The following is a 72,089-nucleotide window of genomic DNA, read 5'->3' on the forward strand; positions in this document are numbered from 1 at the left end:
TGATTATCAAGGGTTCACACCTTTTAGCTATCATTTACCAAGGAGAAAGGAATTTAGAATGGATAATGGAGGAGGAAAAGGACAAGTACCAGCTGTGGCCCCGGAATTAACTGAGGGACAGGGGTTATATCGATCACCTCCCACTTGGGAATTTCAACTTACAAATAAAAGCTGATTGGAATATATAGAAGAGTTGCTCTCTGAAGCTATGTAGAGAAGATCTTCCCAGAGAAGTAGATCTTGGAGGTGCAAGGAGTGAACTCTTGCAGTGTAGAGGTGTATGCAAACTTCTTAAAGGGCTAGAGTATAAGCTTGTGGGACATACAGGTTCTTCTGCAACTACTTAACTCTGCTATTGTAGTGTGCAAGTAGATATAGATAATACGTAAATGAATAGGTGTGCCTGTGTCCAATAATATTTTATTTACAGAAACAGGAATCCTGCCCACTGGTTATAGTTTGCCAATTTCTTATCTTCAAAATGCCCCTCTTAGACCTTCAACCACAGGGGCCTTAATTAACCAAGAACTCAGCTGCTGTGCTCTGAAACCCATTTTCATGTTTTGGCAAAGGGCAGACTTCCTAGAGCTGTTCCCAGATGGTGACAAAACATAGCAGGGATACCTAATAAGACCATTTTCTTGGGGGTCACAGGACTCATCTGGCAGCTGATTTTGGCTTGAGGGCTCCTTGATAACCTTGCCAGTACTTCCATAGACCTCATAGAAATCCAAGATAGCTCTACCCAACATTTTTCCCTTTCTCCTGTACTAAGGGTCAGAACGGTTACTGGGTCTGATTGCTTTCTCAGACTAATAGACACCCTCCCCATTTTCTCTCACATGTAAAATCTTGGCACATATACTTCTTTCTTAGCATATGCTTCTTTGAGTGCCTGGACTAATACAACAGAAAATCTGATCTTCTGTCACTATTTACAAAGGAAGGGGAAGATCCCACTCAACCTCCCCTCTACAGGAACAGGATGCTCTTCTCTTGTTGCTGCAATCCAGAGTCCTCAGTTTGGGGCTGGATTGTGTGAATTTTGTTTCCACTTCCAATAGGGTTAACCATCATGTTCAGTAGTTAGGGTGAGAGGGAAATCTTAAATAATATATAACTTTCTATATCAATATTTCAACCACCTGGTTGAGCTGCTTCTCTTATTCCTTGGCAAAGACCGCAAAAAGATTGTACAGGAAAGGCATTCGGGGCAGAAAATTAATTCCTAGTTAAAAAGGGCCAGCACTGCCACAAGCAAACAATTTTTTTCTTTTTTCTTTCTTTCTTTCATGATAACCCTTTGGCTACAGATCATGCAGGCTTTCTAAAGAAGCAGCTGCTCAGATAATAACCTTTGGCCATGATGCAACCAATTAATTACTGTGCCATCCCATAAAAGGCTCTGCAGAGCCATGTTGTCTTTTGCATATTAGTTGTCTCAAAATTATGGTAATATCCCAATAAGCTAACCTCAAATACAAATTTACAAATCAACATTTTCTACTGCCTTGCCTCCAAAGTTCAATTATCTATAAAGCATTTGATATGTGTAGATGAGTGAGGCTATGGACTTGCCAAACATATTTGTGATTGCATGACACATGAAAGTAAGCACTCTTGGTTCACAGAAGCATGAACTGATAAAGTGGTTATACACACACACACAGACACATGTGCAAACATATAGTCTTCATGTAAACCTTTGGTAAATGGTATGGTGACATTATGTATTAACATGGAAATATGAGACATTCAGAATGCATATGGCTGGTCTGAAGATTTTTTTTTATTCTATCATCCATACCCAGAACTCAAGTTTAAACTTTTTTCTATCATTGTGGTTTTACTTCTTTGTATGATATTTTAATAACATTGCATAATTTAGGACTCAGAAATGCAGCAGATACTATAGGGAAGATCTTTACAAACTTCAATGTAAACAGAAATCACCTCACCAAATGCATATTTTTATATTCAGTAGGTCTGAAGTGAGCACTAGGATTGCATTTCTAACCTAGCTGACAGGTGCTGTAGCTACTGCTATTCTGTGAACCACACTTTGAGTAGCAAGACTGCAAGAACTGTTCTATTTGTGCCTTTGTCTCTCCAATTTCCCCTGCCAGTGATTGGTTAGAGGCAATCATGACAGAGTTCTTACTAATGAGATTTGAGGGAGAACTGCTAGAGCAGTGGTCTGCAAGATTTTTGGCACCAGGGACAGGTTTTATGGGAAGACAATTTTTCCTTGAACCAGGGGTGAGGGAATGGTGTCAGGATAATTTAAGTGCATGACATTTATTGTGCATTTTATTTCTATTATTATTACATTGTAATATATAATGAAATAATTATACAATTCACCATAACGTAGAATCAGTGGGAACCCAGAGCTTGTTTTCCTGAAATTAGATGGTCCCATCTGGGGGCGATGGGAGACAGTGACAGATCATCAGGCATTAGATTCTCATAAGGAGTGTACAACCTAGATCCCTCGCATGTGCAGTTCACAGTAGGATTTGTGCTCCTGTGAGAATCTAGTGCCACTGTTGATCTGATAGGACACAGAGCTCAGGAGGTAATGTGAGAGAAGGGGAGTGGCTGTAAATACAGATGAAGTTTCACTCACCCACTCACCTCCTGCTGTGACACCCAGTTCCCAACAGGCCACGGACTGATACTGGTCCATGGCCCTGGGGTTGGAGACCCCTGTGCTAGAGGGCTCCTGGGAAAGTAGTTCTCACACCTAAAAAGAAGACACTACAAGGTAAAATCTTATTTGCTTTTGTATGCTCTTATTTCTGGATGTGATGACTGAAATTATTGCCAGTATCTTGCAACAATCCTGTGGATGAAGCCAGCACAGGGAAAAGGTCAAAACCAAGATAAAAGCAGAAAACCTAAGCAATATGACTGCAGTCATCCTGTCTTTGGACTTCCTATTTGAGATAATTGTCTTATTGTTTAAGACAATTTAAGCCATGTTTTGAAAGTTACCTCCACTACAGAGAGAAATTTAGAAATCACCTTTGCTCCACCCTGTGTTATCTGTACCTAGGTTTATGCCCTTGGACATGGTTTGGTTTTCTCATTTATAAAATGGGCATGATAATACTAGTAACCACCATATAGGATTGTTGTGATTTTTAGATGGGATTTTTGTGTTAACCATTTAGTGTGTGGAATATACTGCATGTTCCATAAACAAACCAAAGAAAAAAAGATTGCCCAGATTCAAATTGTGTACTTCTAGTGTTGGGAAACTCACTAACTCATGTGACAGCCTATTGTTATGCACTCTCCATTGTTCAAAAATGATTTTTTGTTGAGCTAAAAGATCTGTTTTCCTCTTCCTTTCAGCCTTTAATCCTAGCTCTGACCTCTGAGGCACAGGAAATAAGTATAACCCTCTTGTCCATGACAGTCCTGAAAGGATTTACAAATAGTTTTCATGACCTACTGCTCAATCTTCTCTTTCCTGGGTAAACCACCTCAGGTATTTCAAATGTTTCTCACATGTCATGGTTCCTATTCTTTTCTATTCTGGTCCTTTTTGGTCCTTCTTTGTTTTAGCTAAAGACTACATACTTAATGGTACTTTTTTTTCTAATCAGAACTGTAGCTCACAATTCTATTTCTAAGACTAAAATTCATGCATTGCTTATATACAATTATCTACTTAATTGATTTAACTTGTCCAGTGTCCTGTTTGCACATCCTCTATGTTTATTAGTTCTCAAGTGGGCTGCATTAAATTGGGTATGCACTGAGGGCAAACAACATCTACCATCAAAGTGTATATTTCTGGTTTGCCCCTGACAATCTTGTTTTATTCCTACACTCTTACTGTAATTATTAACTCTCATTTTAACTTTAAAGGTGTCTTTATGTAGAGGATAAATGATGTCATCACCCTAGTTCTAAGCTATAAATAGATTTTTAATACTAGTTCTTGATTGATCCTTCAAAAGCTGTTCACTTTTAGTTAATGACTAAGAGTTCTCATTTCTAGAGGATTTACCATTTATAGAGCAAATAATGTGGTTTGTCAACTCTAATATTTTCTAAGTAAATCTTCTATTTTACCAAGTACCTTCTTATAACCTTCTTATAACCTCTTCACCTTTCAGTAATCTCAATTTGGTGGGGTTTTTTTTTTTTCAATTTGGCCCAATAGTTAGTAAATGGGATGCCAATTGATCCTCATACCGGTTTATATAATATACTATCCTGAGACTACTTCAGAAATACAAAGATAAATAAGAGAATCTTCCATTCACCCAGGAAATGGCTATGGCAGACAGGAAAAGGCAAAACAAAACCTGATGACTAATAAAGGATGTTAGTCTAGAAGAAAAGTCTCCTTTACTCTGTGTTAATCGTTAAATAAACCATGAAGAAGGCACCCTTTATTTAGGTGAAGCGTTCCACTTAACGTACAGGGGAGATCATTGAGGTGGCATTTATGTCTATGTTAGAACTTGAATTTCCAGAAAACTTTCCAACAGGCTGAAACTGTCAACTTTATGTAAATGAAAAGTGTCAAGTTGAATTCCACTGTGAGCAGTGCAGAAGGGTTAGTGTGCAGTGTGAATGAGACAGTATGATGTCCTTATCAGACACCTGATTTTTGCTTCTAATGAACAAATCACCACAGTAGTATGTCAGAATGAGACTTTGACTTTCGAAGAGGATAGAAAATTATGATTCAAGTGAGTGTTTTGCCTAAGAAATAAATATACAGTAAATGGGAAATGTCGCACCATTAAGTTCTTCTCAGCAAAAGATCCACTTTTTTTTTTCCTTATTCTTACCCAGTATTCAAAATAGTGGAATAGAATTCCTGTTTTTTTCTTTGAGACAGTCAATGGAATGGAAATGGAGATATGAGAATCAACTTCTCATTAGTAATTTGAACACATATTGAATTGTGTTCTTACGTAAATAGAGCTAACACACTGATTCTGATGTTTTATGGTTAACAAAAAATTTTCAAGAAAATCAAACTGGTTAGTTTATTTTATTATACTTAAAATTTGCTTTTAAAAATATGATTGTAACAATGTTTTTGGTTTTCTTTTTTCTTTCCTTTGCATTGTTTTTAGTAGGTGACTGTATTCTAAAACTTGGGCAGAATATAAGATCTATTTTACTTTTATATTTTAGAAAAATGTTTACATTACATGGTAAAACTTTCAGAATTCCCTTCAATGGCTGAATTTGATTTTAAGCCCTTGTTCTGCTTGCCACTGTGACAACTCTTCTGAAATGCATAAACTTTTGTCAGATATTTATGAGAATTTGTGTGGAAATTAAGCATCACCCTGTCTCTGGGTAAACTCTCCAATCCCTGAAGTTTAGACAGACTCTGATTCAATAAAGCAGGATTGCAACATCCGCACACTCTGAATGATCAGACAAGCTACATAAAAAAAAAGACCATATAGTTGTCAACAGCCTTAAGGTAGTGTCACCCTCTGAATCCAATGAAAACACAAACTCCAGGGTTTCAAGAAAACATTGCAAATTTTTGTAGATTTCTCATGGTACTATGTCTAATTTATTTTTTTTAAGTTAGTAAAAGTTAGGCCTGAGGTATTGCCAGCCCAGTCCATAGTATGGGAAAGATGTGAAAGTGGGTTTTATCTAGGAGGGCAACCTCCAGTGAATGGCCTGGCTAGGCGTTTGTTTGGACAGGGCTCCAGGAAGCAATGAGGTGCCCCTATCAATGGGCAGATCATGGCAATAGGGTTCTAGGGTGGGCAATAAAACCAGAGCCTCAGAGGCAATATTTGGTTTAGAAGAATGTGTTTGGAGTTAGAACTTAGTTATGCCAAACTACTTACCTCGTTGAGCAATCATTCTCTCATCTAACAAAATGCTGATAGTAGAATCTCCTTTATAAGGATTAATTGAATTATGTATGTAAAGCTCTAGGATTTTGCCTAGCTCAATGCTTAAAAAATGGCAATTCCCTTCTGCCCTCAAGGAAGGATATTGGTAAGGGAGATGCAGAGTTCCAGTCAACAGAAATGAGTGAATTAATCTAAAAATCCAAGTCATTAGAATGTTTGCATGAAATACTGCCAAGGCTAGCTGCATAATTTGGGGGAACAGTACAAAATGCAAATAACTTTTTCAAAAATTATTTAGAATTTCAAGACAGTTGTAGCAGAATCAAATCAAGAACTGTGCCCTTCAAAACATAAGAGTCCTGTGCAACGTGCAGGTTATACACCCATGAAGTCCGCCTTGATTACTGCAATTATTTCCTATTTTTCTTGCATTCATCTTGTTCCTCTATAATCCATTCTTCCCACATCAGAAGAGGTGACCTTTTTTTTTTTTAATCTGTCAAATTTTTTTAATTTTTATTTGTTTACATTTTCTTTTTTTTATTTTTTATTTTATTTATTATTATTACACTTTAAGTTTTAGGGTACATGTGCACAACGTGCAGGTTAGTTACATACGTATACATGCACCGTGCTGGTGTGCTGCACCCACTAACTCATTATCTAGCATTAGGTATATCTCCCAGTGCTATCCCTCCCCCCGCCCTCCACCCCACAACAGTCCCCAGAGTGTGATGCTCCCCTTCCTGTGTCCATGTGTTCTCATTTTCAATTCCCACCTATGAGTGAGAATATGAGGAGTTTGGTTTTTTGTTCTTGCGATAGTTTACTGAGAATGATGATTTCCAATTTCATCCATGTCCCTACAAAGGACATGAACTCATCATTTTTTATGGCTGCATAGTATTCCATGGTGTATACGTGCCACATTTTCTTAATCCAGTCTATCATTGTTGGACATTTGGGTTGGTTCCAAGTCTTTGCTATTGTGAATACTGCCTCAATAAACATACGTGTGCATGTGTCTTTATAGCAGCATGATTTATAGTCCTTTGGGTATATACCCAGTAATGGGATGGCTGGGTCAAATGGTATTTCTAGTTCTAGATCCCTGAGGAATGGCCACACTGACTTCCACAATGGTTGACTAGTTTACAGTCCCACCAACAGTGTAAAAGTGTTCCTATTTCTCCACATCCTCTCCAGCACCTGTTGTTTCCTGGCTTTTTAATGATTGCCATTCTAACTGGTGTGAGATGGTATCTCATTGTGGTTTTGATTTGCATTTCTCTGATGGCCAGTGATGATGAGCATTTTTTCATGTGTTTTTTGGCTGCATAAATGTCTTCTTTTGAGAAGTGTCTGTTCATGTCCTTTGCCCACTTTTTGATGGGGTTGTTTGTTTTTTTCTTGTAAATTTGTCTGAGTTCTTTGTAGATTCTGGATATTAGCCCTTTGTCAGATGAGTAGGTTGCAAAAATTTTCTCCCATTTTGTAGGTTGCCTGTTCACTCTGATGGTAGTTTCTTTTGCTGTGCAGAAGCTCTTTAGTTTAATTAGATCCCATTTGTCAATTTTGGCTTCTGTTGCCATTGCTTTTGGTGTTTTAGACATGAAGTCCTTGCCCATGCCTATGTCCTGAATGGTAATGCATAGGTTTTCTTCTAGGGTTTTTATGGTTTTAGGTCTAACATTTAAGTCTTTAATCCATCTTGAATTGATTTTTGTATAAGGTGTAAGGAAGGGATCCAGTTTCAGCTTTCTACATATGGCTAGCCAGTTTTCCCAGCACCATTTATTAAATAGGGAATCCTTTCCCCATTGCTTGTTTTTCTCAGGTTTGTCAAAGATCAGATAGTTGTAGATATGCGGTGTTATTTCTGAGGGCTCTGTTCTGTTCCATTGATCTATATCTCTGTTTTGGTACCAGTACCATGCTGTTTTGGTTACTGTAGCCTTGTAGTATAGTTTGAAGTCAGGTAGTGTGATGCCTCCAGCTCTGTTCTTTTGGCTTAGGATTGACTTGACGATGTGGGCTCTTTTTTGGTTCCATATGAACTATAAAGTAGTTTTTTCCAATTCTGTGAAGAAAGTCATTGGTAGCTTGATGGGGATGGCATTGAACCTGTAAATTACCTTGGGCAGTATGGCCATTTTCACGATATTGATTCTTCCTACCCATGAGCATGGAATGTTCTTCCATTTGTTTGTATCATCTTTTATTTCATTGAGCAGTGGTTTGTAGTTCTCCTTAAAGAGGTCCTTCACGTCCCTTGTAATTTGGATTCCTAGGTATTTTATTCTCTTTGAAACAATTGTGAATGGGAGTTCACTCATGATTTGGCTCTTTGTCTGTTGTTGGTGTATAAGAATGCTTGTGATTTTTGTACATTGATTTTGTATCCCGAGATTTTGCTGAAGTTGCTTGTCAGCTTAAGGAGATTTTGGGCTGAGACAACGGGGTTTTCTAGATATACAATCATGTTGTCTGCAAACAGGGACAATTTGACTTCCTCTTTTCCTAATTGAATACCCTTTATTTCCTTCTCCTGCCTAATTGCCCTGGCCAGAACTTCCAACACTATGTTGAATGGGAGTAGTGAGAGAGGGCATCCCTGTCTTGTGCCAGTTTTCATAGGGAACGCTTCCAGTTTTTGCCCATTCAGTATGATATTGGCTGTGGGTTTGTCATAGATAGCTCTTATTATTTTGAGATACCTCCCATCAATACCTAATTTAATGAGAGTTTTTAGCATGAAGGGTTGTTGAATTTTGTCAAAGGACTTTTCTGCATCTATTGAGATAATCATGTGGTTTTTGTCTTTGGTTCTGTTTATATGCTGGATTACATTTACTGATTTGCATATATTGAACCAGCCTTGCATCCCAGGGATGAAGCCCACTTGATCATGGTGGATAAGCTTTTTGATGTGCTGCTGCATTCAGTTTGCCAGTATTTTATTGAGGATTTTTGCATCAATGTTCATCAAGGATATTGGTCTAAAATTCTCTTCTTTTGTTGTGTCTCTGCCCAGCTTTGGTATCAGAATGATGCTGGCCTCATAAAATGAGTTAGGGAGGATTCCCTCTTTTTCTATTGATTGGAATAGTTTCAGAAGGAATGGTACCAGTTCCTCCTTGTACCTCTGGTAGAATTCGGCTGTGATTCCATCTGGTCCTGGACTCTTTTTGGTTGGTAAGCTATTGATTATTGCCACAATTTCAGCTCCTGTTATTGGTCTATTCAGAGATTCAACTTCTTCCTGGTTTAGTCTTGGGAGAGTGTATGTGTCCAGGAATTTATCCATTTCTTCTAGATTTTCTAGTTTATTTGTGTAGAGGTGTTTGTAGTATTCTCTGATGGTAGTTTGTATTTCTGTGGGATCGGTGGTGATATCCCCTTTATCATTTTTTATTGCGTCTATTTGATTCTTCTCTCTTTTTTTCTTTATTAGTCTTGCTAGCGGTCTATCAATTTTGTTGATCCTTTCAAAAAACCAGCTCCTGGATTCATTAATTTTTTGAAGGGTTTTTTGTGTCTCTATTTCCTTCAGTTCTGCTCTGATTTTAGTTATTTCTTGCCTTCTGCTAGCTTTTGAATGTGTTTGCTCTTGCTTTTCTAGTTCTTTTAATTGTGATGTTAGGGTGTCAATTTTGGATCTTTCCTGCTTTCTCTTGTGGGCATTTAGTGCTATAAATTTCCCTCTACACACTGCTTTGAATGCGTCCCAGAGATTCTGGTATGTTGTGTCTTTGTTCTCCTTGGTTTCAAAGAACATCTTTATTTCTGCCTTCATTTCCTTATGTACCCAGTAGTCATTCATGAGCAGGTTGTTCAGTTTCCATGTAGTTGAGCGGTTTTGAGTGAGATTCTTAATCCTGAGTTCTAGTTTGATTGCACTGTGGTCTGAGAGACAGTTTGTTATAATTTCTGTTCTTTTACATTTGCTGAGGAGAGCTTTACTTCCAACTGTGTGGTCAATTTTGGAATAGGTGTGGTGTGGTGCTAAAAAAATGTATATTCTGTTAATTTGGGGTGGTGAGGTCTGTAGATGTCTATTAGGTCCGCTTGGTGCAGAGCTGAGTTCAATTCCTGGGTATCCTTGTTGACTTTCTGTCTCATTGATCTGTCTAATGTTGACAGTGGGGTGTTAAAGTCTCCCATTATTAATGTGTGGGAGTCTAAGTCTCTTTGTAGGTCACTCAGGACTTGCTTTATGAATCTGGGTGCTCCTGTATTGGGTGCATATACATTTAGGATAGTTAGCTCTTCTTGTTGAATTGATCCCTTTACCATGATGTAATGGCCTTCTTTGTCTCTTTTGATCTTTGTTGGTTTAAAGTCTGTTTTATCAGAGACTAGGATTGCAACCCCTGCCTTTTTTTGTTTTCCATTGGCTTGGTAGATCTTCCTCCATCCTTTTATTTTGAGCCTATATGTGTCTCTGCATGTGAGATGGGTTTCCTGAATACAGCACACTGATGGGTCTTGACTCTTTATCCAATTTGCCAGTCTGTGTCTTTTAATTGGAGCATTTAGTCCATTGACATTTAAAGTTAATATTGTTATGTGTGAATTTGATCGTCATTATGATGTTAGTTGGTTATTTTGCTTGTTAGTTGATGCAGTTTCTTCCTAGTCTCGATGGTCTTTACATTTTGGCATGATTTTGCAGCGGTTGGTACCGGTTGTTCCTTACCATGTTTAGCGCTTCCTTCAGGAGCTCTTTTAGGGCAGGCCTGGTGGTGACAAAATCTCTCAGCATTTGCTTTTCTGTAAAGTATTTTATTTCTCCTTCACTTATGAAGCTTAGTTTGGCTGGATATGAAATTCTGGGTTGAAAATTCTTTTCTTTAAGAATGTTGAATATTGGCCCCCACTCTCTTTTGGCTTGTAGAGTTTCTGCCGAGAGATCTGCTGTTAGTCTGATGGACTTCCCTTTGAGGGTAACCCGACCTTTCTCTCTGGCTGCCCTTAACATTTTTTCCTTCATTTCAACTTTGGTGAATCTGACAATTATGTGTCTTGGAGTTGCTCTTCTGGAGGAGTATCTTTGTGGCGTTCTCTGTATTTCCTGAATCTGAATGTTGGCCTGCCTTGCTAGATTGGGGAAGTTCTCCTGGATAATATCCTGCAGAGTGTTTTCCAACTTGGTTCCATTCTCCCCGTCACTTTCAGGTACACCAATCAGACGTAGATTTGGTCTTTTCACATTGTCCCATATTTCTTGGAGGCTTTGTTCATTTCTTCTTATTCTTTTTTCTCTAAACTTCCCTTCTCTCTTCATTTCATTCATTTCATCTTCCATCGCTGATACCCTTTCTTCCAATTGATCGCATTGGCTCCTGAGGCTTCTGCATTCTTCACGTAGTTCTTGAGCCTTCGTTTTCAGCTCCATCAGCTCCTTTAAGCACTTCTTTGTATTGATTATTCTAGTTATACATTCTTCTAAACTCTTTTCAAAGTTTTCAACTTCTTTGCCTTTGGTTTGAATTTCCTCCCATAGCTCGGAGTAATTTGATCGTCTGAAGCCTTCTTCTCTCAGCTCGTCAAAGTCATTCTCCATCCAGCTTTGCTCCGTTGCTGGTGAGGAACTGCGTTCCTTTGGAGGAGGAGAGGCACTTTGCTTTTTAGCATTTCCAGTTTTTCTGCTCTGTTTTTTCCCCATCTTTGTGGTTTTATCTGCTTTTGGTCTTTGATGGTGGTGATGTACAGATGGGTTTTTGGTGTGGATGTCCTTTCTGTTTGTTAGTTTTCCTTCTAACAGAGAGGACCCTCAGCTGCAGGTCTGTTGGAATACCCTGCCGTGTGAGGTGTCAGTGTGCCCCTGCTGGGGGGTGCCTCCGAGTTAGGCTGCTCGGGGGTCAGGGGTCAGGGCCCCACTTGAGGAGGCAGTCTGCCCATTCTCAGATCTCCAGCTGCGTGCTGGGAGAACCACTGCTCTCTTGAAAGCTGTCAGACAGGGACATTTAAGTCTGCAGAGGTTACTGCTGTCTTTTTGTTTGTCTGTGCCCTGCCCTCAGAGGTGGAGCCTGCAGAGGCAGGCAGGCCTCCTTGAGCTGTGGTGGGCTCCACCCAGTTGGAGCTTCCTGGCTGCTTTGTTTACCTAAGCAAGCCTGGGCAACTGGCAGGCGCCCCTCCCCCAGCCTCACTGCGGACTTGCAGTTTGATCTGAGACTGCTGTGCTAGCAATCAGCGAGACTCTGTGGGCTTAGGACCCTTGAGCCAGGTGCCGGATATAATCTAATTTCCTGGTGCGCCAGTTTTTAAGCCCGTGGGAAAAGTGCAGTCTCTGGGTGGGAGTGACCCGATTTTCCAGGTGCCATCTGTCACCCCTTTCTTTGAGTAGGAAAGGGAACTCCCTGACCCCTTGCACTTCCCGAGTGAGGCAATGCCTTGCCCTGCTTCGGCTCGCGCACGGTGCACGCACCCACTGACCTGCGCCCACTATCTGGCACTCCCTAGTGAGATGAACCTGGTACCTCAGATGGAAATGCAGAAATCACCAGTCTTCTGCGTCGCTCACGCTGGGAGCTGTAGACCGGAGCTGTTCCTATTCGGCCATCTTGGCTCCTCCTTTTTGTGGTGACCTTTTAAATACATAAACTTCATCCTGTTATTGCATCCCTTAGTCTTAAACCGAATGACAGTGTAACATAGAGGGAAGGCACAAAGCACAGGGTTTAAGTGGGTGGGCTCTGAAGCTAGAGCTTCCTGTCTTCGTTTTGCTCTTTGGATTCTTTGATTTTTGAAGATTATAAACTCAGTAGGCTGTGCTATAAAATGACCTGTTAATAAATATCTACCCATATGGAGTTGTTGTAGGACTAAATGAAATGGCTCATATAGAGCACTTGAAATACTGTTTGGTGCATAGAATCACGTGATATTATTATTGATATCAAAATATTAGAGACTATTATGTCAAATAGGACAGTCTTAACATGGCCCACAAGCTTTCTATCATCTGCTTGTGTCCACCTCTCCAAGCTCACGTCCTGCTGCTCCTTTGTCATTACCCACCAGACACAGTAGTATTTTGTTTTGTGTTCTAGTTTCTCAGGATCAACAAACTTTTTTTACACTGCCAAATCTTTGCTATTCTCTCAACAGGGGATGTTTTTGTCAGACGTATCTTTTAGTTTCAACTGAAGTGTCCTTTTCTTAAAAAAGACTTCCATGGATCCCTCATGGAAATTACCTCCATCTGTGATTATCTAGCACATTACCATAATCTTCTAATTTGTGGCATGTTTTATAATTTGAATTTATATTTAATTGTATGCTTATTTAATGCCCACCTTTGCATGAGTGTAGGAAATCACGCATGATTGGTTTAATAACTTACCTCACCTCAAGTACTCAACAGAGTGCTTGGCCATGGAAAGTGATCGATAGGTATTATTGAATAAAGGAATGAATAAATGATAATACATATTTAGAAAGCAAGACCTTTTGGATAAATTAGGTGTTTGGGTGAGAGGCAGCAGTTGAAACTAACATAAAATATTAGAAAGCCTAATTGAGAAGATACTAACAGGGCAAACAGTTGCTTAAATAATTTGCCTTGGTGATAATAAAATAGTTTTTGAGTCCTTGTTATGTGTCAGGTATTTGACTAAACATTTAATATATCATCTCCTTTAATTTTTACAAAATTCTTAAAAATTAGATACTATTGTTAGCCTCCTTTGGCATAGCTTGGATTTGGTAAAACTGACATTTTAACTGATCTATTTGACTTTTAATGTAAGCTACTCTTGGGAGCTGATTTACACATTTGCTATTAATTTTTACCTCATTTTGAATGCTATCTCATTTAGGCTATTATCCCCTTGTATGAAGTATACCAATTTTTAAAAAAATTATTGAAATGTAGTTTAACACAACAAAATTGACATAATTTAAGTGTACAGCTCAAAGATTTCTGGTAAGTGTACAGAATAATGTAATAACCACTATTATGACATAAAATATTTCCAACACCAGACAAAGTTCCTTTTTGTCCTTCAGCAGTTTATCCCTTTTCCCATCCCTTATCCCTGGCAACTACTGATCTACTTCCTATCACTCTAGTTTTCCTTTCCCCCAGTGTGGTGTAAATTGAATGATACAGTGTAAACTCTTTTGTGTCTAACTCTTTTCACTTAAGGAAATGTTTTGGATCCATCTGCATCAAGGCAAAACCATGGTTAATTCCTTTTTACTGTCAAGTAGTACTCTTGCATATGAGTGTCACATTTTTGTTGTCTGTTTACCAGTTGATAGATATTTGAGTTGATCCTAGTTTGGGGCTAATATGAATAAAGCTGCATGAACATTGGTGTACAGGTCTTAACGTGAACATGCATCCATTAGATTTTAGACAGTGAGGTATTTGAAAATGGACACAAACTCAGCTTTTAATGAGATCCTTACTGGAGGACCTTTAAATGAGAACCATTAGTAGTTAATTTTTCCACTTTATGTGATCTCTGTTTTCAATGGAAACTTTCTCTACTCTAATTAAAAAACATGATTTTAAAGCCATGAAAGACATATCAACAATAAATAACTTAAATTTCTTGATTCTTTCCATACAGAATCTTTACTCCTTCATTTGTCAACTAAAGAATGGCAGTACATGGTAATAATTTTTAATTTTCTCAATATTGGCAAAAAGAACTCTCAGATATAACTCTTGGACTAAGGCATTCCATAAAATTGCAATGTAACTTCCAAATTCATGGGTGTGTACTTTATGTTTGGAAGAAATTAATACCCAAGGTGTTGGGAAACTGAAGATCTTTTTAAGAAGGTGACTGAGTAAAATGAAAGGGCAAATGATAAACTATTTCAAAGTAAATACACTATGATTAAAAATGTTAATAATGGATTTTCATGATTGATAATATTGATATAGTTTAAAGCTCATTCTTTGAGACAAATATGTTTTAAGTAAGACTTAAACTCTGTAAAATTTGTTTTTGTAGCTGATTTTTCCCACAAATGAATCAGCGTTAGTTTTCCGTCATAATTGGTATTGCAATTCTTCCTTGCTTTTGACTGGCCAGTGGTTAAGGATGAGGCTTTCTAACATATCAAGTGTTGTGTATATTTCCACCTCAAAATATGTTGGAGAAGAGCTCTCAGAAGTTTTCTTTCCCAAGAGACTCAAGTCTTTGCTTTCAAATATCCTACAAAGTCAACTTATCATTAATCCCACAGAATTCTATTTTTGTGTCCACATGTACTTTAATTTCCTTGGATTTTGAATGTAACATTGTTAACCTTTCTATATTATAAATTTATAAAAATATCTTTGTTTTCAAAGTAATCCCAGGTCTAGGAAAATACAAAATTTGAGAGGCAGTATTTAAATTGTTATATTTGCTATGGTTGCCTAAAATTCTAATATAGAAATGTGTTATGGAAAAAAAGAAAAACAAACCAAAAATTCACTCCACTCTAACTTCCAAGGCAGTTCCAATACGTATTTAATTATAGAAGCAGAGATATCAAGCTGTGAATGAATATTGCTCTATCTTTTACCACCTCTTTTCTTTCTTTCTGTTTCTCAGTTTGTGAAGGGAAATACATGAATACAGGACAAGGTCAGGCAAAGGAACACTCATTACTAGCTAGCATTTTGGCCCCACACCCCAATGCAGTCTCTTGCTCAGCTAAGTAGGAACATGTAGAAAACTAATTTGCTTAGATTTATAGCCATATCAGTCAAAGCACTCTCTTTCACATCATATCTCAGGTCTTATGACTTTAGTAATAAAGAATGGCCAGGCTAGGTCATACCAGGTGAAAAGAATAGAGATTTCCTCTCTGTCTCAAAAAGAGTTGGACTAGATTGCTCATGGCTTAATCCACTCAGCTTGAGAAAAAAGGCCTCACACAAAGGAGAAAGAGTCAAGAGGAAGCCGGAGAAAGGGAAGATGGATGACCTCAGGCCTCTCACACACTGTCCTTCAGTTTCAAGGGCTAAGCATTCTGCTACCCTATCTTTCCCCTCAAGACCTATGAAAGGAAATTCATATAAAAAGAGATAGAGGGGACATTTCCCTTAATACATTTTCTTCTGTTCCCACTAAATCCGATCTTAATTCATCCCAATAAATGTTTATTATTTTGATTAATCAATAAGCAACAGTCCTCCCTCATGGAGGTAGGGTGAGAAGAGAGACAAGTTTTGAACTGGCTGCACTAAGTTCACTGTGTATATATTGAGTTTCCTGAGCCTTGACTGTAACACCATCAACTCTCTTCTATTCTGATTACCTCATAGGCTTTTTGTTTTGAGATAAATCATAGTTCAAAAATATTTATTCTTCTGTACTATATTGATTCTGTTAATCATCTAAAACTTTATTACCAATGGAGTTGATGTTGGAAAAGATGACTGAGCCCCAGTCCCTGGAGCACTATCATACGTACCTAGTTTACTTTTGGGGGCATCCATGATCTTACATTATTAATCTACAGAGGCAGCCCTGCAAGGCCTCCAAACAGACTTAACACAACTCTTAGTTTAATATCAACACAATTTCATGACTCTGTTTCTGATGTACTAAATGTTAGCAATCATCAGTAGTCTGAAGAATACACTGGATCTCTTTTAAACCAGAAAGCTTTTTGTTGATATTAATTTACGTGGCTGCCTATGAGTTTATGAAATATGCAATTATTGCTCTCAGCTAATGTATGGTTTTACAGATCTAATGTGAAATTGAGAATCAATTTTGATTAAAACGTGCTTTAAAATTGCATGTAATAAAATGTATAGGTCTTTGGTGGTGGGAAGACAGAGGGATACAAGGACTAACTGAATATGTCCAGAGAAAGTAATTTAAAACTGTTTTCTTTATATCAGAATTTCTGCACAGCACTGTGATATAATCAAGTAATTATATACATTGAGCCCTTTCTTTCTCTAAACATCACTCAAGTGGAAGCCATGAAGATTGGTGACAAAGTGATGTTTTATCTTTTCCTGTGTGTCAGCTGGGCTGGCTGTAAATGTATCCTGGTGATTTCACCTTTTTAACTCTCTGTAAATAAAACTTCAATTTGTTATTTTAACTCAGACTAAATTCACCCAATACACTGTGGCATATTTCTTCAAATACCCAGATTTCAATTGCTTTCTAATTAGTAAAAAATTGGGAAGTGTTTTCTGGAATTAATGAGATGTAACAGACATATCATTTAATCAACAACCCCTCACTTCCTTTGCTATTCATACTACTTCTTGGAGATTTCAGTATTAATATTTTTTTCAGTTTTGCAAGAACTTACTTGTAAAAGTAAACTGTTCCTTTTAAATAATCTAATATTATATCTGAAACAAGCGATGTGTTTACTAAGTTGAGTAAATATTTCACTGCCAGTATTAAAATGACATGTAAAGTGTTTTATAATGGTGAAGCACAAGCCTTATAATGTTAAAATTAGGAAGCAAAGTCATTTCAGAGACAATATACCAGGGGGATGTCTTACGAGTTAAATATTACTTAATTCAGAGAAACAGAGTAAATTGTTACCCTACTATTACCAAAATACGTTAACATCTTACCTTGTTGGAAATCTGTGACTTACTCCTCAAATTTGGGGAGTTTATTTATTTATTTATTTTTGGTTATTATATAGCAATTATCCACAGACTTCTCTCTCTTTTCTTCGATTTTAGTGTTAGTTCATTCTTTTTGACTTGCATGCCTTACTATCGTTTTCTCCAGAAGCATGCCATTGAGTGAATTTTATAGGAAATAATACTGCTGAGCTCTTTCATCTCTGACAAAGTCCTTATGTTCCTACCTTATCCTCATATGTACTGGTATTTTGGCTGGGTGTAGAATTATAGGTCAGTAGTTACCTTCCTCATAGAGCTTTGATGGACTCCATCATTAATATTTAGAAACCATAATGGCAGATAAAATTATTGATACTAACTTAATTTTGGTTCCTTGGCAGGCAATTTTTTTTTCTCTTTCGATGAAATATTTAAACCATTTTTTTTGACCTAGATATTCTGAAATCCTCAATTTTAAACGTCAGTCTTTGTTTCATTCATCCAACTTAGTCCTTTTAAATTTGAAGATTAGTATTTTTTGCTTTTGAAATTGTTTTCCTTTTTCTTTCTTTCTTTTTATTTATTTATTTTTTGTTGTTAGACTCATTCTGTCACCCAGGCTGGAGTGCAGTGGCATGATATCCGCTCACTGCAACCTCCGTCTCCCAGGTTCAATCGATTCTCCTGCCTCAGTCTCCCAAGTAGCTGGGATTACAGGCATGTGCCACCACACCCGACTAATTTTTATATTTTTAGTAGAGACAGGGTTTCACCATGTTGGCCAGGCTGGTCTCGAACTCCTGACCTCAAGTGATCCACCCACCTTGGCCTCCCAAAGTGCTGGGATTACAGGCATGAGCCACTGTGACCAGACTTTTTCTTTATTAATTATGCAATCATTTTCTTATTCATATTTCATCTTTTCAGAGCTTTTTGTCAGGATGTGTAATAAATAGATTTCTGTAACTTTTAAGAATGTGTAATAAATAGATATGTGTAGACCTATGAAAGTCCTCAAACTCAGTATCTCTCATATTTTATTTTTCCATCAGTGGTTCTCTTTCTCTTTCTCCCATTTGGCAGATTATTCTAGCTTTCTATTAATATTTATTTTAGAAATCATAAATTGGATTTCCATAAACTCTTAGTCTCTAATTTCAAATTTCTAACATCTTTTATGAATTAAAATGTTTTTCATTTGTTAAATATTAATCATTTTTTAAAAGTTTATTTTTCATTAATTATATTCATTACCACTATTATCTGTTCTGTCCATATTTGTCTTTCAATAATACCTATTAACATATTTTTTGAACAAAAATGAAAAGGCAATGTGTACACAATGTAAACATGAAAAATAAATTTCTCTCTTCTCTTTGTCTCACACTCACACATATATATTTATTTTACCGAAATGTGAGCTTACTAAACTAAATAAATGTCTCTGCCTTGTATGTTTTTCTTCTAATTATATTTTTGAGATAATTCCATCATAGCCTGTATCAGTAGATCTATTATGTTATACCATTATATGGATCTAATATAATTTGCTTTGCCAATCCAATTTTGATGACCATGTACATAGATTTTAGCCTTTGTCTTCCATGAACAATGCTAAAATTCTTCTATGGATAACTTTGTAGATAAAGTGTGTATATCTGTATATCTGGAAGAAACATTCCAGATATCAAAATACTGGGTAATAAGACACTTGCATTTTAATATTTTTAAGATATTGTCAAGTTGCTCTACAGAGAGGATACACTCATTTATATCCTATTTAAAATAAATTCTTTCTTCCCCATATTTGACAACGTTGACCATTACTTTGCTTTTTGATATCTACTGTTGATATTTGTAAAAAAACACATAGACTTTATCTTTTAGTTTGCAGTTTTTCAAGTGAGTAAATTACAGCTTTTTTCAAATATGTTAGTAACAGTTGTTGTTGTTGTTGTTGTTGTTGTTGTCGTTGTTCTGTGTGGTTGTTTCCTGGGTATTCAATACTTTTTAAGTCCTGCTATGGTTTGAATGTATCTCCTCCAAATTTCAGGTGTTATCAATGTGATAGTATTAAGAGGTGAGACTTTTAAGGGATGGTTATGCCATGAGGACTTCTTCCTGCAGTGTTAGATAAGCTTGTCTGTCCACCTTCTTTCATGTGATGACGCAGAGTTTCTCCCCTCCCACGGATGAGTATACAACCCTCACCAGGCAACTGAACCAGCTAATGCCTTGATGTTGGACTTCTCAGACTCGAGAACTGCGACAAGATAGATTTATTTATTTTATAAATTATCCAGTTCCAGGTACTCTGATGTAGCAATACAAAATTGAGACATGGCTTCTATCTACTTTTTCCTAAGAGTTTATCTTTTGTCTGTTTTTTTTCCTTATTTGAGACCTATTTATGTAAAATAAAAATTTTTTTGTATATCACGTGTTACTATTTTTCTGGCTTGTAATTTTTTTTTTAACTTTGCTTATTGCATTTTTAATGTGAAACTTTCATATCCTGTGAGGTCAAATTCATCCATCTTGTCTCTTATGGCTTTTCTATTTTGTGTATTACTTAGAAAAGATTGTCCCACACTAATATTCACACACATACATACACACACACGTGCACACACACCTTATGTGTATATATACACACAGAGATAATTAGCTTTTTAAAGCTAAAAATCACTATGGTTACCGGTATTTCTTTTAAGGTTTGAAAGTCAGAAACATCACTTGAAATTTCCCTCAATGCATTATTTATCAGAAAGAAACAACCAGTTTGACATTAAAATTGCTTTTAGGTTAAGGTAATCTCTACAAATTTTGACACTTATCCTATAACAGACAGAAATGTTTTTATGTACCTATAAATTAACCAAGAAGTATCTAATTAGCTGTCTTTAAGATGAAAACCTTTCCTCTCAAGGTTACCTGAAAAATTCTAGGGCTATGAAAAATCAAGAACTATGGAAAGCCATGACTTATCTTACTAAATGTATCAGGTAGCTATATCTGTAATATGGGTAGTTCTTCTGCCTTATTTGTTTACTGGCAGAGATAAGAATAGAAAAAGTAAGGCTAAATCTCTATTGAGTGTGAACTACAGGTCAGGCACTGTCTGAAGTCTGGACACACAGCCTTCTTTTTTAAACTGCACAATAGCTCCTTTTGGTAGGTACTATTATCTACCACATTTTACAGGTGGGTAAGGGGAAGCTTTGCGGCATTATGTAATTGGTCAACATCATGTATCTGGTAAGCACTGTGGAAAGAGCAGATGCTCGGTCTTTCTGATTCCACAGCCCTGTGCACTTACCAATTATTTCATACTATCTCCGGTGTTTGTTACAGTAATAAACCTGTGACATGGTGGTGGGGGAGGGTTCTAGAAGAAAGTAGCTGGTTTTCTGAGGTTAATTCTTCTTATTATAATTAGCTTCGTGTTTATATATTTCAATGTCTTCAAGATTAAGGAAATTGCTACCAGTTTGTGGTCAATTTGAATTTATTATCCATTGTGTTTTTTATTTAAGATAATTAAGAATTCAAGCTCTAGAGTCACTCAGACCTGGATTCACAGTCTGTCTTTGAACTTAATAGCTATATGACATCAGGCAAATTAATTAACCTCTAAATCCCACTATACAGTACTTATCTTCTGAGAAATTGAATTAATAATATCACTCACTTCAGGAGGCTTTGAGGGGCTATTAAGTGAATGTAAACTTTTTAAGATAAGTAATTTTGGTTTTGCATATTGCCATATCTCAAGCACCTAAAAGAATGCCTATACGTAGTAGCTTCTCAATAGATATTTGTTGAATAAGTGTATAAAGTGCTTATTGAACTGTTTGTTACCTCCTTTGTCACTGTCAGATAATAAAAACCATAATACTACACATATATCTACTTCTCTTTAAATGCAAAGGATGATTTAACTGTCCTAATTAAATGTAATTTCTCATTCTTTCTCTTGATACTGCCAATGAAAATTGGTATAGATGGGATTCTGTTAGATCTGGTTTGTTACCTCTTACCAGCCTTTACTATTTTTATGTATATCCTCATTGACAAAACAGAAGAAGAAGGGACCAGTAATTGGTGACAAATCTAATTTGAATTTTTAGTGTTGAACAATGATATTTCACTTCTTTAAGCTGTACTTTTAAAATGCCACAATTTACTGAACCATTTTATAGGGTCACATGGCTGAGTATGTTTTGAGGATAAAGACATTGGAAGCGAGACAATTTTCAAGAAAATTTTCAGGTAATATTGTAATGTACTTTCCCATTTTAAAATTCAGATTGGAGCTTTAGCTGTATTAATTCTAGAAGCAGGAGAACTGGCTTCATTGCCAGCTCAAAGAACACTTCAATGCCCCCAGGAAGAAGGTTGTTGGGGAACAAAGAATCAATGCTCACCCCTGGGTTCTCATTCAAAGGTCTTTTTTGGATGGATTCAGCCACTGGAGTGTAAATTGTCTTGGGGCCAAAAGACTCTACTTTATTTATTGTGGTTTCTCCAGTACTTAGAAGTAAGTGATTAAAAATATTTGCTAAGTGATATGGTTTGGATATCTCCCCACCCAAATATCATCTTGAATTATAATCCCCATAATCCCTTGTGCCATGGGAGGGATCCAGTGGAAGGTAATTGAATCATAGGGGTGGATTTGCCTATGCTGTTCTCGTAAAAGTGAGTGAGTTTTCACGAGATCTAATGGTTTTATAAGCATCTGGCATTTCCTCTGCTGGCATTCATTCTCTTTCCTGTCGTCCTGTGAAGAGTTTTCTTCTGCCATGATTGTAAGTTTTCTGAGGCTTTCCCAGCCATGTGGAACTGTAAGTCAATTAAATCATCTTTCCTTATAAATTATCCAGTCGGGTATTTCTTCATAGCAGTGTGAGAACGGACTAATACACCAAGTGAAGGATTGAAGCCAATCACTGGCAGCCTTTATGTAGCTGTTCCTTTTAAACCAATGTTTATAAATTGTAAATGTATTTTTATTTTCAAGGGGAAAATATAGGGAGAGTATACATATGCTGGGGAATTTAAAAAGAAATACAATTTTTATTTGTGCATTATTTATTTTACAAATTGGGAATGATCAAAGAAACATGGGTTCTTAATATAGTTACTTTTGGACTGAAATTAAATGATCATTCCATAGGTATAGACATGTAATAAATCATTAACACATATTACAAATGAAAAAACTAAACAAAACAAAAAACCTCTAAAGACAAATGCCCTGTCATCTTGTGTGACCTGCAGCAGGGCAGGAGCTCAGGGGACTAATCTTTTAGGTCAATGTTTTTTTCTAAAATATCAAGCAAATTTGTTTCAAATAAAAATATAAATATAGCAAATGTGTATTTTCTCTACCATAATTTGGATTTTTGAATATGGATGTCTTTTTCATGTTGTTTACCAATATAGAAAGAAAACATGGCAGATTCCACAACCTTGAAGAATATTTCTGATATACGCACGCGTATGTCTACGCACGCATGTGTAACCACCTCACATGGGTGAAAGATGAGTTGTATTTGGGATTTAAATCATTGTTTTGTAACCTGACAAGATGCTTTGACAGACTGTTAAGATTGAAGCTACTGTGAAAACTGTTCTTTCATTTACTTTCCATTGCTCAGTTATTTTCAGCCTTACCCAAAACAGGGATTCATCACCTCTAGAGAAACGCCAAAAGATGTCAAGATGTAGATTTGTCTTTTTTATTCTTTCCTTGCAAATGAGATTCAACTGTCAAGATGACAAAAGATTCAAGCTGGAAAGAAGCCCCCAGTAAAATGTCAGAACTTCATCACAGTAGGAGTTGCAGCAGGCACATTAGTAAAGTTGGTTCAAGTTGGGCTTGACCTCAAGCCAACCATTAGATTTCTGGAGAGAAATTGCATAGATTTAAAGGGATATAATTTAAAAGGTACAGTATAGGTTCATTACATCAGTTATTGATTTGTTCCCTTTTGAACTTCAAAGAATTTCTTGTGTATAACTTTGTGACATGGAAGCAAATAAACACACATACAAAAAGTGTTGTTTCTGGTGACCTCATTATTCTCAGTGTTCAGATAATGATCTCGTCTTACACAAAATACTTTGATTTAGAAAACTGTGCGAGGAATTTTTCTGATCCAGATTCTCCTGTGACATAAAAATAATTTTGTGCCTCTGTGTGTACAGTAAAACAGGCTTCATTTGGCTTAGGCATCTGTTTACCCATTTTTGTTTACTCTGGATGTAAGAGCCTTTAACTTTTCTGTACCAAGTAAAATGTATGTCTTGGACATTGGGGTTAACTCTTCGACATTCATGCCAGGTCAGACTATTTCTGTAAGTTAGCCCCGGAGATTTTAATCCTATTGTAACAATAGGATTAGTTTTAGGCATGTGATCAAATGCTTGCCAGTGAGATAACAGTTTCAGGACAAAAGAATCCACACTCCTAAAAAAAAAAAAAAAAAAAAAAAAAGCCCAGGTACCCTTTCCACAGCTGGACATTGGCATGTGTGGAAATGACACTGGGGACAGCCTCAGCTTCCTTGTTTTCATGATGAGGAGGTAACAGGTATTAAGCATGGAAAAGCCTGGCAATAACATGGATACATGTTACTATTGCTGAGCACCTGATCAACCTTGGGACTCACTATACTCAAGTCTTTTTGTAGGAGATAAAGCATTGTCTTACTCTTTAATGCAGTTTAAGCTGCTTTTTCTATTACTTACATCTAAAAAATCCTAATTAGGATAAATTAACTGAATAAACCAGTATCTCTATATTATAACTACTATATGGGTACTCTAATTTTATATTTTAAAAGGAGGACAAAAGTATTTTTAAAAGTGTCTGCAAGTAGTTCTACAATGACAGTCATATGTTTTTATGTAAAAACATTTTGAGAAATATTTCCAACAAGTTCTTCATTCCACTAGCCTTTGAGGCTGAGATATTATTCTGGCTCAATCTAGCTATCATGGCAATTTACCACAGTGGTTTATCCCATGAAGTTTGCACTGGATTTAGGACACCGATAGACAATAATATGTATCATTATTATTACTATTATTCTATCATAGCTCAGGTTTGTCAATTGGTTCTTATCTAAAGCTTTGCTATTCTAAGATGTGTTCAGCCCTATGCTGAGTGACTACTGTGATTCTGCCATTTTATCTTTCTATTCTGAGTATGCTGTCTGCTTATATCTGTGTCCTATTTGTCACCTGCATTTTCCACATTAGACCGGAAGCATCATTGGATATCAGGATATTGGAAATTGCGTTTACATCGTATTTTAGCAAATGAACTTGTTTCCTACTTGAAAAAAAAGAGCTAAAGATGAGTGGTATATTGTACAAAACATGAAGGCCATAATGCTCCCTGTCTGAGCATGGGTTTCTGCAGTGGCAGAGCCATACACAAGGGCTTGCCTGCAGGTTGTTTATTTGTGCAGCAATCCCAGGGAACAGAGTAAGGGACTATGGAGAGTGAAACAGAGAAGGGAAAAGCAATTAAAAGGGTGCACAATCAAGGTGATACCTCTGTTAGTAACTGGGACTTCATCTTGTTGGGGTTTTCTGACTCAGAATGGGTCTTAGAATTGTCTGCCTAAGAAATATAGGGAGCCGTGTTTACCCAGTAGCTCTCATAACCCACAAGTCAAGGCTCATTTGTAACTATCATTTTTCCAGGCTGCATAAATGTGACTGCCATGGGAGTTCACAGAAGTATCTCATGAAATGGCCTCTTATGAAGCCCAAGACAGGAAGCAGCAGGTACAGGATTCAGCAGAGGTGAGGTGCTGGCAGTGTACCCATGTGTGCATTTGGCTACTCAAAAGTGATTAGAATGAAAGGTCGATTGACACGCCTCTAATATATGTATTTTTCTAATACTATAAGCTAATCTCTTCCCCTGCAGTAAAAGATAAGGCATTCTTGTTTAATAATTCCATGACTAATATTTTATGGGCAACATTGATTCTAGAAAGCAAATAGCTAAAAGGAGGGCTATGCTAAAAACTGAAGAAAGAAACAAAATGGATTTGAAGACATAGATAATAAATCATCCACAGACATAAAAATTGAGGAAAATACATAGAAAGTAGGAGGACACAGAAGAGTATTTCTCAAAGTTGGTGTGCGGAAGTAGTGGGAACCAAATAAGCAAGACATTATTCTCTTCATTATTGAGTGGCCTGGCTAATTGAAGAGATTGGAGATTCTGTGGAGGTATGATTGTATACTATTTATGTGAGAATTCATCACAGATGTGATTGATGCTTGGTTAACAACACCACATACCACCAACACCACATACCACCAACACCACTAACACCACATAAGGTGGTATTAGTGTGACTGTAAGACCACAGAGAAAAGTGATTCTTAGTAGAAGTAAATGCACCACTTTTCATGTGTGACTTCAATGCAGAAGGAATGAGAAGAGACACACAAAAGCAGACTACACAGTAAGAGCCTGAAGGAGACATGTATAGATAGTTTTATGATAATGTCTGCTAGAATTATATGATTCCATTAACAGCATATACATAGGTGTGTGTGCATATGTACATATACATAAATGCACATTTGTATTTGTCTACATATATTTGTCTCAGGTTGTTAAAGATACATAAAGTGACATTAAGCTAACCGCGATTCCTTGATTTCAGCAAGCTTTTTGACAAAGTCACTATATTCTTGTAAATATGGTGATGATATCTAGATGGGGCTGTTGCAAAATTAGGTCAGTTTGTGCCTGGTAGAATTACCCATCTCAGAGGGTATTGACTAATGAACTGGTCATTGCCAACAAAAACAGAATTTCTCAGTGGCATGCCCCAGAGATCTGTCCTTGGCAATGCCATGCTTAATTTGCTTATAAATAACTTGGATAAGATTTGAAAAGCATACTTTTCAAAATGTTAACAAGAATAGTGCTGAGGGGAAGAGTTGGTACTCAGCCACACTCTGAGGCTGTGTAGTATTGTGGAAGGAAGATTGGCCTGAAAATTCCTAGCCTTGCTATTTATGCTTTGAGTAGTTGTTGTCAAATTTCCTAACAAGTAAAATGGAGGCAGTTATCTTAAACATAATAAATGAAATGCTTAAAGTTATTTTACTCATTTGCTGGCATATAGGAAACGCTATATTAGAAACATAGCAAATCAGTCAAATTAGTTTGATAAGTGGTAATAAAAAGTCAGAGATGTATTGTAAAATTTATTCCTTTAAAGTTGATCTTAAAAGTTAATTATATAGGTATATAAGAGAAATGCATGAATTTACGTAAATTGTGTTTTAATGCTGGACCTGGGAAGTATAACTGATTTCAAATCCAATATGAGGCAGAAATATACATGCATCTTGTCAGAGTTGATTTACTCAGGGCAGCAATCTTACAAATTTAATGTCCAGACCAAGGCAAGCATTCATTACACTATACTTTGCTGTGGGTACCATCACATTAGGATATTTCTGTCTGGCTTAAGGGAAATATTGACAAAGTCTGACATCTCCATAAAAGGGTGACTAGGATAGCAGAACTTCTGAAAATGTGTTTTATAGTCATGAGAATTACAAAAGAGACATTTAGTATGGCCATGTGAAGAGATATTTGAAGGACAGCATTCTCAAATAAGGACTCTATGCTTATATTCTCTCATCTGCACGGAGTGGAAAGGTAGGTGGAAATCATAGAAATAAATATGGCTGAATTTCCAACTGGGTAGTCTCGTATTTAGAACTGTCAAAAATTAAACAATCCTTTTTACAGGGGAACAAGTTTCATTATTAATGTAAGTCCAGGGACATCTTTTCTGAGTCCTGCATTTGAAAGGCAAATGGCAGAGATTACCAGCAAAGCATTTTCTGACACACAAATTCTCAGCCTTCATAATCTCGTAAGCCAATTCTTTGTACGAAATCCCTCTCTCTATATATTAATAGATAGACACACACACACACATGTCCACACACATCCAGTTAGATCTGTTTCTCTGGAGAAATCTGACTAATACAGCATTCATTTCTAAATTCAACATCTTGCTTCTTAGAGTCTAGTTTTGTGCCTGAGGAAATAAAAGCAGTCCAGATTTTACATTGCAGGCAAAGTTATACGGGCCACCTGTTACAGTATAAAGTACCCTGTAGATAATTTACCCAATGCTTCAGTTCTCAGAAGTTACACACAGACTTTTACCTGAACATCCACATCATAGTAACCTGTATGCTGTAAACAGAAAGGCAAACACTGTGGCCCGTGACTCTGGCTGATTTAAATAGGCACACATTAAAAAAGTTTATACCTTTAAAAAACATTAACAGTGCCTGGGTTTTAATTATTGTTATGGAAATAGTGTGTGGGTCTGTATAGATAACTTACATAAATACAAATGAGGAAATAAAAATCTATAGTAATCCATAGTTTTACTTATATTTGTTGTGGGATAGGCCTTATTAATCATAACATAAATTTAAAAATCTTCAGAATAATAAAAATAAAATAAATAATAATGGTTAATAATTTAATCATCATAAAAACCTATGCAGTGGCTGATATTATTATACTTATTTTAGAAAAGAGATAAAACCAAAGCTCAGGGAGTTAAGTAATTTGCACATGGTCACACAGGTGCTAATTGGCAGAGCCAAGTTTGGACCTCTGAAATTTGACTTCAGAGTGGATGTGCTCAACCATTGTGTTTCCTGAGACAAAGTAACCTTTAGAAAGTTTAAAAACGAGAAAGAATGGAAAACAAGCAAACACAGAGTTCACTGAGTATATTTATATTTAAATGTTAATATCCAACATATATAAAGACCTTCAACACAGTTATAAGAAACAGGTAATTGATGTAATATAGAAAAAAGTAATGAATATGATTAGGTAATTGAAAAAACATAAAAGTGTATTCAAGTTTATCAATGTCATTATCAATCAGAAAAATACAATTATAAAAATAAAGTTTTATTTTTTCATTAAAATAGCGCAATTTAGCAGAAAATTAATAACTAGCATTGATTGGCAAAACAGTTAAAAATAAACATTTTCATACAATATAACTAGAAACAAATTTTTTCTGAGGGAAATTCAGTATCATCAAAATTTTGAAATTTGAAATTCATATCCTTTAACGCTTCTAAGACATCTTATAGATATACACACGTACAAAAAAATTTATGAATAACTTGAGCATGGTTTTTAATAGAACAAAATTTGCAAATAACTCAAATGTCTAACACAGGAGTATATTCAACTTGTGATAATAATGATTTTCATATTTATGAAGACTTTATTGTATCACATATTGTACCAATATTTTATACACATTATTTTTTCTAATGGAAATAAATATTAATCATCAGGTTTTATTAATGTGCCCATTCCTATACGTGGAAACTGAGTCTTAAAAAGTTTACTGATTTGATTGAGATCACATAGTAATAACGTGAGAAATCAGGATCTGCACCATAAGCTATGCTTACCAATTCTGTAGCATTCTTTGATGTGACTAAAAGAAGGTGGCTCTTGACATGGAAATGTCAGTAAGACACATGTTCAATAAAGAAAGTAAGTTGCAGTGTGTACTCTTGACAGTATTTGCTTATTGCTTTCATTGAAAAATTAACACAATCAGTTTTCCTATCGTGCTCCTTAATTTTTGTTGCTTGTTTGCAAGGGCTTAAACTAATTTTGCTTACTCTTGTGTTTTCCAAGTTCCCATGAATCTGTTTCTTAAATACATCTTCTGTGTAGGTAATTTTATTGTTTTTCTTACAGAACAATTCTGAGACTATTTTTTATATTAATAAAGTTATAGGTTTAAATTTTGATATATGTGATTGATCTGAATTGTGTCATCTTATTTCATGTGTTCTGGTTTTTAAAGCTTTGTTAATTTGGTTTTCTAGTTTTATAACATGGACTTACATTTTTTGTATTGTGTGAATATATATGATTGTTCTCATAATTTTGTTCACATAATTTTATTACGTGTTTTAGGTTTTCTAAAGATCGTCTAATATAAAAATATTAATTATAAATATATAATTTATTAATATAGTTTAATATTAGTAAAGTATAATTATTAGTAAATAGTGCATTTATTTATTAATAACTATGCAAGTATAAACATGTAATAATTTATTATATCAATGAATATATTATATATTAATATTTATTATAAATATTATTTGCTATTATAAACATTAACAAATATTTATTAATATAGCTTACCAAGTATATTAAGTGTCCTTTGACTTGCATATCAGAAAAATGAAGAAATTATTGTATTTTAACCTTCTCACTGCTGCCTTCATCCCTATAATTTTATTCATCTTCCTGTTTTTATTAGCTTTTGTTGCTCTTCCTGACTCTGCCACTTACTAGCTGTTTAACCTTTCACAGTGTTTTAATTTGTCTATGACTCAGTCTCCTCTTCTTTTTTTTTTTTTTTTTTGAGATGAGTCTTGCTCTGTCGCCCAGGCTGGAGTGCAGTGGCGCGATCTTGGCTCACTGCAAGCTCCGCCTCCCGGGTTCACGCCACTCTCCTGCCTCAGCCTCCCGAGTAGCTGGGACTACAGGCGCCTGCCACCACGCCTGGCAAATTTGTTTTGTATTTTTAGTAGAGACGGGGTTTCACCATGTTAGCCAGGATGGTCTCGATCTCCTGACCTCCTGATCCGCCCGCCTCGGCCTCCCAAAGTGCTGGGATTACAGGCGTGAGCCACCGCGCCCGGCCAGTCTCCTCTTCTATAAAATTAGAATAATAATATCTCAAAGGGTTGTTACAGTCTTACTTTTATTATTTGTCTTATTATTATTCTAATAATGCCTATGATAGTCTCTAACCTGAGATGTTAATTTATTATTTTAAACATTTACTTCTACCATATAAGATGAGAAATTTGGCACATGTAATTCTTTAATCCCCTACTTATTTTTCTCCTGATATTTGTTACTGATATTTTTGTGTCAGGTATTGTTTTCCTTAATATTTAAATTTTAACTAATAGACTCTAATGATTATGCCTTGATTTTTATTATAATTTTTCCTCTGAGATATAAATATTAATCTACGTTTATTTTTATGATTTCATTCATTTGTACAGTAAATGGTTTATTTAAATTCATGTATTTTGGAAATACGGTATGAAGTGAGAAATAAAGTTGTCTTTGTTTTCTAAAATATTAATCAGTTGTCCTAACACTAATTATTGGATTATGTCCCTTATTTCTATTTATTTAAAATACTACTAATAATATACAGAAAATACTTAAAATAATTTAATTTTGTTGCTTAATATTTCTACCTGTTTTGTTTATCTAACTGCTTTATGCAATCATTTAGTCACTTAACATTTATCAACTGAGTGCCCCCAGTATGCAACTTAGTACCTGGCCAGAGGACTGGGATAGGAAGGGAAGCAAAATAGATAAAATATCTGCCCTCACCGATTACTCTCTAGTGCGCTGTCTGTCATTGTAAGAGCTTAAGAGGAGAATGGAGGAACAATTTTCAAGCTGTTTGTACACAGAACCACTGTGCTAAATTTGAGTAAGCAATGTATGCCTTCTTATGATTTCTTTCAAGTCCACACATATATGAATAAATATGTATGTATGAGGTTTTACTGAACTGTAGAAAAACATACAATAAAATTCCTGCAGAACTGGATTTACCATGTGCCTCGCTCTATCACAACAAAAAAGTTAGTATCACACTCTTTCAACTATTACAATTCATTGATAGAATTTAAAATGTAATAGTACAAATTGCTAATACAATTCTGCTTTCAGAAATTCCTTGACTATTGACACATTTAATTTCCCAAATGAATGTTAAAATGATTTTGCTACTTTCTCGAAATGCTTTAACATTGTGATTTACATTAAAATATACAATTTATTGATTTGAAATTTATGTCTTTATGAAATTGTTTTTCCATGAGAAGCAAGGTACGTCTATACATTTGAATCCTGTTCTGCCGCTTGATAGGGTTATGTAATTGTATTCTATAGGTTTTGCATATTTTTGTTGGAAATTGTTTTTTTCTGTTAAAAATATGAATGAAATTTTTTATTGCATCCCATTTATTGCTAGAATATTTTTTAAAAGACATATTTATTGCAAACATTTTTTGTGTGGCCACTTTTAAAATTATTAGTAGTCCTAATAGTATTTTAGTTGAATATCTTAAAATTTATAAACAACTATATTGTCAGTAAACAGCTATTTTGTCTTCTCACATTTGTTTCTTATCTTATTGCCTGAAACTTCATTTAGAACATTAACAAAAATTGTGAAGGTACTCATGTATCTAGTCTTACTCTTGATCACAGTGAGAATGCCCCTAAAGTTTTCCCAAGTATGATGTTTACTTTTAGTTTTAAACATGAAACTATGATGAGAAAGATGCTTCTTAACATGTTTGTTTTCAATGGAGGCATAGTTTATGTACGATAAAACACCCATATCTTCATAATTCAATTATGTAAGTTTTTAAAATTGTATACACCTATGCATCCAGTATCCCTCAAAATCATACAAATATTTCTCTATTCAGAAAGTTTTCTTGCACCACTATCTAATCAATTTCTCATATTTTACAGAGCAATAACTTTCTGATTTCTGATGCCACAGATTAGTTGTGCCTATCCTTTTAATTCATGTAAGTGGAATCATATTACTTACCTGTGTGTGTGTGTTTGTTTTCCATCATTCATTATATTTTTGAGATTTTTTTTTACATTAATCAGCAGCTTGTTCTTTTTCCTTACTGAATAATCTTTCATTATGTGGCTATACCGTAATTTATGCATCCTCTCTCCCGATGATGGATATCTGAGTTGTTTTCAATTCTGACCATTTTACAATTTTAGATAAGGCTGCTATGAACTTTCTTGTACAAGTCTTTTTTGTAGACATGTGTTTTTATTTTGGGTTGTAAGAATGGAATGCTAAGAATGGAATTGAAGTGTACATTTAACTTTAAAAGAAACTGCCAAATAGTTATCCAGTGTGAGAACAATATATGGTAGTCCCAATTGTTTCACATCCTCACCTATATTTAATGCTGTTAGCATTGACTGATAGCTCGTAAACTAATGACGAAAAAGTTTCTATACTTAATGGCCATGCATATGCCTATTTTTTATTGTCTTTTCAAATTTTTGCCCATATTTTATTATTGTTGTTTTTAAGGTTGAGTAGCAAAATGTCTTTGTATATTCTAGACACAAGTTTTTCGTCAGATATGTATTTAACAGATATTTTCTCTAAATCTGTGGCTTGCCTTGCATTTTCTTAATAGTGTCTTTTAATAAGTAATTATTTTTTATTTTGTAAGTCCAATTTACCACTTTCTCTCTTTAATGGTTGGTGCTTTTTGTAACTTATGCAGGACATCTGTGCCTGCACCAAGATAACGAAGGTATTTTCTTGCATCCTTCAGAAGCTTTATGGTTTTTGGTTTTACAAGTTTGTTTCTCATCTTTTTTAAAAAAAACCAGGAATGGGTATTAAATTTTCTTCAAACATCTTTTTAAGTCTATTAAGATAATCAAAAGTAATAAATTAATTTTAGAATAAAGTTCTTATTTCAAATTTTGAATGCTATATTTTATGTGTGCTGAGGATCTTTCAAATCCCTCTCCTTATGTTGTATTGGTGTTATTTGCTTGTTTGGATTTATTTATTCAGATACATTCCTTATATGTACATTTTAACATCAGTAGATGTTAAGATATATTAAAAGTTATTGTTAAAGTGTTCTCGACAAACACTAGACACAAATGGTAACTATGGGTGGGAAAACAAATATATTAATTTGATTCTGGTAATAATTACACAATGTTTATATCAAATCATCATGTTATACACCTTGAATATATGTATATATAATTTTTCATGTTAATATTAAAAGATGTTCCTCCAGGTTTTTATCTCTATTCACCTGTTTTTTATTAGAATATTCTTTGTCAAATGGTAAACTCAAGAATCTTAATAGTATCTTCTCCTGAGCTAGTTTCTGTCATGTAGCTAGAATGGATCTCCTTAAATAGTTTCCTATTTTCTGTACGCTATAAAAGAAACGAATTCTTAGGCAACCTAAATCATTCTATAGTTCTTTAGTCAATCTAGTAATGCATTAATTGGGCAAATATTTGTTGAATGCCTACTATATTTTGGGGATAGTGTTATGGATTGAAGACACAGCAGTGGGAAATGTACACAGTGCCCACATTTATGGAGCTTATATTTTAGTGTGAGACAAACATTAAATAATAAATTATGCTATTATTAATTTAATTTCACTTAGGAGGGATGTTATGAAGGCCATGTACAAGGTGCTAAAGTGAGCCTTTTACAGTGGAGCCTGACCTGCTCAGAAAAGATCAGGGAAGACCTTTTTGAAGATATGTTTTTCTTAGAGTGAGTTCTGAAGAATGGATAAGAGTTAGCTAGGAGAAGGGAGGGTGCACAGGAAGAATATCTGAGAAGGAAGGAACAAAGCAGACAATGCAGAATAACTCCTGTAGTTGACTCTTTAACCTCAGGCCATGGGTCCTCAAATCCATGGATTCTGAAATCTGCCCCCATCTTAAAGTTTCCTTTATACATTACAGCAGATTTCAGTCCTGAAATGTGTGTGTGAAAATATTTTTAAGAATATATGTATCAGGCTGGGCACAGTGGCTCACACCTGTAATCCTAGCACTTTGGGAGGCTGAGGTGGTGGCTCGCTTGAACTCAGGGGTTTGAGACCAGCCTGGACAATATGGCAAAAGCACGCCTCTACAAAAAAATACAAAAATTAGGTAGACATGGTGACGCAGCCTTGTGATCCCGGCTACTGGGGAGGCTGAGGTGGGCTGATCACTTGAGCCAGGGAGGTAGGGTTGTAGTCAGCTGACCTTGAGCCACTGTGCTCCAGCCTGGGAGACAGAAGGAGATCCTGTTTCAAAAAATATATATATAAAATTTATGTGTCAGTTTTTGTTAGTGCTGAGACTGTATCCCCTTCATATTCACTTCTACTTGCCAAGGAATTTTTTATTTTCAAAAATTTAAAATATTTAATTGCTAGATAAAAATTATATATATTCAGGGTATATAACATGGTGATTATATATATATATATATAAATATATATATATATAAACATTGTGCAATGATTACCAGAATCAAATTAATATATATGCTCCCACCCATAGTTACCATTTAAGTGTACATTGAGAGCACTTAATATTTGCTATCTCATAAAATTTCAAGAAGACATGAATAAAGTATTATTAACTAGAGCCACCATAATTTGATGCTGTACGCTAAATCTCCAGAACTTATTTATCTTAGAACTAAAATTTTACACACTTTGACAAACAGATCTTCATTTCCCCTACCCTCTAGCCTCTGACCACCATTGTTCTAATGTCTGCTTCTAAGAGTTTGACTTTCTTAGGCTCCAAATATAAGCAAAATCATGCAGTATGTCTCTTTTTGTGTTTGACTTATTTCACTTGGCATAATGTCCTCTAGGTTCATTCTTGTTGTCACAAATGACAGGATTTCCTTCTTTCATATGGCTGAATAATATTCAATTTTATATTTGTATATAAAATATATTAATGGACATGTTAATACATAAAATATACAAAATATTAACATCCATTATGTAAAATATAAGAGGCATATTAATATATAAAATATACATATTGCATTTTTTGAATCCATGCATTCACTGATGATTACCTAGGTTATTTCCGTGTCTTGACTATTGCAAATAATGCTGCAATGAACATAATACTAATTTTATTTCCTTTGGATATATACCAGAAGTGGCATTGCTGGGTCACATGGTAGTTCTATTTTTAAAATTTTAAGGAAATTTCATATTATTTTTCATAATAATTAAAACTTCTGCATAGCAAAGAAAATAACAAAATTAAAAGGCAACCTATGAGATGGGAGAATATATTTGTGAACAATGCATCTGATGAGTTAGTATCAAAAATATATAAGGAATTCACACAACTCAATAGGAAAAATAAAAATAACCCTACTAAAAATAGGTAGAGGACCTGAAGAGATTTTTTTTTCAAAGAAAACATATAAATAGTCAACATATATGTGAAAAGTTGTTCAACATCACTGTCACAGAAACACAAATAAAAACCATAACATGATATCATATCAGAAAGGCTATTATCAAAAATATGAGAGATAACACGTGTGGGTGAGGCTGTGAAGAAAAGCAAAGCCCTGAGCACTGTTGGTGGGAATGAAAATTGTCATAGCCAGGAAGCCAAGATATTCTAATTGAGAACACCTACACCTCTTTGCCTCAGAGCCTTTTTTGCTGGAGCCATGTTCAACTCAAGCAACGGCAGCTGAGAGGGCCAGAAGTCTACACTCTAGGGAACACTTTTCAGCCAGTGGATGCCAGTGTCATAGGATAATTAGCATCACCTTCTTGTCCTACAGTTGGGAAACCTCTAAGGAGCATTTTAAACTCTACCCCAGTGTACCCCAGTGGGATTGAGCTGTAGTTTTCTTCATAACACGAACAATTTTGATTTTGTTACACTCTTGTATCTTCTCCATATTCTACTTCCAGTGTTTCTTAGTATTATCTCCTAAATAGATTACCTGGTGATATGGTTTGGCTGTGTCCCCACCCAAATCTCACCTTGAATTGTAATTATCCCCATGTGTCAAGGGCAGGGCCAGGTGAAGATAATTGAATCATGGTGTCGATTTCCCCTACAATGTTCTCATGGTAGTGAATAAGTCTCATGAAAGCTGATGGTTTTATAAATGGGAGTTCCCCTGCACAAGCTCTCTTGCTTGCCATCATGTAAGATGTGCCCTTGCTCCTCATTCGCTTTCTGCCATGACTGTGAGGCCTCCCCAGCCATGTGGAACTGTGAGTCAATTAAACTGCTTTCCTTCATAAATTACCCAGTCTCAGATATGTCTTTATTATCAGCATGAAAAAACAGATTAATACAGTAAATTGGTACCACTGTAAAGATACCCGAAAACGTGGAAGTGACTTTGAAACTGGGTTACAGGCAGAAGTTGGAACAGTTTGGAGGGCTCAGAAGAAAACTGGAAGATGTGAGAAAGTTTTGAGTTTTCTAGAGACTTGTTGAATGGCTTTGACTAAAATGCTGATAGTGATATAGACAATAAAGTCCAGTCTGGAATGGTCTCAGATGCATATGAGGAACTTGTTGGGAGCTGAAGTAAAGGTGACTCTTGCTATGTTTTGACAAAGAGTCTGGTGGTAGAGATTTGTGGAATTTTGAACTTGAGAGAGATGATTTAGGGTATCTGGCAGAAGAAATTTCTAAATGTCAAAGCATTCAAGAGGAAGCAGAGCATGAAAGTATGGAAAATTTGCAGCCTGATGATGCACTAGGAAAGAAAAAACAATTTTCTGGAGAGAAATCCAAGCCTGCTGCAGAAATTTGCATAACTAACAAGGAGCCAAATGTTAATCATGATGACAATGGGGAAAATGTATCCAGGGCATGTCAGAGATCTTCTTGGCAGCCTTTCCAACACAGGCCCAGAGGTCCAGGAGAAAAAAATTGGTCTCCTAGACTGGGTCCTATGCTGAGTGCAGCCTAGGGACTTGGTGCCTTTCCTCTCGGGTACTCCAGCTGTTGCTAAAAGGAGCCAAGGTACAGCTCGGGCCATGGCTTCAGAGAGTGCAAGCTCCAAGCTTTCACAGCTTCTATGTAGTGTTGAGCCTGTGGGTGAACAGAAGTCAAGAATTGAGGTTTGGGAACAGTGCCTGGATTTCAGATGATGTATGGAAACGCCTAGATGTCTAAGCAGAAGTTTGTTGCGCGAGTGCGGCCCTCATTGAGAACCTCTGCTAGGACAGTGTAGAAGGGAAATTTGGGTTGAAGCCCCCACATAGAGTCCCCATTGGGGCACTGCCTAGTGGAGCTGAGAGAAGAGGGCCACCATCCTCTGGACCCCAGAAAGGTAGATCCACCAACAGCTTGCACCATGCACCTGAAAAAGCTGCTGACGCTAAACACCAGCTGTGAAGGCAGCTGGGAGGGGCCCTGCACCCTACAAAGCCACAGGCAGGGCTGCCCAAGACATGGGAACACACTCTTGCATCAGTGTGACCTGGATATGGGACATGGAGTCAAAGGAGATCATTTTGGAACTTTAAGGTTTAATGGCAATGGCTGCTCTATTGGATTTCAGACTTGCATGGGGCCTTTAGCCCCTTTGTTTTTGACAATTTCTCCCATTTGGAATGGGTATATTAACCCAATGACTGTACCCACGTTGTATCTAAGAAGTAACTAACTTGCTTTTGATTTTACAGACTCATAGGTGGCAGGGAATTGCCTTGTCTCAGATGAGAGTTTAAACTTGGACATTTGTGTTAATGCTGAAATGAGTTAAAACTTTGGGGGCCTGTTGGAAGGGCATGATTGTGTTTTGAATTGTGATGACATGAGATTTGGGAGGCGCCAGGGCTGGAATGATACGGTTTGGCTGTGTCCTCACCCAAATCTCACCTTGAATTGTAATAATCCCCACATGTCAAGGGTGGGGCCAGATGGAGATAATTGAATCATGGGGGCAATATCCCCCATATTGTTCTCATAGTAGTGAATAAGTCTCATGAGATCTGATTATTTTTTAAGTGGGAGTTCCTCTGCACAAGCTCGCTTGCCTGCCACCATGTAAGATGTGCCCTTGCTCTTCATTCTCCTTCTGCCATCATAGTGAGGTCTCCTCAGCCATGTGGAACTGTGAGTTAATTAAAACTCTTTGCTTTATAAATTACCCACTCTTGGGTATGTCTTTATTAGCAGTGTGAGAACAAACTAATACACCTGGTCATATCTTTGTCCCTGTGATAAGCCAAACAAAGCCATTCATTACTGGAGGAAGTCCCTGAAAAGAAATTCTTAGAATAGGTTCCTTTGAATGGGATCACTTATCTCCTTGAGTAGCTGAAGTTTTTAATTTTGATGAAGCCCAAATTATTAATTGAGTTTTCTTTTAAGATTAATATTTTTAGGCCTGGATGGTGGCTCACACCTATAATCCCAGGACTTTGGGAGGCTGAGGCAGGCAGATTGCTTGAGGCCAGGGGTTCAAGACTAGCCTGGGCAATATGGCAAAACCCCATCCCTACCTCAGAAAACACAAACAAAATTTAGCTGGGCATGGTGGTTTGTGCCTGTAGTCCCAGCTATTCAAGAGGCTAAGGTGGGAGAATTGGTTGAGTCCGGCAGTTGGAGGTTGCAGTGAGACGAGATTGCACCACTGCACTCCAGCCTGGGTGACAGAGTGAGACTGTCTGAAACAAACAAACAAACAAACAAACAAAAAAAAAAAACCACACAAGTATTTTTGGAAATTTGTTAAGAAATCTTTGTCTATTTACATAAGAGTTCCAAAAATATTTTAATATGTTATTGTCTAGGAACTCCATACTTTTTGAATTTTATATTTAATCTGCATTCTATTTTAAACTAAAATTTATATATGGTGTGAAGTATGATTACAGCACCACCTGTTGAATTGACTTCCTTTGCCCTTTAAATTGCTTTGAATTATTCATCGAATATCATTTGATTATATTTGCTTGAGACCATTTCTGCCCTTTCTTTTAAGCTGTATTCCTCCATTTGTTTATATTTATGCTAATACCATATTCACTAAAACATATAGTAAGTTATTTAAATACCACTTGAAACAAATTTTTAGTAAAACTTTAAGACTTCTAAAATTGTCCACTTTTTTTTCAAGGAAATTTTGACAATTTTAAGTTCTTTATATTTTCTTTTTCTTTTTTTTTTGTGAGACAGAGTTGTACTCTGTTGCATAGACTTGCGTGCAGTGTTGTGATCTCAGCTTACTGCAACCTCTGCGTCCCATGTTCAAGCAATTCTCCTGCCTCAGCCTCCTGAGTAGCTGGGATTACAGGCACACACCACCATGCCTGGCTAATTTTTGTATTTTTAATAGAGACAGGGTTTCACCATGTTGGCCAAGGTGGTCTCGAACTCCTGACCTCATGATCTGCTTGCTTCGGCCTCCCAAAGTGCTGAGATTACAGGCGTGAGCCACCATGCCTGGCCTGGTTCTTCATATTTTCATATAAAATGTTAGTTTATCAATTTCTGCTGAAAAGCCCTGATGATATTTTAATTGATATAGCATTTTATTTTTTTAATTAGATATGATTATGCTATTTAAAATTTTTCTTCTTTCTACATGTAAGAATGATAATCCTCTCCTTTTACTTAATTCTTTAAACTTTCTAAGGAATGCCATACAGTACATTAGAGTTCTTATACATGTTATTAAATTTGTTCTTAAGTAGTTTACATATTCCTGTGCTATTTATTTTTAATTTTATTTTCAGCATTTTTTGTTAGTATATTGAAATATAACTTATTTCTTATATTAGATTTAGCATTTTTGTAGATTCCTTTAGCGTTTCTTCATAGAAATCATGCTTTCTGGAAGTTTTATTTCTCATATTCCAACCTTTATATATTTTATTTCTTATTTTATCTTACTTCATTAGAATCTCTAGTGTGAAAGTGAATAGAAGAGATATGAGTGTATATACTTTGCCTCATTCTGATTTTAGTCTTAGGGCAAAAGCACTCATGAGTTCACCATTAAAAGTGCTTTTATATATGTGCCTTTTATCAAATTTAGGAAGTTTTCTTCTATTACTAGGTAGCTAAGTGATGTCATCATGAATAGGTGTTGGATTTTGTCAGAAGGCGTTTTCTGCTTCTAGTGAATAATAACATTATTTATATTCTTGATTCTATTAATGTGATGAATTACAGTGTTGATTTTAGGTATCAAATTAAGTTTGCCTTTCTGGACACACTCCACTGGCCATGATTTATTATTATTATTAATTTTTATATTGCTGAACTTGATTTTCTTAGTCTTTGCAAGGATTTTCTATTTCATGAGGGATATTGGGCTATATTTTTTTCCTTTAATGTCTTTGTCAGCCTTTGGTTTTGCTGTTAATCCAACCTAATGAAATAAAATGAGCTTTCTCTCCATCTTCTATTTTCTGAAAAAGTTTGTGTAATATTAACATTAGTTCCTCTTTGTATGTTTAGTAGTATTCATGGAGGAAACCATCTGTGCCTATTTTCATCTTTTTGAGAAGGCTTTGGAATTTATTTAGTTTCTACATATTTTCTACTTATTTTAATAAATTATTTTTGTTCAGTACCTTTTTCCATTTTATCTACATTACTAATTTGTTTCAGTAAAGTAATTTCTAATATTTTTTTTAGTGCCTATTGGATCTGTAGTGATAGCCCATTTTCATTCTTAATATTAAGAATTTATACTTTTTTCTATTATTTTTGCTAAGTTTATCACTTACATTAAGCATTCTAAAGAAACAAATTATGACTTTGTCAATTTTATCAATTATTGTCTGTCTTCTACTGTTATGTTTATTTGTTTTTCTCTACTTACTGTGGGTTTATTTTGCTCTTTGTTCTGCTAACATTTTTAGGTGAATGCTTAGATCATCAACCACAAACTACAGCCCACAGGCCAGATATCTGTTTTTAAGAATGAGGTTTTATTGGAACATAGCTACACTCATTCATTTATGTAGTATTTATGGCTGCTTTTGTGTCACAATGGCAGAGTTCAATAGTTGCTGTAGAGACCATTGTCCATAAATCTAAAATATTTTTTGCCAGACTCCTTAAGAAAAAATATGACAATCTCTAGCTTAGATCACTAATTATAGAAATTTCTTTTCCATTATAAACTTCTAAAGGTTTGAAATATCCTTTAAGCTTCACCATAATTACATCTCACAAATTTTATGCTGTGCTTTTATTTTTATTCATTTCAAAATGTCTTCTCATTTCTCCTTTCTTCTTTGACTCTAGGGTTAGGTAGATACCTGTTGCTTAATTTACAAATAATTGAGAATTTTGTCATTTTTTTGTTTTTGATTTCTAATTTTGTGTTTACCTCAGATACAATATGCACAAAATGATAATTTCAGTTCTTTGAACTGTATTAAGATGTGTGACCTGGTATAATGTCTATAATGTTACATACGCACTTGAAAATAATACATCCTCTGCAGCTGTTAAGTATAGTGTTCTATAAATTTCTATTTGGTCAAGTTGGTTGATACTATAGTTTAGATTTTCTACATCTTTACTTGGTTTTTGTCTATCTATTCTATCAATCAACAAAAGGAGGGTATTTATATTCAAATATGGGTGTGGATATGTCTGTTTTTATGTTTAATGCTGTCAATTTCTGCTTTATATTTTTAAGAATTCTGTAATTAGATTCATGTAAACTTGGGATTTTTCATGATTCTTTGATTAATTGGTGCTTTACAAATTTAAGTTATTCTCTGTCCCTGATGCTATTTCTTGTTCCGAGATTTACTTTGTCTGACACATAGCCAAACTAACTTTATTATGATTTTTGTTTACCATAGTGTATCTTATTCCATACTGTATCCATACTTATTCCATACTTATTCCAGGCTATCTGTATCTTCCTATATGTATCTTTATATTTGAAATGTGTCTCTTTTAAGAACAATATAGTTGGGTCTCTTTTGTTTGTTTATTTCTAATAATTCACTCTGAAAATTTCTTCTAATTGGAGTTCTTAGCTCATTTACATTTAATGTTAAATGTTGATATTTTTTGGTTTAAATCTACCATCTGGCTATTTGTGTTTTAATTTTTTCAGGGACAGGGTCTTGCTATGTTGCCCAGGGCGGTCTTATACTCCTGGCCTCAAGTGATCCTCCTGCCTCAGCCTCCCGAAGTGCTGAGACTACAAGGCATGAGTAAGTGAGCCCAGCCCTGTCTATTTGTTTTTATGTATTCCCTTTGTTGCTACTGCTTTCCCTGAGATTCTTATTTTTTTCTCTCTTTTGTAGCAATCATGCATTTTTTAGTATTTCATTTAAAATACTTTTTTCATTTCTACCTATACCTCTTTGTTTATCCAGTTTTTAATGGTTGCCCTAGAGACTAGAATATATATGCTTAAATTATAAAAGTCTGTCTTGAAATAATGTAATGCAACTTTACACAAAATGTAAAAATCTCTCAATGCTATAATTTCATTTAGTACCTCATTCTGTATTTTTGTGATATATTTACAACTACATATGGTGAAATTCCATAATATAATGCTATTATTATTCTTCAGCCTGGAGAACTTACTTCAGTACTTTGTGTAAAGTAGATTTTATACATCTTTTGACATGCTAATTGGACTCAGAACTTTATACATGTTCTTATAATTAGAGAATAATGTGGTCTTAGCATAGCCTGATTTATCTGTATTACATGCACATTTCTAAGTGGAAGAATTATAGGGATGTGATTGAAAACATTCAGAACACCTAGACCAAAACCCAGAAGGAGTAACCAAACTATAATCATAACCAAATGACCAAATATCTAAGTTCTAAGATCAGTTATTGTCAACATCCACGTCAAGTCAGTTTTACTGCTAAAGGCATGTCATCAGAGCTGACAGTCAGTGATGATGCTTGGAGGCATAAGAAGGAAAGATCCTATGATTACAGTATCTGCTACTTTCCAGTTTTATATATCTTATCTCATAAAAGTTAATTTGGTTCTCAGAACAACTCTGCAATACAAGTTTTATCACTCTTATTTCACAGATAAAACAAGTATTTATGGTAGTGCATATGGCTAGAAAGGACCCCAGCTGGTAACTATGAGTGTAATAAGTATGGTTTAAACCCTGAATTAGGAGGTTGACTAGACTTCAGAATAATTAAAGAAACCAGTGTGACTCCATCCCACACCATCATATGAACTTGACACACCACATGTCAGGTGGGGCCTGGAGTAAGGCCATAGCTCAGTAGTCACATAATTGCCTAGGGCTAAGACAAGAGATTGTAAGTTAATTGTATTTCTGGATGAGGATGAGGATTCCAATGTCTTACCTTCCTTTTTCACATCCATTCTGGGAACTGGTTAGCACCAAATGAAGACATAAGTGCCTGTAGCATAGTAGTATTGTCAAAGGTGGGAATGACAAAATAGAAGCCGGATATAGACCATTCAGTTATTCCCTGTTGCAGGAAACAAAACAAAACAACATTGCTAGGTAATTTTTTACTAATGGAACTCTTGCCTACTTTTCCAGATCATCACAAAATATTGGCAGAATGTCTGTTATGTTTCTAACGGGACAAGTCATCATAAACACTGAAAGCAGAAATTGTGCCCTCCTGCTGTTGCTCACCTAAAAGCTATGCTATTATTTGAATTCCTTTCTTCTAGTTATATCTGTTATACATAGAGTAAAAATGCTCATCCTCTTCCTCTGCTACCCTTCTTCCCCACAAATTCATTTATTTATTAAAAAACATATAATTTACCATCAGACTTTTTGCCCTTAGCCAAAACAATTATCTTTTTTAAGAAAACTTTTTAGTATGGGTTCTGTTTTCTCATTCTTTTATACTTTCTATGTTCTCCCATGAGAGATATTTTTCTTTAATTATAATCAATCTTAAGTCACTCTATCATAATATACATTTTTATTAGATATTATTGGAAAATATAAATTAAAATTTCTAGGAAGCCAAATCATACATTTCCTGTGGTTCTGTTCAAGGTGGAAATGAAAGTCATTTCTGGGTATCAAGGCCAAAGCAACTTGGGCAAAGAAGCAGTGAGATGCTGCAGTTGTCTTGCATGTTTATTAGTGTAATGAATCACATTTATGAAAGCATTACAAAGTTATAAACAGTTATAACAGTGCAGAGTGGTCCATCCGAGATACTCAATATATAACTATTTTATTACTGCAGTGGACCAACATTACAATTAACTAAGGAAACAGGGTACATATAAGTTATTCCAAAAAAAAAGAGTGACTTTCTGGACTACTTTAAAAGTGTATTCTCATAAGTCACAAATAATTGTACAGCTATCAAAATATTATACATAAATCCATAAAGGCACTCTTTCCACAACACTATTTAAATCACATAGAATAAATCTTGAATAGGATGCAGCATTTTGGCTTTAGAGCTGTGTACAGTGAAGAAATTCAAGTCTAAAAAGTGCAAGAATAGTTTCATACATTCAGAAATATCTCTGTCAATAAGATCTTGCTATCTAGTCTGTTGATCGTTTTCCATTTTACCCAAGAATCAGTCTCAGTCAGTGATGCATGCCTACCTCTGTGCTGGTTCTCCCAAGCTCCACTTCCCTCTGCCAGCATAAATCTCTGCAGATGGATGACAGCAAGTTACCTTGTCTCTTATCTCCCTGTTTTGCACACTCAAATGCCTTCTCTTGTCTTAAAGGGGAAAGCTATGATGACAGATTATAAGGACAAGATATCATTTTGTAATTTAACATCATTATTTCAAAGACTCTAACATTTATCTGCATAGTGCTTTTTGAAGGAATTGCCTGCTGTTAGCATTGACTCAACTATTTCTTTCAAAGAGTGGAGAAAGTTCTAGGATTCATTAGTCTTCAAACACATTTCTTAAAAGCTTTGTGTTCAGCAAAATCCAAATTATATTTTGAAGCATTTTCTTCTTACCTTAGAAACCTTTTAGTGTTTAAGAAAAATACAGTCAATAGCTAATCTTCCTACATAAGCTTTAAATCAATAAAATGCACATGTTTTAAGTTATTTGATATCCCCAAATATTTAATTTTATCAATAACAACAATTTGTCTATTGCAATTTTTTAAAATTTCCCAATAATTTACTTATAAAGCTCTACCAGTACATTTGAATACTTAAACAAATTATGAAATATTAGCCCTCGTGTTGGTTAAAAATATTGTGTATATAGGACAGTGACTTAACCTATGTGATAATTTTCCTATTTATTGTAAAGTTGTTCCCCCAAAATGTCATTGTGCCTAAAGGGTGATTGAGGCTCTAGAAATTACTGTTCTGATGTTAAATTTACTTATTAAGCACTTTACCCTAAATATGTACATAGTCCTGGCAGTGATGAGTGAACATATTCAATCTTAGAGATCAATTACTATTCTTTTGGCTTCCATAAAGTACACACTCTTTACTAATTGTAAGTTCAGCACTGGAACCCACTTTTCATTGGCCACATACAATCAAATGTCTAATGATGATTCTGAGCTATTAGTAGCAGTAGTACCTGGGTGCTTCAACTGAGGCAAGACTCAGGCCTTGTTCTGGGTCTGACTCTTGCAGGTACCACTTTTCCAACATTCTTTCCAAGAACAGAGGTCTAAAGCTTGCTCACTACATGAGACTTCTATCTAGGAATCTGTTTCCTGTTCCTCTTTATAGTTCTCTGCTGTAAGGTAGTATGGAGTGATACTTTAAGTAGGCTGATGAGACAATTATATCAGGTCAACAACTGAACAAGGCCTTCTATACTCTTGCTGTAGTAACAGGGCAAAAAGCCTCTTTCCTCAGTCCTAGCCTTAGATACTGCGCATATTCAAGCACAGATGTTTTATGATTTCTGATATGGTTTGGCTGTGTGTCCCCACCCAAATCTCATCTTGAATTGTAATAATCCCCACGTATTGTGGAAGAGACCTAGTGGGAGGTTATTGAATCATGGGGGCAGATTTTCCCATGCTGCTGTCATGATAGTGAATAAGTCTCATGAGATTTGATGGTTTGATAAAGAGGCGTTCTCCTTCACGTGCTCTCTTGCCTGCCACCATGTAACATGTTCCTTTGCTCTTCCTTCTTCTTCCACCATGATTGTGAGGCCTCCTCAGCCATGTGGAACTGTGAATTAGTTAAACCTCTTTCCTTTATAAATTACCCAGTCTCAGGTATGTCTTTATTAGTGGCATGAGGATGGGCTAATACGATTTCAGTATTAAAGGAAGGGTGGGTGTGAGATTGAATGCAGAGGAGATGCCTAGCTCAAGTTCTCTGGTCTTTAAGCCAATAATTGGAGTAGGAGGTGGTATCTGGCCCTTTTCCCTTGCACTGATAGCAGCCTCCTTTCTGAAATGCCAATCTAATTCTCAACTCTTACCAGTAATTTGAACCCAAAGGAAGCAATATCTTCAGGTAACACAATTAGAGAATTAAAAATATTTCTTAGCTTTCTGGTAATAAAACTTCCTTTTTGTTATGTAAGCTTATATTTCAATTATTAGACATTCCATTATTAAATGTATTTTCATAAAGCAGTAAGTATTTGGTTTTTGTCACCTTGCTATCCTACAATGAACTTTTAAATTTTCTAAAGGTTGGATCTATGTTTTATACAGTTTATTTAGGCTCAAAGTATCTGTCTTACTTTTGCATTTTTTATTTTGCTGTGGGACAGTATGCCTTTAGTTTTGTGAGACAAATTACAAATCATAAATAGTTCTTTGTCTTTGCTTATGTATTTATTCACCTTATATCCCTGAAATCTTGAGTGTTTTTGTTTTCTCTTCATTTGGAAGCCATTTATTCCTACACTATTTTCTCCAAAAGACAAGCTGATTAATAAATTTAGAGATAAATACAATTCTGCAAAATTACCACTCCCTAGATTTCCAAATGAAGTAATTAATGGATCCTAAAATTGGGTTACTTAATGCAATTTTTCTCCCTGCATTTACTGAGGTCAGTAGGATAGGGAGTTTCTACTTCCTTTGGACAAGAACATGCATCAATTTCTTAGGACCAAGCTAAAATCATTCTCTCAAACCAAGACACTTATAATATTATACTACTATAATATTATTAAATATTTCCATGGCAAGGTAGCTGCCCAGTGGGTTCACCTTGCCCACTGCCTAGACAGAGCCACTTTATGAAGACAGGGTAATTGTAATAGAGAAAGAGTTTAATTCATGCAGAGCTGGCTGTACAGGATACTGGAGTTTTATTATTACTCAAATAAGTCTTCCAAAAAACTTGGGAATCAGAGTTTTAAGGATAATTTAGTGGGTAGAGTTTTGAAAAGTGGGGAGTGCTGATTGTTGGGTTGGAGATGAAATCATAGGGAGTCGAAGCTGCTGAGTCAGTTCCTGGGTGGAGGCCACAAGACCAGATGAGCCAGTTTATTGAGCTGAGTGGTGCCAGCTGATCCACTGAGTACAAGGTCTCAAAAATATCTCAAGCACTGATCTTAGATTTTACAATAGTTATATTATTATCCTAGGAGCAATTTGGGGAAATTCAGAATCTTGCATCCTCCAGCTGCATGACTCCTAAACCATAATTTCTAATCCCGTGGCTAATTTGTTAGTCCTGCAAAGCCAGTCTAGTCCCCAGGCAGGAAGGGGATTTGTTTTGGGAAAGGGCTGTTATCATCTTTGTTTCACAGTTAAACTATAAACTAAGTTCTTCCCAAAGTTAGTTCAGCCTACACCCAGGAGGGAACAAGGACAACTTGGAGGTTAGAAGCAAGATGGAGTCAGTTAGGTTAGCTCTCTTTCACTGTCATAATTTTCTCAGCTATAATTTTTGCAAAGGTGGTTTCAGCAATAGTAGCCCAGTATAGCCCACCTACCATAGCAACCCTAAGAGGTTAGTATTAGCAAATTCATGTGTGTCACTAATTAGGAACCTGAGAGCAGGAGCAGTTAGGGGACCTACTCAAGGTTAATAGGCTGGTAAGGATTTCTGAGTTTAAGCACAGAACGCTCTCCTATAACCCCCAGCTGCTTTTGGTGATGGCAGCATTTTGTTTTTGTACATGCAATATGATATTTTCCTTTGTAAGAAGTGGAAAAGACCAGATCAAAGACTTATTTAACTAAAGTACAGTTATCTCATTAGCAAATTTAGTTTCTTTTCTGTAATATGATAGTTATGTAAAAATAAACCAACCACCCAGGGACAAGCCATCTGCTCCTTAATCAGGTATGTTCTTGTTTAAATGAGAGTCATCAGTGCAGAGGTGACACAAGGGGGAAAAACAGACTTTGTTAAAGACGCTAAGCTATAACAGAAATAGAAAGATAAATTATTCTGGTTAAGTTGTATAAATGTTATACTTAGGTCTCAGTAAAATGCAAGGGGAAATAAGGGATTTTTTTTTGGTAAAAATTCAAAGACTACAAAAATCTTTGTATTTTGAAAAAAGCTTTTTCTGGCAACCCAAATTTCCACAGATGTCTTTTATCTGAATAAGGCCATTCCATTTTTTCCCCTAAATTTGTACATTTTCTTCTTATTGCTTTTTCTACTGGCAGGCAAATGTATAAAATTACAATATTTCAAGCACTCAAAAACAGCAATCTCTCTCTCTCCTTCTCTTTCTCTGAAACACAAATGTATACATACCACACACACCCATACATACACAGGTAATAAAAGGAGAGGCTGAGCTAATTACTGTTCTTCTGCATCCAAATGTTAAATTAATTTTGACCTCAGGCTCACAGGTACACGCAAAATGTAATCCTCAAGTAGCACCAACACTGGACTGTATTTTTGTTTCCAAGTGCCTCAATTCTTCAGGAGTTTCTCAGAGATAGTCACTACGGTGGTGATGGTAATGTGGGGAGCAGGGTTGTGCTCATACCATAAAAGTATTTAAAGGTATATGAAAAAATATGCACTAGGACTAACAAGTCTTCCCAACTTTTTAGTCTTTCAAAACTTGCAATTCTGGAAGGGTAAATTTTTGTTCCACCTTCCACTTTGAGACAATACTGGCATTAAAAATAAATAAAATTTGCTGCTCTACAATTAACTTAGCACATTCCTCCCTACTATTATAGCTTTCTACAACTTTGCTCCCTAACTTCCTTCCTTCCCTTCCTTCTCAGTTCCCCCCTGATATGGTTTGGCTGTGTCCCCTCCCAAATCTCATCTTGAATTCTCATGTGTTGTGGGAGGGACCCAGTGGGAAGTAAGTGAATCATGGGGGCAAGTCTTTTCTGTGCTCTTCTCATGATAGTGAATAAATCTCACAAGATCTGATGGTTTCAAAAGGAGGAGTTCCCCTGCACAAGTTCTCTCTGTTTGTCTGCTGCCACCCACGTAAAATGTGACTTGCTCCTCCTTGCCTTCCACCATGCATGTAAGGCTTCCCCAGCCACGTGGAACTGTAAGTCCAATAAAACCTCTTTCTTTTGCAAATTGCCAGTCTCGAGTGTGTCTTTATCAGCAGTGTGAAAACGGATTAATATAACTCCCTGCCTCTCTCTTTTTCTTTCTTCTCCTTCCCTCCCTCTCCTGCCTCTCCATGTTGTCTAATGAAAATTGTTCTTCTTGAGAAACCAATTATAGTCTGGGTGATCTCAGCCACAGGTGATATTATGTGAAAAATTAGGAAAGAAATATTTAGCTATTTTATCCGTGAAATAATGAAAACATCAGAGCAGCACAGGAAATTTGGATGAAATTTTAATTTGATATTTCCTAATTTGTCATTTCATGCTTCTAACCACATTGTATTTGGCTACAACTTTCTCCAGATAATGGTTTGTCAGATAACACTTTGTATTCATTGATGTTCAGAGATATATTTGGGAGAAAGTGTAAGAAAAAGATTAGTTTAAGAAGGAATCAAAATACAATATAGCACACCTATGAAATAAAACAAGGCACTGGCTGGGTGCAGTGGCTCACACCTGTAATCTCAGCACTTTGGGAGGCCGAGATGGGTGGATCACTTCAGGTCAGAAGTTTGAGACCAGCCTGGCCAACATGATGAAACTCAGTTTCTACCGGAAAATATAAAAATCAGCTGGACATAGTGACATGTGGCTGTAGTGCCAGCTAGTCAGGAGGCTGAGACGGGAGAATTGCTTAAACTTGGGAGGTGGAGGTTGCAGTGAGCCAAGATCATGCCAATGCACTCCAGCCTGGGTGACATAGTGAGACCCTGTCTCAAAACAAATAAACAACAACAAAAAAACAAAACATAATCAAGGCACTAAAAGAAATTAGGAATAGACGTTCTCTAATTGGAATTCCATGTTCATAGTACAACACACATAACAAATCAAAGAGAATAATCTGATTTTATATTTTCCCAAGCTAGTGGCAGCAGGATGTATCTGAGTCATGCAGCACCAACATATGTTACCAGCAGCAAATCCATATAGGTCTGCAGCAAGCTCAATTCTTGCCTCCTTAGAAGAAAGAACTCAACTGAGGGGCACAAGGCAGAAGGAGAGACTCAGGCAAGTTTCAGAGCAGAAGTGAAAGTTCATTAAAAAGCTTCAGATCAGGCATGAAAGAAAGTAAAGTACACTTAAAATAGGGCCAAGTGGGTGACTTGAGAGTTCAAGTGTGTAGTTTGACCTTTGACTTGGGGTTTTAGACATTGGCATGCTTCCAGGGTGTTGTGTTCCTTCTCCCCTGATTCTCCCCAGGGGTGGGCTGTCTGCATGCACAGTGGCCTGCCAGCACTTGGGAGGGGAGTATGTGCAGCGTGTTTATGGAAATTTTACACATACTCAAGATATTCTCCCTTTACCAGTTGAATGTCCCTAGGAAATCATATACTGCTAAACTCTATCATTTTGCCTCTTAATATGCATGCTTGAGCCCACTTGCCCAACTCCTGAGACCTTATCGGGAAGCTGCTGATCACTAGTTTCAGGTGTTGCTGTTTATTGACAGACTGTCTTTCTCTGGCACTGGCTGCAACCAATTATTATTTGAGACAGTCTAATAACTGCCTATCACCTGATAGTTGCCTGACATTCCTGGTGGGTGAGGGCCCTCTCCTGCCCTACTCATGTCTGCTTGACTACCTGCTGTAACACTAGCATTGGCCATCAACATATGTGCAAGTATCCTTACCTTTCTCAGGAAACATGTCTGCCGAAAGATAGATTCTAGGGCCTCTGAGATGGGAAGAGTGGAGTTATTTTGACTAAGTGCAAAGCAATAGACACTTTTTTTTTTTCATCTAACTGGGCAGAAAGATAGCAATAGAGAATATTGTGGGGACTTACTTTTCCCCCATGGACTGTTATAGTTATTAGATAACATTAAAGTTAAAGTAAAAACAAGTGAGTGACTGAAGACAGGATGCTAATAATAAAAATAATAATAATAAAAACTTGATAGTATTTAATAGCAAGAATGGGATGCTAAGTATTTAATAGCAAGAATGGGATGCTTTGGGATGCTCCCAAAGCAATATCAAATAATTCATAACTATATAATTTTAATGAGGCAGGCTAGAGCTCAAAATGGGAAATCTGGCATTTTCTTAAAATAATGGATGGACCATGTAGATAGTATAATATGATTTAACTTTATAAATGTACAGTCCTCAAGGATTTTTCACAAGAAACTTTATTTCTTATAAGACTATTCTTGTCATAGAAATGAAAATATTATATTTAAAACTCATCCTGAAGTTTGAAAATGGGGGTTCACTCATTAATTGGGTGAATAATTATATTCTTGATAAGGCATGCCTTCTTTTTAACCTCCTCATTTCTTTGTATGTACAATATCTGTGAAATCTAACTTTATATATTTTATGTCTGCTTTTGTCACTTGGGGAGATTCTGCTTTTATTATGGTAAATTATAAATACGAATAGAAATATCTCCACAGTGGATAATTTACAACAGTGAAATCTATTGGCCTTATTTCTACCATTAAGGAAGACTTTGTGTACACTGTTGATAACACCAAATTTAAAAATAATAGGCAAAGGTAACCACATATCACTTATCATCCTCTTAGAATGCCTATTATTTATCCTTTGTATAAAAGCAAATGGCCCGAGAGCTCTCAAGGCACAGCAGGACAAGGATAGGACATGGAAGAAGGACATTCTTAATCCATATCACCTATTCCTGGCTCACTCTGCATATGTGGGAATTAAGTTACCTGATAGAAGAGAAGGTTTATTCATTCCTAGGCTCTAGCAGGAATAGTTTTGGTACTTGTGCTTATCTAACAACACAATTTACCAGTGGATTTATTTTAAGTTATATCTTTACTTCAAGTAGCTGAATTCAACCTTTTCCCTAAATGTCAATAGACACAATCCATTGATGTAAATCCACCCACATTCACCTCCAAGATGAAGTTTACAGGATTACGTCCAAGTCTCTATTTGCCCAAGCAAGCAGAAGGTAAATGTAAGCATCGTTTTATTCATCTATTCAATAAACAATTGTTAAATAAATGCTATGTATCTTCTTTAGATCTTTAGAATACAATCTCTGTTTTCAGAGGGGAGCACAGTCTAGTGAAAAAGGCAGATAGATAAGAAGATGACTTACATTATTAAGTGCTATGTACCACAAGAAACCCGTAAGTAACGTGCTATAGAAGCATGACTCAAGCTAAAGAATTTGGGAAAGACTATAGGTGCTTCAGCGAAGATGGTTGTCATGAGTTAGATTGAAAGGACTCTTTAAGAGCCCAGATTCATGAGCTTGACATAAGTGCCTCATTATGACTATGTTAATTATGCCAATCATTTGAAAACCACAAATATAAATAATCAAGTTCTTATATATTTATCATTTTTGAACATATTAATCGTGTTTCTACTATTTTAGGCATATGAGTCCTAATTATTTTTTATTTTATAAATTTATAAGCAAAAAAAAGCCATTTTTCTAGTTATATTGCTATGATCTGAGTGTTCCCCAAAATTTATATGTTGAAACATAATCCCCATTGTGGTGGTATTAAGGGGTGGGGCCCTATGGGAAGTAATTAGGCCATGAGGGCTCTGCTCTGCTGGATGAAGTCATACTTATGAAAGGGCTGAAGGGAACTAACCTAGGCTCTTTTTGCCCTTCCTCCTTACATCATGTGAGGACACAGCCACAGTGTTTGTCCCTTCTGCTGTGTGAGGATGCAGCAAAAGGTCCCTCAACAGACACCAAATGCCAGTGCCTTGATCTTGGACTTCCCAACCTCCAGAACTGAAGAAAAAAAAAATTCTACTGATTTATAAATTATCCAGTCTGTGGCATTTTGTCATAGCAACACAAAATGGACTAAGACACATATTTACCTTCTAAGCATTCCAGGGTGATTAATTTAAGATATGACTAGTATTTGGTAGATGCTAATTAACAAACTGATTTTGAAATTGGGATGAGAGATAGAGAAGAAGAATAACTTGGCACTGGCATTTCCTATGTTGTGATTTGGATAGAATCATGTAACCCATCACGTTCTTACCTGTAAAATGTGTAGTTGGAGAAGATGATTGTTACGACCACAATCATGCCTTAAGTTTTATGACCACTAATGATGGTGGTGGTGGCCTATCTAGAGCAGCTGCTGTGGGGATGCTAGCTGCAGCAGGGGAGGTGTGGCCAGGGCTGCATGCTCCATGGAGCCAAAGGGAGTTAGGAGTAGGCAGGAGAACCACCCCTTACTGAACTAGCAGGTAGGAGCCCTGTGCTCCTGGGTGCAGCTGCAGCCACCCAGCCAGAGCTCTGGACCTTGCCATCCATGAGCTCCCTGGGGCCCAGAAATCCCCTGTCTCATTAGGCTCAGAAGTGCTTGCTTCCACTTCCTGGCTTCTCTCTGCTCCTGGTGCCCACTCTGATTTTGGAGCAAAGTTGTGGCTGAATCAGAACTGTTGTAACCTGGTCAGGTGTGTGTGCCCTCAGGGCAATGCTGACACACCAGACCCCTGCTACCTTGGCCCCCTCTAGACTTTGGACACCGGCAAGTGTGGGAGGGAGACCAGGGTTGCTGAGGGCAGCTTGGCATGCTCCTGCAGGAGCCCCTCGGTGCAAACAGCCTGGGCACCATGGATGGTATGTTGTTGGTGGCAGGAGGCAGACAGGTTCCTAGGCAGGAAGGAGCAGGTCCCCAGTGAAGCCCACCTTCAAGACAGGGATGGCCTGAAGCCTCCGGATCAGGCTGCCAGTTCTGGGTGGAGTCTGTGACTCAGAGTAAGAACTTATGGTGCTTTTTCCAGGCCCACCCATGGCTGCCCATGGAGCACTCAGCATGCACTTCCTCCCTTCTGAGCGCATAAAAACCCCAGATTCAGCCAGACTCAGACACTTGTTGGATGACCTGCCTGCAGATAGGAGCTACCCACTTCAGGTCTTTTCTACACTCATCAGGATGACTTGCCTGCAGAAAGGAGCTACCCAACTTCAGGTCTCCTCTGCACTGAGAGCTGGGCACTTGTTGGGACAACCTGCCTGCGGAAAGAAGCTACCCACTGCAGGTCTCCTGAGAGCTGTTTTGTCATTCAGTGAATCTCCTCTCTGCCTTCCTTACCCTCCAGCTGGCCATCTACCTCATTGTTCCTGGTCATGGAACAAGAACTCGGGTCCTGCTAAATGGTGGGACTGAAAGAGCTATAAAACAAATAAGGTTGAAACCACTTACCATGTTACAGGTGACTAGAAGGAGAGAAGAGTCATGGGTCTTTTGGGAGCCCAGACCTTGGGGCTCCCTGAGACAGGGCTGTGACACTGTAACATCATCTTTGGGACGCTGCGGTTCCTGGCATCTTCGAGCTTTTGGGAACCATCATGTTCCCCTTCTCCAGCTGCTGGTGCCCACAGTGGAAGCTGCTTGTGGTACATCCGGTCCAGCTGCAGCCTCAAACCCTGTGCTCACTTGCTCACATACCCCTTGCCACTCCACACCTGGCTTACCCTTAGCAGGTGTGGAATCTGGGCCAGTAGCATGACCCACGCTTGCAGAATACCAAAAGTGTTCTGGAAGTACTTTACCCTAGATGCTAGGTTTTTTACTTTCACCTCAATGTAAGGATCCCCAAAATTCACTCCTCTAAAGAACAAATGATGAATGACAAAAATTGTAAAAAATCAACTCTCTTAGTACTTTGGAAATTGAATGAAGGTTTGCAACAATCCAAGGAGCATTTATTCAAGAAAAACAGCTGAATCTTGGTAAAAACAGAAAACTGTGTGGTGTTTTAATTTTCCCTTTCCCCATTCCCATCGCTGAAGATTAGCAGTATCTTTGAAAACCAACAGCTTTGCAACCGCAGTAGCTGTGGAAACCAGTAACCTGGCAACCACTGGAGGGGCAGGATAGATTTCATATAGATTTAAAAGTGTTTTAAATGCTTTTTAAAAGTGGGCAAGGCATGTTTAGAACTAAAAGTCCCATCCCCAGAGACTTATCTTTATTTAACTTCTATGCGAATTCTCTGGAAAACTCCATTGTTCTGAAATAGAGCCTGCTCTGTCCAAACAGCCTTATTCTTTCTTCAATCTTATTCCTTGGATGTTTGTCAAAAAACAATCAGCAGCAATTTGTTAATATTTCAGTTGCCTGTAGCTGTGGTAATAGTTAGGACTAACAAGAGGTGACCAAAAACCATTTTAAAAAATGGCAAATGAGTTGTTCATATAGGGCTTTGCAAAGCTCTGACATACACCTGGGAGTCTAGAGAGACAGGTATGTAGGCACAGTTGTGCCCCAGAAAGACATGGGAAGACACTAATGTCACCTTTGGATGACCTTGAAACTCTTACAAGCAGGACATGAAGGCTAAGTCAAAATTATAAACTTCCTGATGGAGCAATGAAGATTTATCTCAATATACACATAGAACTCCTTCAGCAATGACTGAAACATTTAACAATACAAGGTATTTAATGATCGAGCAAGGATTTCTAATCAACCATGTTTTGGCCACAACTAGATACATCATAGTCTGGTAGTTGAAATCTAAACACAAAGTTAATAACTTGAAATAGTAAGAGGAGGGGAACTTGCAATAAAACACTAAATAGGACCTTTTAGCTGGATCCAGTTGCATTCATACTAATAGTCAATATGCATAGGAGAAACAGGCTGAGGTTCCACTTTATAAAAGCTATGACTTGTGAGAAAGGCAATATTACTCACAACATTTTGTATTAAATTGTTCCTCTGTAAAACTATGTAAAACACTCTTAAATCAATGAATCACGGCAAACTTATAGTCAGTGTGTATTTGAGAAGTTTAGCAGGTACTTAGAGATCATAAATACCTATAAACTGCCATCAAGGGGACTTGCTCCAAAGCTGACACTCCACAGGAAAAAGTTGATTAATCAAACTCATTTTTCTTCAAATAAGGTCATTAATCAAAATTGTTTTTTTTCCAACTGTAACAAATGAGATTTGAGGAGAAGAGATGCTGCAGAATGTAGTCCTGATGGAGAAAATACTTGGTGTTCTTTTCCATTTCTGCCAATTGACCTAAATTTAACAAATAAACTCAATGAGAGAAAGCGAGAAAAGTCTCCTCTAGCCTGTCTAGGAAGGAGGTCTAAGGATCAAATATTCACATGCCCTCAGAAGTGGTTAAAACTATTCTATTTAATCCCCTCAAAACATTGATTCCACTGAGGGAAGACACATACAGCCTATTAGTTAAGACACTCTGAATTCTTAGTTATATTTGAAATCATAAAGATAAGTGTGTTATTATATCTGGTAGATGTAATGTGATAACCAAAAATGTATATATCATAAAAACAATAACACATTAGTAAAATTAGTGAAGTTTAATAAAGCTTAATAAATAAGTGAAGTTTCTATTTCTCTTTTCTTCACTTTTCTGAATACTCCATACTTGTCTATTCTTTCAGAATTGGTGAAAAATATCAGCGTTGTATATCTAAATCACCAAGAACAGAATTGGAACGTGGAACTTTGCTTTTTACAATATTTCATGCTCTTTAAATTCAAAAATTTTTGAAATGTATTGGCAATGAGCTAATAGGATGAATTTTTTTTTTAATTTTGAGAAGAGGAGACAAAAATTTGTGGACTTTTAAGGACTTTTGAGCCACACATTATATAATCAAAGCAGCTATATTTTGAAAGCGTTTTTTGGAGTAGTATAATTGTGTATCTCATATATCAACATTTCTGTTTATATATTGTTGATTTTAGAAAAATTAGAACCCTAACACTAATCTACTGAAGGATCTCCAGCCAGAGTTAACACTGAGAAATATATACCTATTATGAGGAAATAAGCAACTTCTAATAAAATTCAGACAGAATCTATTGTGTTTATAAGAAGTTAAATCAATGAAAATAAAAATAGAAGATTGGCCTTTTGCATGAGAGGAAAACAAAAAAAAAAATCTTTAAATTTATTTATTATGTTTTTTGTGTGTGTCTGCTATCTACCAGCTTTCATGCTAGTTGTAATGTCCTGTTATGGTTTGGATCTGTGTCTCCACCCAAATCTCATACAAATGTTGAATTGTAAACCCCAGTATTAGAGATCGGGCCTGGTGGGAGATGATTGGATTTTGGAGACAGTTTCTTATAAATGGGTTAGCACCATCCCCTCGGTGCTGTTCTCATAATAGCGAGTGAGTGCTCATGAGATTTGGTTGTTTAAAAGTGTATAGCACCTCCCCTCTCTCTCTCTTACTCCTGCTCCTGCCATGTAAGACATGCCTTCTCCCACTTTGCTTTCAGCCATGATTGTATGTTTCCTGAGGCCTCCCCAGTAGCCGAGCAGATGCCAGCATTATGCTTCCTGTATAGCCTGTGGAACCATGAGCCAATTAACACTTTTTTTTTATGAATTACTCAGTCTCTGGTATTTCTTAATTGCAATGTGAGAATAGATTAATATATGTCTATATCATTTTAAAACTATAAAGTTGTATCTAATATGAATTGTAGATGCAATTTTTTAAAGGAGATTTAAAGGAGATTCAATGAAGTTAATATCCTAGGTCACATAGCTGGCAAACATTTAAATTTAAGTCTGTCTGATTCTCTCTGCTTTCTCCAGTTTTTAAATAATGCAATTATAATCATAGTAACAATCCAAATAGGGAAGTACATGCCAACTTTTCTGCATGCATTATTTCATTAATCTTTATAATAGCCATATGAGGTACAGGAATTTTGAACAGTTAGACATAAGTTGTTCTATCTGACTCCAGTGCCTGAACTCTTACCATACCATCCAGTTTTCCTAAAAACCCTTAGCTGTATTGGAGTCTGGCATTCTACTTTATACAAATACTCTTTCCAATATAGTTATATTAAATAGTTATATTAGAAATCTGTGTAATCAACATGTGCAGAGCAGCTGCTATGTGCATAGCATTGCAATGGTGCTCAATCCACTTTTTTGTTTTTCTTTCTGTCATAGAGACATGTAATTAGATTGTGTATTTTTGTTTTTATTTATTTTTTTGCCTAATGAATTGGAGTCATACAGAGTGTGAGTAGAAAGAATAGGAAGAATCCCACAATCAAGAAATCTATAGGCTTATAAAAAGTTGGACAAGTACATATTATTCCTTACTTTAGAAATTACTCTCTTCCAGGAAATTATAATCTTTTTATCAGTTAGAAGATCACAATTACAATCTCCATACCACTTATTGAGTAGCTATGTGTCTGAACCATGTGGATCAGCATTCTCAGCGTTTGATGAACTTCAGTAAAGTGCAATCATATGTGAGTATAGTGGTCATTTGATAAATTGATGATAGAATTAGAAGAATTATAGGCAAATATATTGTTATTTAGACGAGTTACTGCTTAAATCTGGGTCAGCCTTCAAAGAAGATGCTCTCTGAGCCTGGTTTTAAAATAACAGAAAACTTTTCCAAGGGGACAAAGTTGAAGAGGATTTTCAGATGTGGCCTAATATCTGTAGTCACAGCTGGTATTGGAAAGTACAGTTCATGTTCTGGAAACAGAAAGACATTAGGGTTGTTTGGCATTTAGAAAAAGAGATTTGGAAAGAGAGAATGGGGGTCCTCAATGTTATGAAATTTGGAATATGTTCCAGAGACAAATAATATCGGTCATATTTTAGCAACAGTGTAGTGACTTTATAAAACATTTGTTTTAAATATTAATATAAAGGTGGGAGAGAGTGGAGGCAGAGAGATTATGTGACAGACCGCCATAAGGAACCTGTGAAGAGAAAATAAAGACAAAACCATCTTATTGCCTTGAAATAAAGGACATAGAGGATGGCTGTAGAAGGCCTGTGTTTGGGATAAATGCAGAAATTCTTTTTTAAATATAATTAGCAGAGAGGATAATCTATTGGCAACATTCAGTGGAGAGTTCAAGAACAGAAAAGTAAAATTGGGGCTCATATCTGTTCATAAGCGCATATGTTCTAAAGAATTGAAGCTAATGAACACATAACCAAAAGCAGGGAGAGTTTGTAGAATAGCTAAGAAAAGAGGAGAGTCAAGAAACAAAGAAATCTTAAGGAGTAACTTAAGGAGACACAGTTCGACAACATTTGGAGATGGTAGATTAGTTCTCTTATAAGAGTTCTTGAAGTATGGTATAATTGTCTTTATTTCTCATTAATTATTAATAGATTTATCTTTAATGGACTTTAATTTGATTTTACTCTGTCTTAAAATATTCTTTCATTAAATCACCTCCTTCCTCTCATCCTCTGTTCTGAGAGATTATATTTGTGTCTTTATTAACACTAGATTACTGATCTTGCACTCCACACCACTGCTTATTTTCTTATCTTTTTAAATTCATCTCTAAGCCAGAATAAAGTTCACACATGGACAATTACATCTTTTATACAAAACAGAAGGAAAATTTTCCCTAACTTACTCAACTTCAATTTAGTTGCTTACCAGTATGAATGCCTGTTACAGTAGATATTTTCCATTACTAACTTAAGAATAGGCCACTCTAATTATTTAGATTTTTTCTTTCTTTCTTTTTTTAGACAGAGTCTTGCTCGGTTGCCCAGGCTGGAGTGCAATGGCACCATCTCAGCTCACTGCAACCTCCACCTCCTGGGTTCAAGCAATTCTCCTGCCTCGACCTCTCGAGTAGCTGGGAGTACAGGCGCGTGCCACCACACCCAGCTAATTTTTTGTATTTTTAGTAGAGACGGGATTTCACCATGTTGGGCAGGGTGATCTCAATCTCTTGACCTCATGATCTGTGTGCCTCAGCCTCCCAAAGTGCTGGGATTACAGGCGTGAGCTGCCACTCCCGGCCCTAATTTTTTAGATTTTTAAGTTACTGCTTCTTTTATTGATAATATGTTTTTCTTCTTTTCTTGGGTAGACTCCTTCAAGTTTCAGTTTAGGTGAGATTTCTTCTATTAGAATATTTCTTACATCAAATTGACTTGTCTCTTAATTCTGTCTACACTGCACAGTTTATACTTCTCTTGTATTGATTGCTTAAAATGCATTTCTTATCTCCCTAATATATTTTAATCTTCTTGTGTATAGGAATCATTTTTATTTTTCCATGAATAATCCACTGCACAGTCTTAAGCACATAGTAGACACTCATTTAATATTTGCTCAAATCAACTGCATTGTACTCATGCCATTGTGACTTTTACTGAGTTCAATATTGGCCTCTATCTATCACTATCATTCTTCCCTTTAAGAACTATCTCTGGTGTGGCATGATAAATAGGAATTATTCTAATCAGTCCCAGTCAAGTCTGGAAGCAGAAAGCAAAATGCTCAATTGAGGGCATGTGGCCTAAGAAAAAAGCTCTTCTGTGGGAAAAGCAAGTAGTCATAAAACATGTGGCATTATTGTTCTTCAAATTTATAAACAGTTTGTAACCAAATTTCTTCATTTCCACTGAGGGCTGAATCAGAGGAAATGGGTTCATTCTGAAGCCAGGTGGATTTTATATAAAGAAAAATTATATTTCTGTACCCAAAGATACTAAACTGGAAAAGCTTGAAGAAAGGGAATATTTAGATAACCTTAACTCATTCCCCATCTGTCTGAGATGGCCTGCCTTTCCGAGCTATTCTGAAATTGCTGACATCACTACATCCTTTCAACTCTAGACTCGATTTCAAGACCCTTAATATTAAACTCTAGTTCTTTGTCAGGATTTGTTATCCTGAATCATAATGAAACCATGGAAAATTTTTGTCACAGCTGAGTTCAAATAAATGTTGGCAGAATTTACTCCAAATTAAGTCTGTAAAATGGATAAGCACCTGACTGACTTACTCTATTCACCACCTAAAAACGCTTTATAAGAGTATCCTCTCTCATGGCACTTAAGAATTTCCTGTTTTATTCCTGGCAGGAAATTTTACTGCTTGCACCTTTCGGGAACATCGTAAAGAAAAACTAAGCAGTTGTTGTAAAAAACGTGAGGAAATTTTACAGTACTCTATAAATGTTAAGTAATGACCAAATTAATTGTAGAAATTCCAAGTAATAAAAACATGAACCAAACAGTATATCATCTAAGGGAAAGTTTGACTAAAGTTGGTTTTGCTGTAAAAAATCTCTTGGATTTTCCTAATATTTCCTTTTCTTCATCCTTTAAGTACACGGCATATTCCATAATGTTTTAAATCTGCATCAGATAATTGAATAATTGCTGAAAGATCTATGGGTAAAGGAAAATGTGAGTATTTTACCTTGCAGCTATGGTTTATATTATGTCAAAATATTTCCTTTTATGGCTGATAAACAACAGTATTTGCCCTGAGATGTGAAATCGTGTTGTGCTAATAAAAGTAAGAATAAAGTAAAATAATGACATTCTAACAAGAAAATTAACAATATAACAAATATACCAAATTGCACTAGCTTACAATTACTGCAGTACTTTCCCAGTTTTTGTGTTTTGTGCTTTCTTCTGAATGAGGAGAGGTATGAAATGCTTGCATATTGCATGATTTTAGATTTTACTGTCTCCACCTTCTAACTACCTCGGCTCCCTCTACTACCCCTCAGTGATACCTAGTGCTGTGACATAGAAAGACAACAATGTCCTGGAGTTTTGGAATAACATGATGCCCTGATAACTTTGGGAGTCCTTATACATACTCAACAAGACCTAATTTTCCCCAAGAATCCTTGCTGTGAGGGTACATGAGCACTTAACTTCAGGGGCTCCAGGGCTTGCATCAATTTGAATTTACCTTTTTCCCAGGGGATCTGTCTTTCTGATGCATTTGCTTGGCTTACTCTTTGTTAGTGCCTAATTGGGACATTTGGGCCAGTGGTGATGAGGGTGCCAAGGGTGCCAGAGGCACTTGATGGCAAACCTTGGCCAGAGCTCCCAGGTGGAGTTTAGCTCGTGATTTTTCACACCTGCCCTATTACCCCTGCCATGTGGAAAACTGCCCAGAGTGCTTCTAGAGTCAAGGCAGTGAAGTTTTTATTGCCCTTAGGCAACCGCAGTGAATGATTTGTTTTATGGCTGAATTCTCTTGAATGACCTCAGAACTTTGGGCAAGCGATTCAGAATGCCAGCAGGTTGGAGCGGAAACCCAGTGGCCTCTCTTTTTCTGGGTCTGCTCCTCAGTTACGGTGAAAATTGGAATGAATGGAATAGGGTTTGCCATGCATGGCAGCAGGGCATGATGTAGTTCTCAGAAGGAGACATAGCTGGGTGGACCATTTATAATTTTAATTGCCTATGTAATACAGGGCTCAGCTGCATCACAGAGCAGAAACTGGGGAATGTTCACTGCTAAATGGATCCTCAGAGTCTTGCTTTACTTTCCAGGCTGTTGTCCCTTTTACACAGATTGGCTTTTTAGTCTTCCACACGTTTTCCCTCTTGTCAAAATCTTAACCCTAGACAACTATTGGTTGCTTCATTATTTTAAAATTTAAAGAACACTACATTTAACAAGCAAAGAAAAAATTACCAGGAATTTGGCCAGAGTAATTAAGCAGCAGGTGTTACAAGGGAAGTTTATGTCCATCCTTACCTTGAGAAGAGTATAAACATTCTGTTTTTTGATTGGTTAAATGAGGTGTTTTCTTCTTTTTAAGTTTTGGAAAGACCATGGAACCTACATCATTTTGCCTAGGTACTAAGCCTCCAGCTCCGGTAAATGCATTCCAATAATGTCTTCAGCCAGCAGAATATTGGCCTTAGATGTAGAAAACTCAATGCTTATTTTACCTAATTGCTCCTTTTCATGCAACCTAAACTTTTAAAAAGGAGTACCTATCAAATGTTGACAAAAAGTTATTTTCTGCCTACAAAATGTAATACAATATTACAGGCATGGTTTTGTATTACTCAAGATGTCAAGTACCTATAAGGTCAGGTAGTGAAAGAGAAAGAGAAAAAAACACCCCAGATTGGAAATATTGGGAAATAGAAACGGTGGCTTTATCTAAAGCTGGCTGTGATAACTCAGCTCCAGCTGATTTAGCCCTAAGATAGTTCATACTTTTTACTTCTAAGGAAAATTCAGAAACTGACATTTCTCTCCTATTTTTAAAATAGTAACATCAAATTTATTTACGTTTTAATTTTGGAGGGAGTTTTGATAGACAGACTCATCCATGAGTTGACAGTTTATGATCTCTATCTTAAAGCCAGATGGAAAAAATAGGAGTTAGATTAAGAAATTATTATTGATGACCTAACAGAGTGAGAGTTACTATATGCAGAGCCTTTTGTATTCTCTCATTTACTTTTATAGTATTGGAAAGATATATAAAGAGGTGTCAAAAGCCCTTTTTAGGGAGGTTTAACTGTGGACCATAATTTCTTTTTTGCCCTTATTAGAGAAAGGGCCTTATATGTCTGCTAAGCATTCCCAAATTGTCATCAGGAATTTATTTCTTATTCAGCTCCTTTGCAATATTCTTTTTAATACCCTCCCAGCAGCCTGCCTTGAATAAAAATAAGCCTTTCCTTTCTGCAGGCGGCTTGGTTACAAGAAGGGAAAAGGGTTTAGAGCTATACAACATGAATGTTCATGCAACACAACGCTACTTCAATCAGGAAAGGCTTCCCAATCAACTGCACCGATGTCAGTCGTTCCCCGCTCCTCCATGAAAAATTTCTTCTTTCCTCTGTGCATTCAATATTAACAGACTTCTCCTTGCATTTAAATCCTAGTGCGGCCATGATTTTTAACTTCCTAAGCCAATTCAAATACACTTGCATGCAGCTATTTTTGAATTGAGAAATACGTTTGATTTTCCTACATATGCCCAGAGGACAGCATCTGTCAATTCCACTCCTAACTTTTCTTGGCACATCTCACATGAGGATCAATATTTATCCTGATAAAATCTACATGCTGTTTTGAAGATGAGTTTTCTTTTCCACTCTTGTCTGCAGATGCATATGCTGTTTGCTTACTTTTTTTTTGAACTTCATTATCAGCCACAACAGAAGGAGATTGCCACTGGATCTACTTATAGCTAGTGTGTGTATTACCTCCTTTTCCAAGTCCTTCTTATTAAAGGAAGTAGGAAATATCTCTCCAGTGAATATCATCCAGTAAGAAGATAATACATTTACAAGGAAAAATAAGCCACATTTTGATTTTTGCATCTCTAACAGTTTTAGTCACTCCGTTTACCTTGATTTGATCGGCATTCTTAGTTTATCTTCTCTCAGCCACGCTTACAGTTTCTATGAGGTGATGCTATTCGTTTTCAAGCCAATTTGAATTAAATCTTCGGTAAGATAACTTGAGGCAATGTACTAAAAAATTTAGCAATTACTAAATTCATTACATCTATTGCATTTTATTTGTGTAATAATTGAAACTCTTGGCAACAAAATCAACATTAAAGCAATAATTTCAGCCCTTTTCTCCATATTCTCTTTATCTTTTGGGCATTCACAATAGACTTCCCTGTGTCTTTCTGATAATCTACATCTGCATGATTTACATCACAATAATTTTTGTGATTGTATCCCAGATGTTTCATATTATTTCTCTATTCCCTTAACCTCCACAGCTCAAATCAACCTCTGCCCATTGCTGTATTTTGGGCCACATATTTATACATTATTTTTAAGGCAAAAAACTGACACTAAAAACAATTTTGGTTATCAGAACTTGTGTTTCAATTCTTTCATACTCATAAATAATAGCACATAGCATAGAAATCTGTGTGGATATACTTTGATGCAGAACAAAATATAACATATGTGACATATGATTTTAAATTAAAAACTTTCCTCCCAAATGTCTCTGTAGAATAAATCATTGTAAGAAATGTCCATTTCCCCTTCGTCATTAAAATGCCTCCTTTCCAAAACTTTAACTCTGAGTCAGCTAGTGACTCTGTCTCTCTGGAGTCCCTGTCACCAGCACACAGAGGCTTGTCCCCGTTGTTCAATACAGTTTACAATTTTACACAACTTTAACCATTACTAATCTCCACAAAGCTGAAAAATATAGAAGTGAGATGACATTTGTAGAGCCACAGAATTTCAATTTAATATTTTTCTATATTTCCTTAAGTTTCTCTCATCTTACCCTATGTTTCCATACTTCAGCACTGATGGAAATGCGGCATTTTAATCTTTTTTTTTTTAGTCTTACATTTTTATTCTTTCCTTGAAGCAAGGAAAATGTGAACTTAACTGCTGGGATGCCTAATTTGAAGTGACTTCAAGTGGTAGATATTAATGATGTGTAAAAAGCCTAAAGCCAGAATAGTTTTAAACCCCTTTTTATTATACAGCTTAAGCTTCAGTTATACCTGAGAGCCTTCTTTATTGTTTCATGGAGGCTCTATTTTCCTCCAAATTTTCATTTATGTCTAAGCTTGATGTGCACATTTGGTATGTCATCGTCTTTTCAATTTTTAGTGTAAAATAACTTGCATGTATTTGTCTAAGTATATGTGTGTGGTATATTCATCCTAGTTTCACAAATAGCTTAATAAGTATAGTATCTCCTCAAAGAGTGACTTTACTGGTTAGGGAGAAAAATGGGATTTATTTTTAGCACCCATTTACACTTTGATCTTACCTATACTTATTCTTATTCCCTAAAAATCATCCCTCTTAGTAATTATTTACAATGCTTTTGAAAAGGCAGAAAATTCTGTGCTTAACATTTCATGATTGGCCTCAGTCCAGATGCAGCCCCTCCGTGTCTCTCACTTGGCATTCTGACATATGCATCTGGCTGCTGCTTGTCATGTATTAGTTTAATTTGGTATTAGCTCAGGCCATCTTCTTTTTATCTGTATATATTACATTGCTATTCTTTATTGCAGCATCTGTGCCTTAAGCACATAGGAATGTAAGGTATGGTGACAAGATCAGCAATCCAGGCCCTTGATAATAAAATGGCTTTTTTTCCCCTAAAGATAATGCAATAATTGTATTCCAAAAAATCCATGTTTGTAAAAATTTGAAGAGTTTTTGCCAAATTGCTCTTTATTAACTTAGAAAAGTTTCGTCTGTCTGTCTTTTGTTTGTTCTTAATCCCTCAAAACAATAGTAAGAAGTTATACATGTTTTCTTGTGAGACTTTTTAAATATGTCTATTTAGTAAATGTCAATTGTATACAAAGTAGACAGAACAGTACCAGGAGCCTTGTGCACGCATTGCCAAGTGCCCGTAACCATCAACTCCTGCCAACCCTGCTTCATCCATGCCTTTAGCCACTTCTCCTCTACTCTTAATCCGCAGCAAGTCTCTAACATTAAACTATTTCACCAATAACTACTCAGTTTGCATTTCTATGATAAAAGTATTCTCTTTAAAGTAAAACAAAATATTATCTTTTTCAAAAAATTAACAAGAATTTAACATCAAATAGCCAATCCGTTCAAATTTTCAATTAACTTATAAATGTCCTTTGTTTAAAAATATAATATCAACTAAATTAAACTCCTGGTATATTGATTGATATGTTTCTTAATTCTTTTCTTAAAAATACTTTAATTTTAGAATAGTTTTAGATTGATAGAAAAACTGTAATAATACTACTGACCGTTCCCATATTTCCCAGACCCAGTTTCCTCAATGATTAACATCTTATGTTCGTATGGTACATTTGCCACAATAAATGAGCCCCATATAAATACGATATTAATATTATTAGCTAAAGACTACACTTTATTCAGATGTTTGTAATTTTTTTTCTGTTCTAGGCTCCTATCCAGAATCAACATTGCTATTATTACTTCAAATATTCTTTCTACTCTATTCTTTCTTTCTTCTTCTTCTGAGATTACAATTATATGTATGTTACACCTATTAAAATTGTTCCATAGTTCCTGGATATTCTGTTCTCCTTGTTTGTTTTTTTTTTCCTTTTGTTTGCATTTCAGTTTGTGAAATTCCTGTCAATCATCTGTTTTAAAGCTCATTGGTGATTTTTTTACAGCCATGTTTAGTCTACTGATAAGCCCATTGAAGGTATTATTTGTGTTTTTTTCCCCTTCTAACGATTTTTTTTTTTTTTTTTTGAGTCAGAGTCTCACTCTGCCACCCAGGCTGGAGTCCAGCGGCATGATCTCAACTCACTGAAAACTCCGCCTCCCAGGTTCAAGTAATTCTCATGCCTCAGCCTCCGGAGTAGCTGAGATTACAGGCATGTGCCACCATGCCCAGCTAATTTTTGTATTTTTAGTAGAGGCGGGGTTTCACCATGTTGGCCAGGCTGGTCTTGAACTCCTGACCTGAAGTGATCCACCTGCCTTGATCTCCTAAATTGCTGGGATTACAGGTATGAGCCATTGCACCCGGTCCCCGTCCACTGATTTTTCTGTGTTGCCTTCTTTTTTCATTAAAGTGCTTAGCATATTAACCAAAGTTATTTCAAATTTCTTGCCTGATATTTTCTACATCTATGTCATGTCTAAGTTTGGTTTTCATGTTTGTCTCTAGATTGTATTATTTTTTGCCTTTGTCATGTTTTATAATTTTTTGTTGTGTTGGGTAACAGGGATGTTATATAGAATGTTATTGTGAGAATTTATATTAATCTAGCTGGGAGTTTTTATAGCTACAGAGGGCAGAGCTTCAAGTTCCTTTAGAGTCCTTGCTTTTCTCTCTCCTGACTTTGTTCTTCCTGTATTCCTTCTCAGAGACAGTCTGTGTTTTGCAGCTCCTTCTGTTGCAATGCACTCTTATATTGGAGTCTATTGGCTTGGGGTAAGGTTTGGGGTAGTGAAGTCTTCTATGATTTGCATTCTATTAAACCTGTCTTTTGGCAGACTTGTCTTAGTGGCTTTCAAGAGTGCTTCTTCAACGATATAGCTTTTTTTATTAATTTTTTTTAACTCTACCTTTTACTTCCTTCCCTGCTGCAGCATTGCCAGTCTACTTCCTTGAATGCCTGACCCCTGTTGACTATGTCGTTTTTTCTTCCTTACACAGGAGATGAAGGATAGAGGGTTCAGAGAGATGCTCTTCCCCAAGGTAGAAGGCTCTGGCAAAGTTTTTCCCCCGGAGGGTAAAGCCAAATATGGAGAAGGCTTTGGTTATATTTCAAATGATTAGCTTTTTTCCACTGCAAAACCCATGATGGAATCTTTGTCAGATCTTCACTGTGAGAACCTGGAGACAAACCCTAAGAAAATGTTGGGCTCCCCTAAGACCACAACCTCCCAGAGTGTCTCACTGGTACTAGTTCACACTCAGCCCCCAGCAATTCATTAAAGTTACAATTTAACTAGAGTTTCAGAGGCTTCTTTCATTTCAGGTAAGCAGATTTGGGCTGTGTTCCTTGGGATACCTCTGTCTTCAAATTTTAGAGAGGTAGTTTGTTCTACCATGTTGTTTCTCTGATAGTTTCATAAAAAGTCATTGATTTTTACTATTTTCAGCTTTTTCTTATTGCAAGAATGTGAGTGATGACTTTCAAACTCTTCTCAGATGGAAATCAGAAGTCTTCTCTTAATTAGCTTCTAATCTATAGGTTCCACTGTCTTTTTTCTTTGTCTTTTTTTTAATCTTTGATATTTATGTGTTGAAGAAACTCACACATTTTTTCCTGTTGAATTTTCCACACTGTGGATTTTGCCGATTACATCCCTGTGTTACCATTTAGCATGATCTTCTGTCCTCTATTTTTGTCTGTGAATTGTTAGGTGGATCTAGAATATTTTGGTGAGATTATTTCAGAGGTGAAGTTGTGCTGTTCAGGAAGCCCATCATATCTAATTTGTGAAGTTAACAGCCATCGATGATTTATACCTAATCCATTAATTAATTATGGGTTGCAAAGTGGTGATTATCTTCTTTCATTATAACTTTTTGATTTATTGGCTGCAATATTTCTGAAAGAGAAGCATTCCTCATTTATCATTTGGTTACCTAGTTGTACAGTCTTTAAAGGAAAGACTGGATACATGCCAGATTCTTTTCTTTGACATGTCAGTTTTCAAAATAAAAATTTAGTTTTCTAGAATCCTCTCAAATGGATATATATGACTGTATACATTTGAACATATTTGATGGAGTTCCATCCCTGACAGGTTTAACCTCATTAATATTCAAGTATTTTTTCATCTTTAGATGCAAACGTAAGTATGGAAACCTAATACTTAGGCTTACTCACATACCTCTTCTTGAGAGCTTCATGGCTATGTTGTAGTCTCGTGTTGTACACTTCCTGCTCCAGATCTAAAATAAATCATTTCACTGAACTGTCCCTTTTTTTTTTTTTTTTTTTTTTTTTAGTGGAAACTGGTATTCCAAAACTGCCATCTGGGCACTTGCAGTGCCCATTGCTTCTGAGCTGGTGATTGCTTCTAGACTTTTCAGCAGATGGAACTAAAAAGTTACAAAAACAAAACAAAACAAAACAAAACAGAATAAAGATAAAATCAAGCAAACAATAGCAGTACAGATGCTCCTCAACTCACAATGGGGTTACATCCTAATAAACCCATCATAAGTTGAAAATATCGTAAGTCAGAAATGCATTTAATGCAGCCAATCAACCAAACATCATAGCTTTGCCTAGCCTACTTTAAATGTGTTCGCAATACCTATATTAGCCTATGGTTGAGCAAAATCATCTAAGACAAAGCATATGTTATAGTAAAGTGTTCAATATCTCATGTAATTTATCGAATACTATATTAAAAGTGAAAAATAAGTAGTTGTACGGGTACTGAAAGTATGATTTCTACTGAATGCATACTGCTTCCACATCATCAGAAAGTTTGAAAATTTGTTATGTGGAACCATTGTAAGCTGGAGACTTTCTGTTATATGTGTATATATGTACATACATGTGTATGTGTGTATACATATATGTACACACATATACATACATAGTCATATGTATAATACATACAGTATGTGTGTGTATGTATGTATATAGTTGTTTGCTTACATTTTTGCTTTGCTTTTATTATTTGAGGATAGAATACTTTATGAATTACTTTCTACTTATCCAATAAATTAAAATAAATGAGTGAATTTATTTAATTTCTTCAATCTTACATCTCTCCACATTTTTTTCCACATTGAGAATCTCAGCAATGATAGAGTTGGAATATTACTTGATTCTTCATTTGTTTTATCCCACATTATACACATTAATTGTCTCAAAATCACAATGCTGACACAAGAACAATGATATAATTACTGAAAACGGTTTACAAGAGTGGTGTTTTTTTTTTCTTAAGTTCTTTGTGCTCTTAAGTCATATCACATTAGGGAAGTATACTCCAATTACTGTTTTTTACAGTCACTTGAAATAATTCCTCTTGAAATGAATATGCTGCCAATAGGATACACATTTGATTTGATTCATTTTATTTTTAATTTTTAGGGATTTCTCTTTCCTTAATGTTGTTTCACAATCATACTAAACTTTGTAATTATACAATTATATATTTTCATTCTTTCCTATTTCTGATAGGTTACCATAGCTACATTGTCAAAACATACAGCTGCTTCATGCTATAATCCATGCCTTATAACCATGTTTATTCCTAATCCTATATATTAAACGCTCATCACCAATCCTCTTGTGGTTTCTCCATTCATTTTGGTTGTCTAAAGTCCATTCTCTAGTAAATGCTTTATAAAATGCTAACAGAAACAGAATTTTCCAAGTATTTGATTGTCATAAAGTTTATCTAAACACTTTATAGTTGAAATTCAGTTTGCTTGGATCAAATCCTAGGTTTATAGTTCATTTTCTTAGGTATTCTATTATCCCTTATCTTCCCTTAGGTATCCCTCACCTTCTGCTATAACATACTGTTATTGAAAAGTCTCATGATAATCTAATTTTCTTTCTCTAGTGAGAATTTTCATGTTTTTGCTTAGATGTAAGATGAATTTTTTGTTTTAATTTTAGTAATTTTATTAGACAGCGTCATTATTGGTTATTCTGGGTCTATTTGTCTATATTTGTGTTGTACTCTTTTATTTGTACTTTTAAGTCTTTTTATTATTTTTTTAATTTTAGGAATTTTCTTGCATTATAACTTTTATTATTTTTTGTTCTCTGATTTACCTTTTTATTTCAGGGAATCATAACATGTATCTTGAATCATTTTTATCTACTACATCTGTTACCATTTCTCATATTTTTATATAGCATTTTTTATTTTTTGTTTATTTCAAAATATTTCCTTCTCTTTACCTTTGTCCTTCTCAGTCATAATCTGTTATGCTTACATGTTCTTGTGTTTTTCCTAGTTTAGTCTTCAGTTCTAAATAACTTTTCTAAATCTTTCCCAGTTCTATAATCTCAGTTCTAAATTTTTTCCACTCTGCCTTATGTTGTCACTCAAATAATTTAAAAAAAAATTATTTCAGTTCATTTTGAAAGATTAGATTACAGTGCTTTCTGATTTATCCATGTGTCTAACAGCCTATTCTACACCAATCATAATGACCTAAAGTGGATCATGTTTACTGAGAGACTGTGATAAAGCAGTTACTCGGCATATATCATTAAATGTTGAATGGAACATTCCTATCTACTTTAGTCCACACACTCCCTTCCTTCTTTTTT

This window comes from Pan paniscus, chromosome 4, assembly GCF_029289425.2.
Source record: "Pan paniscus chromosome 4, NHGRI_mPanPan1-v2.0_pri, whole genome shotgun sequence".
Taxonomy (NCBI): domain Eukaryota; kingdom Metazoa; phylum Chordata; class Mammalia; order Primates; family Hominidae; genus Pan; species Pan paniscus.